The following is a 72,089-nucleotide window of genomic DNA, read 5'->3' on the forward strand; positions in this document are numbered from 1 at the left end:
TATCAGTATTCCTGAAATGCATGAGAATAATATCTCATATGGAAAGTCCTGCAACTAAGGCTGAGGATCAGGCTGGGGAAGCTCCAACCAACACCAGTGCCAGAGCAGTTCTCTGCCACTATCAGTCATATTCTTTGCAGATGGTTTCTGAAGACGAACATCCAAATATACTCACAATGAATTGCTGGTATTCAGTTTTACAAACCATCTGTCACAAAAGAATGTATTACTGATTTTATGTGATAGTTCAGGAACCAAAGCTGTCAATGTTTCTTTATTCTATATGTTACCACTGTTTTACCTTTCTTATGTTCAGTCGTTTCAGAGGCATTTTTGTCATATTAAGAGGATGAATGGTTGTTCATTAGCAGTAAACAAAATCATCACAGCTTTTTTGTGAAATAATCAAGTCTTGCCTTTCATATTCTCTCCATCCTTCTGTGTGTCTTTGTTTTATTTCAATCTGTCGTATCTTTCCTTCTATCTGTTTGCCCTGAGCAGGGTAGAGGGAGTTTGGGAGTTTAGGGAACAGTGTGCTGCTGCAAACCTCACTATAAAAGGAAGATAGCAATGAGAAGGCTTGTGCAGACTATGGCAACGCAGTAAAGGAGGGGGTGAGGGGTGGCGGGTGAGGGGGTTGCAGGGCTGTTTAAAGGAATATTTCAAAATTATGAAAAATACCCTTATATCCATGTGATGTGTGTACAGTGAATATCAAGTTACAGCCAGCAGCTGGTTATTTTAGTTAAGCATTAAGACTGCACACAGGGGGAAACTCTGTCCAAAATTAACTAACTAACACAAACTGCTATATCTAGTTGGTTTCATTTGTACAGAAACCTAAAAAAAACTGTAAAAACAACAAACAGAGGTTTTAGGAGAGGTTATATAACTGCATACAGCCAATAAATGCTCTGGCACATAACCTCTGTGAAACCACAACTGGTTGTTTTCACACTGGGATTTAACAAATGAGATGTAATTTGTTATTTAGTGAGCTTTAGAGGTCATGTTTGGAGGATTTATTTACCTTTGCACAGAGGCATACCCTGTGACTAGTCTTTATTCAATTAAGCAAACTAGCTGCTCGATGTGGCTTCATATTTAGTTAAAAATAAGAGTGATATCAATCTTCTCATCAAGAAGTTAAATGAGTGCATGTCCCAGAATGTGAAACTATTCCTCTAACAAGATGATGTCTTTCAAAAAAGGATGAGTTACAAACAAAAATTAACACAGAATAACCAATGCTTTAATAAAGTGTGTAATGGATTACACAGATTTTGGGGAAAGAAGATATGTGGTACAAGTTCGCCGTGTTAACACTGTGTAACACTCAACATTTACTTTCCATCAGGGTGCACAGAGTTACTTGACACCTCACAATTGTTGATGGCTCCTCAGGTAATAGTGTCGACCTTCCAGGACAAAAACGACTGTGACTCCCCCCTGACTCTGGCTTTGTGCTCCACCTCCCCTTATCCCCATCCACATCAGTGGACAATTTTAGCCCTCAGTTCCGAGTCTGTCCATAGCAGAGCCTCTGGCAGGCTGCCACAGCAAGCTGCCAAAGCTGAAGAGAGCGGGGAGAAGCAGGGGTGGGGTTGTGGGGACTGGGAGGGCGACCAAGCAGTGAAAAGAGAAGGAGAGAGAGAGAGAGAGAGAGAGAGAGAGAGAGAGAGAGAGAGAGAGAGAGAGAGAGAGAGAGAGAGAGAGAGAGAGAGAGAGAGAGAGAGAGAGAGGGAGGGAGATGGAGAGAGAGAGTATAACTTTGGGAATCCTCAGAGGCAGCATAGGGAACAAACTTTTCTCTACTGGCTGCTTACTTTTGGACTTTCTCACATTTCATCAAAGACCTCAGTGTTCACAGAGTGAAGACAACGGATGATCATTTGTTTGCTTTCCTAGTTAAAGGGTTACTTATCTGTTTTTGTGATCAACAGAGATTACTTTGTTTTGTTTTTCTTTGCATTTTTTATCTAATTATTGCTTTACTGTTGGAGCTTTGAAGAAAGGTGTGACCGCACATCAGAAATCCTTCCAATCTTAGGTCTCTACAGCTCATGGGAGTGTGAAACTGGACTGAAACACACACACACCCATATATACACACACCTGTTGTTGCTGAGGATTCCCCTGGAGCGCAGTCATGGGCATCTGCGTCACGGTTGCTTGAGGGAATCTGTGCGTCTGTGAAGCTGTTTTCTGGTGGTGGCCTCGGTGAATGTTACAGTAGACGCTGACCTGCTTGTCCAGGGTAGAGGAGGGAGATGTCAACCTACTACCCACGCACCAAGGATCTGACTCGTACGAGGAAGTCACTGACAGATTCACCACCGTCCTCTCCATCCCCAACAGAGAAAAGCTACAGAGTAAGACCAGAACCTATTCTTGCACTGAAACACACTGTATTGACGTTAACTTTAATGATTCAGCCAGTTCAAGATGATAGATTACACATAGAGGAGTGTATTTACTTGATTATTTTAAAAAGTATTTTTTTGGGGAGGAATGAGTACTCATAACTGAGTTTTTTACTCTCTATCAAGTTTTTCCCTCTTTTAGTAAATTAATCCAATCTAACACTTGAGTAAACCCAAAGAAAGCCTCTAATATCCTATAGGTGTTAGTGATTGATTTATAAACCAGATTAATTTGTGTGTGGATTTGTAAAATGCATTTAGACTTAATCTTCTATGTGGTAACATGTGAAAGCCTCAGGCTCTCTGTAGAGTAATTCTATCTTTGAATATATGCTGTGTTGAGCTGTAAAAGCTTTTTTTTTATTAGCAGGCCATAATGTAAAGTGGAATGACTTTCTATTTTCTGACATTGTGATTATTATATCGTGATTATGTGCATTTACATGAATAATCAGACACTCCAGAGTCACTAAACTAGTTTATTAAAATGAACAAATAACTTGGGAACCACTCATCATCTCAGCTTATTTGTTGACTCGTGAAAGAGCAGCGAGTGTTTGCTCCGCAGCGCTAAGAGTCTGATCCTACTTTCTGGAAAAGATTTCTGGATTGAAACATTCCTACTGTAATTTCCTGTTATTTTTTTCTGTCTAAGTGGCTTATTCTCATGGGCGTTGTTTGACTGTTTTGTTTATGTCAGAGCATCAGACTCAGCTGTGTGACAGCCACATTTAAAGGGACAGAAAGAAATCAAAAAATGTGAAACAGCAATCTGTTTAGAGATGTGTAGATATTTGCTCATGCAATGTTGTGCAACACTACAGATGCTCTCATTAGAGCACAGTTGCCAGTGGTGAATGCTACCAGTGGATGCTGTCATTCTTTTTGCTCTCTTTTGAAGCAGTGTCAGTCTCGCTGCACTGTATCCATGGTGAAACTTCGGCATTAATTTTCCATGATGTCAGCCCAATCTCAATTGGCAGAGTTTTCATGGGAGAGGAAATGCAATAGAGAGGGCGTGGAATCAGGTTGATGCAGTACTTTTAGCACTTGCCACAGTATTTAGATGAGCACCTGGTCCTCTTTAATGAAATACAATATGTGCTACAGCTGTGAGCAAAAGGAAGAAGTATAAACAACTTGAGTGATTTGCATTATTGGATGGACACTTGGACACTCATCGTGAAGCAGATGTGAGGCATTTGAGTAAAAACAGGAGAAGAGGAAGATGATCTCAGTTTCCAGAAGGGCTGAGATGTTTTGTAAAGAGTTAATAGGAGGTGGCTGAAGTGAGGAAAGGTGAGTGAATGTGGAAGAAACGTCTTTTATGGTTGTGTGTGCAGTGTCCGTTCCAGTGGTGGGGGTGAAGAGAAAGAGACAGAGAGAGAGGGAGAGAGGGAGAGAGAGAGAGAGATTGAGAGAGAGAGAGTGAGAGAGAGAGAGAGAGAGTGTAGCAGCAGGTTGCTCAGATTTTCCTACTGCAAAATCCAGTCAGCTCTGAAGAAGTGATGCCATGACACAAACAGGGGGAAGAAATAAAAGAGGTGAGAGGGTGGATGGAGAGTCTCTTAATGATTATTTCATTGGCTCTTGCAAACTGCAGTTACAACATCATGTATACAGGCAGCCAGCATGTGTATCCCAAACCCTTCCTGCCACATATGATGATGGTCCTGGCAAGCCATAAAATTGGAGGCAGTTGTGTTTACAGAGCACCCATGGTTCGAGCATGCACCCGTTCAGAGGCTGTTTCCAACAGTCTAATACCCTGTTGTTTTTCTCCCCTGGCTGATCATCTCTTCCTGCATCTGCTCTGCCTCACATAGTTCACTGAGCTACATGTGCCACTTCTTACTCCCTCTTTTTTGTCCTAACAAGGGAATCAGATTGGTGCAGCTGCCATCTGAAGGAGAATTTCAGCTGCAGTATGATTCATTTTCTGGCTTTGGCTCAGTGTAGACCAAAAGTTGCATGATGCAGACTTTCATGTAAAAGCATGCATGTGTTACTGTAAAAATCTCCCCCTCCTTCCTTTTTTGAAGGATAATATCCAGTCGCTTAAGCCCCACCGGGCCCTATTAAGATTTTGCTGGAATTAAAATCTAATTTCACTAATTTGCTAATCCTTTGGTGTGAAATAGGTTTGCATCCAGAAACGAATAATCTTGAAAGAGTTTGAAGGGCTGTGTAGCAGTTCATATCCCCACTTGCAGACTCTCTGATGATATATTCATAAAAGTGGGCCAATCATCCCAGCTGATTAATGAATGTAAACCAAATCTGATCGAGGGATCCCCTCGGTTTTGCACTGAGAGATTGGAGAGAGTGAGAACTCTCCCTCGCTCTGTCCTTGGCCCTTTTTCATCTGAGGTCATGGAGGTCTGTTTTCTGGATAGCTCTGCTAAAGCACATGACCACATAAGGACAGGCAGCACTGGCTCAGTTGTGTAAACACGTGCTGAGGAATAGCTCCTTTGACGCTGCATGAAATATCCCCCAACAAGCCAAATGGTAGCGCAGGAATAACTGAGCACTCCGTTCCTTTTGACATAAATTCCCCTCCTATAAAGCTCATGCTTTTTACAGAATCTACATCTGCTTCTTGTCTCAAACAGCTCCGACCGCCACACAAGACGTTCAGTGCAAAAGCATTTCCAAACAGAAGTGTTTAAAGCTGTCTTTTTCTGGCATGAGAGCAACTCCAAATCTTTGAATATGGAGGAGTAAAGTTTATGGGACTGTAGAAGATATTGTAAAGAGATCATGGATCAATCTGGCCTCATGTCATGGCAGCCTCTCTCCCTGGCTTTCTCAGCTGGTGGCTGTTTTGTTCAGTTTCATTCAGTGCAGAAATTGGTTTGGCTGAAGACCCAGTGTATGCATGACGTACAATAACACAGGGAGGCAGTAGACAGACATAAACTACACCTACAGGTTTCATGTAGGCACACGTTTGAAGGAATATAATTTCTGAAAACACAGACCAGAAATACGGTCAGAGTTCTTGAAAAAAACATACAATTCCTCTGAATGTAGCACAATACCCGGACTCCTTGGTGACATGGAAACACATCCAGTATGTGATCACAACAGGCAACTTGGCAGCTGTGTAGACTGGACTACTCATAGCAAAAACCTTCCAGGACAGTCTGCTATCAGTATGTTCTCTGAGGTCAGCAGTCGAGCCGTCATATTTAGCTTCTGATGTCATGATGTCATCTTTATGCTGAAGGCATTTGCGTGGCAGCCGCCTATTCTAAAAGATTAACCGGGCTCACAGGGGAGCTTTGACCTGTGTGAACTCTGTCGGTGTAGTGTTGGGGTGAATTATATCTCACTTCTGCGTGCACCTCGTCCCTCTGGAACCTCAGGCCTCTGAACACGCTGTGATAATTCACTTGGAAGTTTTGTTTTTGTTCTCTGTTGTCCCAGAATGGAAAATATTTCACTGCCAAGCGCTTGTTTGGTCTTATCAAACAAATAAATCTGGATGTAACCATGACTGAACGTTTTTACACAGTGTTGTTCCCATTTGCCTGGTGCTGAGTGATCTGACTAACATGGCTTATTCTTTGTTTTTCAGCATGACAGACTGTCAAGGTAAGAATTTAGCATTGTTTGTTTTTCTCCTATGTTACAGAACTGTATTTCCTGAAAAAAGTTGAAACAAACGCCCAACATAAAGTGGCATTGTGTACTGAATGTAAGATATGTTGCCTGTAGATATGACTCCAGTGGAGAGAGTGCGACAGACAAACCACTGGGCAGGACCAGCTCTTACACACGGAGAGAGACGAGGCTGGCTGCACTGAATAAACAGGAGCAAGACTCCACTACCAAAGATTACAAGAAGGTAGTAACTCTTACTTCAGTTTAAAGAGGCACATTCCTCCCCTGAATGATTCATGTTGGCAGAGAGCTGGAGTCCCATGTGACTGTCAGATCTCCATACAGATTTATCCATGTATGTACAGTAAACTCAGTGACTATTTTTGTAATGCTCCAATAAGGGCATGCGCATGAAGATTTGCTTTCAAGTTGCGATATTGTGCTGAAATAATTGCTGTACTGAACTCAACTTGATTTAGCCATGTAGCACTTGATTTAAGATTTTTTGCCCACTTCTCCTCAAAAAAAGGGAAAAAAACATAAATTACATGTTTATGTTGAAATCTTCATATGTGATTACTTTTTTTAAATGCAAAGTTTACCATAAATTGTTGTGAATATGTCAATAAAAACTAATTGAATTCTATTCTATTTGTTGAAATTATTTCATTAGTATATTTTTCACAGTTTTTAGATATCTGCATCTCTGGTGATAATAAGATAAATCCAGCTGGACTGGAAATGCTTGTATTTTGAATATAAGATGGCATTTTTCTGCAGACAACGACAAGAAGAGCATACATCACCCAAAAAGTTATTGAGCTGCTGCACAGATAAGCAAGTCTGATCTAGCTCCACAAATATTGCATTGCCTATTATATGACTTTCTAGTGTTATTATTATTATTGTTATTGTTATTTTTACATTTGATTTATTAATCTTCAAAAAAAAATTAAGTGTTTATATGTTATCTGTAAAATGTTTTGTTTATTAGGTTTTAGACATGGCTATTGTCTTAAAGCTTGAAATAAAAAAAAAAGGCCTATTATTTCACTGTTGACAGATCTATGCAGACTGTTGAAATTACCCTTTTATTGTACATAGAAGGTAAAAGGTGCATCTCTAAAATAGAAATCAGACACTCACATTTTAAAAACCGTCATTGTTGTTAATACCCAAAGAAATAATAATATTACCACAATATAGTTGAGTAATTTGTTTTTTACTAAACTGATTGTTGACAGTGCATTTTGATATATTAACAATATAGAACAGTATACTGATTTACTGATTTTCTGCTGTTGATATATAATAAATAGCTGTCCATACAGTTAACTTTGGGTTAAGAAGGAAGAATAACAGCAGGCTCTAGATAATGTTCAAGATTTTGATATTTGCATTGATTACTTCAATATAACTTTTTATTTCTCGATTGGTCATATTATGTTATTTTATTCCTACTTTGTTTAGCTTTTTTTAATCAATGAAGATCAAGCGATTCTTTAATATCACTTTGTTCATTTTCAGATGTACACAGAGGCTCTGCACGAGAATGAGCGTCTCAAATCCAGGTTGCAGGACAGCAAACAAGAACTGTCCAAGATTCGTTCCCAGCTGGAGAAAGTCACTCAGGTATAGAGTGCAGAAACAGTCACTGCATCATCCTTTAATCATCTTAAAATTAATACAAATGAAGGTCATGGCAGAGATGATTACTGACTTTGGATACAGATCTTGTAATATTTTATCTCAATAATAACAGAAATGTTCTGACTTCCAGAGGCACGAAAGGATATCAGAGAGATCTACTGTACTTGAATCGGAGAAAAGGGTAAGTTCCTTGGCAACTCTCTGGCATTTTGGTATTTAGATAAATGAGTGTCCATATCTTCTATCTGTCTCTTTCCTTCTTATTTTCCTGTCTGCTTGAATTCTAGTCTAATGGCTTTTTGGGTTTTTTCCAAAGGAACACAGCAATATATTTATTTTTCTTGTTTCTTCTTTATCTACAGGAAAAACAGGCTCTGGAGAAAAAAGTGTCAGGAATGGAGGAAGAAATAAAGGTTAGTCTATGCTACAAGAAATTCTGCATAGTCACCCTGCCTTGGGTTTAAATGACACATTTTGTTACAAGTAATGCCTAATTTGTCTCAGAAATGTTTTGTTCCTAACGCTGTAATCACCCTAACAGTCCTTGAAGGTACACACCCCTCCAGCCAAGCCCCTCTCACCCATGCTAAATCAAGCATGCCTAAAGAGTTTTTACAAAGCAAAACACACATATCGTACACTCCAGGGTTGTGGTTAGCCAGGTGGGTTTGGAGACAAGGAGAGGGAAGGTTAAAGCTTCAGGCTCATTACCCACAGTGTTCTGCTGGGCCACTTCCTGCCAGGCTAAGGAGGAGTCTGTGCTGCCGCTCCTCTGCTCCACTTATCCCACTGTTGGGGTGAACATTGTGACCTAGTTCCAGCTGAATACCAAACCCCGTCCAAGAGCAAAATACCTGCTTTTGTGAGACATTCCTGCACTGTACTGTGTGTATTCTGCTTCACAAAGAAACACAGGACAGAGTTGCAAAGAGATGTCAGGCCTGAGTAGATGTGTGTAGTTCACAATTCACACAATAAGATTATAATTTAATGATTAAAGGTTAGGTTCACAATGTTTCAAGTCTCTCCTAAAACAACAGTCAGGTGCCAAAATGAACATTGAAACATGTTTTTCTTACGGTAATCATCCCTCCTGTTCATAATGGCCAATAAGAGATCCCTTCATGATGCACTTTAAATGTAAGTGATGGGGGACAAAATCCACAGTACTCCTGTGCAAAAATGTATTTAACAGTTTATTTAAAGTTAATATGAGGTTTCAGCTACATACATTTGTCAAATCAAGTCAATATCTTTCAAAGTTACTGTCATTTTAGGGCCAAATGCCCTCTTTTTGTCACAATCCTTCACAGCAACAGGAAAACACTAGATAAAAGAGGGACATTTTTTTCTAAAAAGACTTAGTTATCCACTTAATTCAACCTTTGTTTCTCACTCTAAAAAAGTTTCACTGATGTTAAGTGACAAAACTTGCTGAATCAAGTACTGGTATAAAACTATACATATTAATAGTATTTCCACTTTGACTAAGTTAAATATTTTAACCAAAATTGAAAAAAATCACTCTTGTACTTTAGAGCACAAAAATATCCGTTCCCAAACCCACTATAAAATACTGTATATTAATATTCTACTCAAGCTGAGTTGATTTTTTTTTTACCCACATCAGTCTCGGTCATAACTACCAAATATGGATTAATTTTCAGAATTTTAGCCCTTTAAATGTCAGTTTTTGACAAGTAAAAAGTACAATATTGAAGGCAGGGATCTAGATTCAAAGCCTGACATAAAAAGCATGATTGTATGCTGTAATGGCACTGGAAACTAAAATTACGGTCTATTGAGGGAATTTCTGCCCATAAGGATCTGAGTGCACGCAAACACACACACACACACACACACACACACACACACACACACACACACACACACACACACACACACACACACTCACAGCATAGCATAGCATAGCATAGCATAGCATAGCATAGCATAGCATAGCATACATTTGCTACATGTGCGCCATAATAGCAGCAATGCCCCTAGTGGAAACCAGGAAAATAGATATTATTATTTGTGCCATTGGGCAAACACGAGAAAATTGCTCAGTCTTGGAAAAATAGGAAAAACTACAATTTTGAAGCCAGTGCCCTAGTTTGAAAGCATGATATAATAGAATGCTGGATTTTATGATGTGATGGCTGTGGTTGGTTTTGTCCTTAAGTAGCTGAGTGTCATGATTTTTATTACACAGTTTATGATATACTTTTTATAGGAAATTAGATTGAGCTTCAAAACTGAAAAAAGCTGGGGAAAAAACTACACCCTTATCAAATTTTAATATGTATTAATACAGCCAGAATATTGCAAAATTACAAATTAAAAAGCCAAAAATGTCCCTAGTGAGGCATAAGGAATATACAGAGAGTGACTGCAAATACTTACAAGGACATTAGAAATAGGACACAAACAGCAGTGTGGTGTGCCAGCAGCAGATGTTTGACCCTCATGTTGTCGTGGTTCCCTCAGCAGGATGCCCCACTGCGGTTCCGCTGTGGGTACCAGCCCTGAGGGCAGGCTGTCTCAGGGTAGGGGGGATGGTGAGTGGTCGCTATATGATGCAGAAGAGTGATTGACACTTGCCTGTCACTTCACACGATTCTCTTCTGTCAGAAACTGGGGCATGTTTACACGTGTGGACACACATGTACATCACATAGGCCGCTCAAAACTACTGTACTCTCTACTGTAAAAGCCACAGGGGCACAGTCACAGTCTTTATTTTCTTTACATGTACACCACCTCAGGGAGCTGGTATGTCACTCACCCACAAACTCACTTATTCACGTTTAGCAAGCTGTAGATTCTCCACTAGGAGGAGCTGTTCAAAATAGTAACAACCTGCACCACCTACTGGGAAGGAAAAACAGCAGCACTAGACTTGTCAATGGTGTCTTCTACAGGCGAACAAAATAACAGCTGCTGTAATTTGAACACTTGAATAATCACATAATCATTGTGTGAGTGTTACAATCACTGCTGCTGCTATTTTGTATGTGTGTAGCTATGAAACTGTGAAATATAAGTTGTCATAAAGATGACACATATCAGCCTGTCTTTGTCTCCAGGTTGCTGTTGTTAATTGTCTTGCCAATAGGGGACACAGGTTGTATTTGAACTGCTGATCTAGCATCTCTGGGCTGAAACTATTGGCTCTGTTGTTGACTCAGCCAGGTTTCAGGTGTTTCACATCAATGTCACTTTGTGTCCTTGTTTTCCCTTTTGAAACATTATACGCATGTTAGTGTCCAAAGTGTCGGATTTCTTACGTGTTAGGAGTCTCACAGTTTAATAGGAAAGCTGAATTATTCCTGACAATCTCTGAAACCGTGTAGAATTATCTGCAGGACTTGAGTCTGATCTAATGCCTATGAGCACAACATTAAGAGTGTGTAATGGGGGATAGTGCTCATTATGCATTCTTGCCACACTCTGCCCTTTTCTTCACTCTGCCCTTGGCAAGAGTGAAGAAAAGGAACCTGTACTGTTTTATTCTGATACCAAGAGAACATTATATTCATGGACTGTTAAATCCCAAACACAGGCTTGCTTTAAACTGCTTTTATAAATGTGTTTTGGTATTATAAAAAGCAGCTGGAAGTCCTCCTTACACCTCATATTCAAGTCTAGAAACTTGTGCTTTTATAGTCTGAAACACTATAAGTGCCCAGTGTGAGTGTGTGTGTGTGTGTGATCTGTGTGGTTTACCCTCAGGAACGGCGTCAAACCACAGACGTTTCTGTCAAACCACACTGAGGTTTACCTCAAACAGTCAGGCCAAGAGAAGGAGGGAAATGAATCATTTCCATTCCTATTGCCTTATAACCGACTGGCCTCTTGCACAAAGTCTGAAATAAGAGAATATTATGTGAATTTCTATGAATGTTAATTCCCTCTCCTTTTCTCTTCTTCTGAGCATTACTCCAAATCTTTATATATAATAACACATGACACCTTGGCTCCTCACCATTCTCATACAGCTCCCACAGAGGACAATGACAGCTGGCTTCATCATTTGCTTTGTTCGTTGCAGCTTTTGCTATTTCTTCTCAAAACCCCTGTTATGTAATGTATATACTGTTTATATAAGTTTTGCTCATAAGTCCCTCGGGTCTTTTCTTTTCCCCTGTCTGAGTAGGTGCGTGGGTGCATGCCTGTATATGCGGATATGTATACAGTGTCTATATGAGTCTTTCTCTCTGCCCACGGCCTGCTTCCCTGCATGCTTTCTCTGTCTGCCCCTCTCTGTATCTCTCTACTCCTCTGTGCAGGCTTTCCCTGCTATGGCTCAGGTCCAGACCTTGCGGAGGGTGAACGAGTGTCTCCTAGCTGAGAATAGAGCCATGCTGCGCGTCCTCGCCCGCCTCTCTGAGACGGCCTCCATGCCGGAGACAGAGGACCTCTGATCCTCTGACATCATCTGTCCTCCTTTCCTCTCCTCCTCCCCCCTTCCTCAGCCACATAACTTCTACGCTCCTCTCTCCTTCTGGTGCCTCTACATCCCCCTCGTCCTCTGCTGTGTTCTTCTCAGGCAGGTCCTGCAACCCCTCGATGCCCCCCCCCCTCCTCCAACAGTGCATTGCATCTTCCTCTGCACTCTTGTAACCCATTCTCCTTTACGGCCATTAGAGGGCAAGCTCACTGCCCCTCCCCCCAAAACATTTCTGATAAGCCTCCTTTGAGTGTATTTTTAGCTACAGTGATGTTGCATGGAGCTTCACATGACATGAACACAGTATTAGCATTGTATTCATTTATGTTTTTAGCTTTGGTTATCATCTAAATTAAACATCTAGCAGTGTGCACTATGAAGAATAAAATCATGTATAGCAGTTATTGATCTTGCAACAGTCAGATATGTGTGGGTCCTGTGTAATGTGCTGTATAATCAATGCAAAATTGTTTGCTGAGGAAATAACTGCTCTAGTCAATCTTCCAAAGGAAATGAAGTGTGTTATCATCATTAGCCCTCAAAATGAGCAACTCCTGTGCAAGTGGATGAGACACAGATATGTGGTAGATTTTGTTTCTGTATGTGTTTTTGTTCATGAGAGAGAAAAGAGATGAAGATATTACTTTAAAGTAAAGAAATATGCTTCTTGTCCTGAGTTAGATGAGAACATTGATACCACCATCATTTGTACACTAAATAGGAAGCTACATGGATGCAGGGACAAAACAGCTAGCTTGCCTCTGTCTAAAGGTAAAAAAAAATGGAATAGTAGCACCTCTAAAGCTCATTTAGAACATATTATAGTTTGCTTGTTTAACCAACACAAATATTACAATGTCACTGCACCTGGCAAGAAATAGTGTAGTCCCAGCATGTGCCTAAACTCATAGCTTTGGCATTTCTGTTTTTGTATTGGATTAAACAAATAAGATAATTAGTGAGCTTTAGAGGTGCTGGTAGTCAGATTTGGTTACCTTTGGACAGAGCCAAGCTAACTGTTTCCAGTCTTTGTGGTAAGCTAAGCTGAGCAATTCCTGGCAATAACTTTATATTTAACAGATGTACAGTCTGCAAGACTGGTGTCTATCTTCTCATCCAACCCTCCACAAAAGCATATAAGCATATTTTCCATCTATTCCTTTAATTGCATTTTGCCATTATTATGAAGTTTCTGTGCTGAAATTTTTGTTTATTAGCAACAGAGAAAACGTGATAGAAAAGTGGTTGTAAACATGTAATCTCCTTTAAATCATGAACATGTTGATGCCAGGTGTTTTTGCTCATTTGACCAGTTTTGGTAATATGTCACAGCTAGAGCCGAGGGTTATTGTTTGCCTCTAGTAGAGGGGAAACACTTTGACAAAGAGGGTGGTTATTTTTAGTCATTGCTCCTCATGAGAGACATGACCTAGATTTGAAAGATTGACCCTCTCTCAGTTTCTCTCTCTCTTTGACTTTATTCTCTTTCACTTTTCACATAACGCCAAAGTCACTCCTCACTGCATGATCGAGTACCATAAAGCATGTCATCATTGCTCGGTGTCTAACTTTACAGAAAAAGAACTTTAAGTCCTCTTGTTAGTGCTGATTGAAGATATTTTATTATTACACTGGATGGTTGTGGTGAATTGTGTCATTATACCACCTGAAGCTTTAAATTACAAACTTTGCACAAAATGTTACTCCTTATTATAACATTGATGTATTATTATAATATACTAATATAATTTATTTCCCTCTGCTGTCCCAGATCTTAACAGAGCTCAAGTCAGACAACCAGAGGCTAAAGGATGAGAATGGGGCTCTCATTCGAGTCATCAGCAAACTGTCCAAATGAAAAGATGTCTGAGTCACAACCTGAAGCTCCTGTCCTGTGTCTGTGGACACTTCAACCTTAATACGGCAGTTTAATTATTAATGATATCCCAGATCCTGACACCTCTGATGGGCCACTTTGGCTGAAGATCCTGACACAGTAATTTCTGTTGGGACTTGTGAAGATCCGAAGAGAAGTGTCAAATTTTACCAAGTGTGTGAAAGAGTTACAATAATCGTTTCTACTTGATTAGTTATTATTTTCTTTACATATATAGGGACCACATGTACTGTTTGAATGACATTTCAAGGCCCAATTCAAACAAATCCAGGGGTTTGCATGATGATACTGTAACTAATATTATACCCACACATCACATCACATCACGTCCACACATCACTTTTTTTTTTGCTACATTGTGCACTGCAGAAAAGTATTTTACTGTTGTCCTAACTATGGAAAAGAGAGAAGCCGATTTTGTCATTAAGAATGTTTTTTTCATACTACTGAAATTATCTTCCCATACCTGGATTACTTAGAGGAAAAAGTGCGTTTGGAGCTCCCAAGAAGTCACAGTCTGGCATGAATAAATAAAGACTGAGACATCTTTATAATTTAATTTGGAATATACAGCTATGCTTGTAAAATGAAGCCCAGGCCAGAAATAAACAGGGACTCCAGTGCCGGAGACATAAACTGTTTATTGATATGATTCTCCAGAGTCATCTGAGTAGCAACTACCATGTCTGAACATTAATGCCACGGCAGAAGATTTAGCTCTTTTAATGGTAACTGGAGGTTTCCTCAAAACTCAGACCGTGTTGAAGCAAAGAAGAACATTTCCAGCTTCTCTCAAACATTTTAACATACGATTACAACAGCCGATTTCACGGATGGGATGTTGAACATATTTGCTCCATTAGAAAGATATGAAGGCAATAACTTATAAAGGTAATGAGATGCAGGTTTTGCTCAGCTGTGCTGTCCTCACACCCCTCGGCACCTCTCAAATTTGGATTTTACAGTTCCAAGTTGTAAACTGTAAACCCAAAACCTCCCTTTAGGATCACCGGTGACATCATAAAAACAACATCCATGTAGATCCATGTATCTACAGTTTTCTTACACATGCTTATGCACCAGTGTATGAGGGCTCCGGGATAAACTTTCCATATATTTAATTAACAAAAGCCTCCTGCAGACCTGCAAACCAGTTCCAAAAGGTTAGATCACTTTTTGGGACATTTCACTACAATCTGTAGCATTTTAAGAATGAAATTATACTAGTTTTTGAGAAATGTTTGTTTACCTAACATAAGATAGTGTCCTAACTGTATTTGGTATATAAAGAGGACTGGGTACATGCACTTTGTACAGACTGAATAGTGCTGAGTTTTAATCACTTGTGCGTCACCGTCAGCACTGTATTACCTTCACAATGGTTCCATGAGTACTTAACTTAATGTTTGCCAGACTTTGTTCTCAGCTCTCTGTGTGCTTTCATTGACTATGTTTCATTTTTGTTTATATCCTTTAGAGAGGATTTAATGAGCAAAAAAACGTCATCAAAACAGCAGAGTGGCTAAACAGAGGAGACAGCCGTGTGTAAAAGAAAATGTCCTATATTATGTTTTGTAGTAGAGATATATTTATTTATTTATGCATTTTTTTTAGTTTTCATCTTTATACTTTGTTTATTCAATTTTCTTTCAAAGGAATACACCAATTATTCTGGCTGACCTGACAGCAATATTTCTGTTGTGATGAAAACACCAACACCAAAATCATCCATTTAGTCTCTAGGAGATGACTTTTTTTTTTTTTTTTTTTTTAGCATACCTAATATTGTGTGTGATTTAAACATCAAGCACAAGTCAAAGTAACCAGTTATTAGGAATAAGTGCAGTTTTCATTATAGGTGCTGTGCATACATTTTAACAGAACTGAGTTGTGCATATGATACTGTCACGACAAGTTAAATACACTGCGCTGCCAGTTTACTAGGAACACCTGGTTAAATCTAAAACAATCCAATGTAACAACCCTGCAATATATCCCAGTTTATGAAGCCAATCAGTTTTTGTTCTGGTAATTTTGGAGGTCATATTCACTGGTGCTATTTCAATATTTTGGTTAAATATTTTAAAATTGAAAAATGTTTCTTATGCTAGAAAATTAGTTTTTCTAACATGAGAAATAAAAATAAAACCATGGAAGAAGCCAGTGTCTTGCAGTTGCACAGCACCTCATGCTACATACCCATTGTGCTATCACTTTGACTTTATGCTAAAAGTTTAAAAGGAAGGCAAATAAAGTCATCTTGAGTTTTATTTGTGTTCCATACTAAATTTAATATATAAAACTGCCAATCTCAGCTTAATATTTTAAATTCCTTCAGCTTTAGAGTTGCTTCAAGTGCCGGAGACGTGAATAATTTTGGTGTCTGTGTCTTCTCTTAACTTAATGGGTGACTTGATGCATTCCTTTAACAATGTGATGATTTTGGAGTCCAACCAGAGCAGCATGTTGTAACACCAGTGTTATCTTTGGTCACATCCAGTAAACTGATTTACTCAAAACTAAATATAAGATGCAGTATGTGTAAGCTATTTCTACATGTGCTGTAAATATATTGATCTATGCAGTATATTCTATTTAAACGTTTGAAATGTGTTGAATGATAGCTTAATATGCACATATTGGTTTATTCACTTTGTTTAATAAACTGTAAAGGGATGAAAATGATTCCCTGTGTGACTTGAATATATTATGCATCAGAGGCAAAGGGGTTATTATGAGCTAGCTGAGCCGAAAACGCAAATTAAACACAAGCAAGTCATGGTAATTAAAAGGCCTTTATTTCCTATTTGTTTATTACAGAACTGGTAACACATATGATAAATTCGTAATAAGTTATTTGGTTCCCTTGATAATTTTTATAAGGATCCCCAACGTTTGTCCACATAAGGGTCAAGAGGAGTTTGTGAGCAACGTTTGTGTCCAGTCAAGGGCTAAAGCATGCGATCCACAGTAGGCACAAGTACTGACATGAACACGCGCACCACGACACTAGACACGAAGAAACACAGCTAGAGGACACAACCTGACTGTCCTCCGATGCTTTAAAAGATGATGAGGAAGAGAAAGAGTTGAGAAAGGAACAGAAAAAGAGTCTTGAGAATACAGTTGCATCAGGGAGGAGAGGTGGAGAACTAAGCGCTCAAGAGGGGGTAGGAGTTTGGTACGGTCCTGCATGTCTGGCAGTATACAGTATGTCCATGTTGTAAACATGAAGGCCGGCATTCTTTACGCTCAGCAAAAGCAGATTCAGTGAAGAACTCAATGAGCCTGCTTCCTATTCAGCATAATGATACTGATGGTACATAGCTGGTTACACATAAACAGGACAAAGACACAAACATAAAGCAAGGTGAAATATGTCTGGCATCGATTCAAACACAGTCCTACATTCTACATCAGAAGTACACATCACGGAAAGCAAAAATAGGAGAGAAGAGAGTGATTACACATATGCACAAGAATACAAAGAAGAAATACAGCGAGTAATAGAGGAGACAAGACAACATGTTTCAAAGTGGTGTCTTTACCCGCTGAGAGGCTTTTCAATGCATGTTGACAAGATGGCAAATTATCTACTGAACTTTGGATGGTTTCCCTTTTTAAATCCCAGCGTTTGTAAAAAAAGAAAAAAAAAGAAAAGAAAAACATAAAAAAGAACCCAAACAATATACACAACTAGCTGTGTGAACAGTGCTCTAAAACTGTCTCAGTTTCAGACGCAGTTGTGCATAATGTATTGTACATCTACACAGCTATCAACAGAACATATTAACCCCCATATTTCAAATATTTTTTAAGATTGAGTATTACAGTCACACACACAGAGATGTACATTTAAGAATGAGTATGTAATGTGTCCCATGCATGCAGACCTGTAGTGTATATTGTAGTTATATATTCTAGTGCAGTTTTTTGCACCATGTCTGCTAAAGGGCCTACACTTCATCTATTTAACCCACATACACAAGCACACACACTCTGTCCCCCATAGAACTTCGTTGGTCATGTAACCGTAGTGACCCGAGCGGTTAAAGGAAATTTAAAAAAAATCTCTTAAATGTGCTATAAATTGACCTGCAATCACATTTGCCTCATCATCTGATGTGTTCTGTTTGCCTCTGCGTGAATTATTTTGGCATTGTAGATTCAAACAGTGGTGACGAATGTAGGCAACTGTAATCAGGTACTGGCAGTATTTTCGAAACACACTGAAATCATCTATTTAAATCATTCTCAGTGCATTATTTGGTCACATTCAATAGCATTAATGGGACAGTGAATCAAGGAGATTGACTCGTAATATTGCATCAGACAATGTGCGGCATCACGCAGCACACTGAAGATTGTTACCAGGATAGATGTGGCAGTTTAACTTAAAATCCTGCGACTGAGGTAAACTTAAAGGAAGAGTTCTTCCTGCCAAGCGTCAGATGAGAAGATTGATACCAGATATCTGTCCAGTAAGTATGAAGCTATAGCCAGGAGATGGCTAAGCTAACCATCTTCAGGCTTCAGCTTCATATTTAACAGACAGACATGAGAGTGGTAGTGATCTCCTCATCTAATTTCCCAAAATGTCAAACTTTTCACTTAATTTCACATCATGTGCACGACATGATACGTATTTCCACATTTTCATGTACTTTTTAGCAATACGTTTGTGAAAATCATAACTCTATGCATAGTTCTATGGGAGGGATTCAGGCCTAAAACATGGGTGCCACTGTTTTAAGTTTCTCTCTTTTTGCTTTAATATTATTGGAGCTCTGATTTCATTGTTTGTTGCTTGATAACTAATACATTTTGATGTACAGTAGAAGTGGTAGAAGAGAAACTTGAAGAGTGACCCAGTTTGGTTCATAAATTGCACTCAGCCCATGAATAGAACACACTTTCATATATATTTATATATATATATATCATTTTAGTAGTATTATTGATAACCTATTGTGATATTATATCTATAATCCATACTATCAAAACAAGGCATATACATTACTAATCACAATACTGTAAAATCAGCTACCTCTATGAAACAAGGACATCAACAGCTCTGAAAGTAGAAAAAGACACACTCACTCTACTAAACTCACAACTGTTCTCATTGCTCACATATATAGTCAAATGGATTTTGCCCTCTTGATGAACAAAGACCTCTGAACGGAATGTAAAAGAGAAACACTGGCCAAGGAAAAAGACATGTCTGACTTTTTTTTTTTCATAAATCAACTCTAGCTACTCAGCTGAGCTCTACTAAAGAGTTAGTGCTTGAGTTTTATGGCTTTAGTTTTATCTTATTCATTTATCTTGTATACATGTACACATATTGTATAATAAACACAGTAAAAGACACACAGCCGTGAAAGTTTTCAGGTCATCTAAATAGAAGTGGAAAATAAAAAGTCCCAGGTAAACAAAGAGGGAAGAAGGGATTCCAAGTCATTTGTGATCACTGGAATGGGATTATTCATCTTTTGGCCCCTGGAAATGCATTTTATATAAAGATATGATCCAACAGACTTCATTCTTGGTTAGCACTGGCAGAAATAATGACTGCAATCCGCCTACAGATCCAAGAATTATTCAATCTTCTTGTAATGAGATATTAACACTGTGCCTAATCTGCTGTTTGAAAATTGTCAGCTTATAGACTTGGAGACCCCCCATTCCATACATCAAAAATTGAAAACCTACCTTTAAAAAAAAAAAAATCAATATCAATAAAATTCTGAAACAAGTCAAACACTGGCCTTCAGATAAGTGCTGAAACAAAATGTATGGCAGATAAATGGCTTCAAATCAAAATCTTGGATCACAAGGAGTTAGATAGCAAGCATGCGGCTACATTTTCATCCTACATGAACTCACACACAGTACTGGACGACACACTTGCTTAAGAATTTCAGGCGTGGAAAGGTTCTTATTAGTAATAGTACTCTAATATTTGTATGACATTCTCTCCAATGACCCTCATGGAAAATAAATACAGATTTGTTTCATTTAGAAAATATACAGTGCATCTTTTTCCCTTCGTTGTGTTACTGTATTAAAATGACAAATGACACCCATTTACGTACACGAGATATTTTTGCTTCGTCTCTAAAACATGCTCTTATGTACAGTATTTTTGTATAAACATGCAGTATCAACATGTATGAACTATGTATATAGGCAAAACTACACACAAATGGGATGCTTGATTGCTTCCATGTTGCCTTTTCTTTAGTGTTGCTTCATCAACAGAAGAAAAAAAAAGATAATGTGAGATACAAAACTGAAATATGAACATGGTGTATGGTGGTTATAAAAGAAATAAAGAGATACAATTTCCAACAGAGAGAAAGATACAAGAGCCAACATTCGTTAAATTCCAAATTGCATTTGCTTTACATTGACTTTGAGTTTTTGTTGCACACAGTCAACTGGTGATTTTTGCTGTTGGTTCTCACAGACTAGTATTAATTAAGAACTAAACCTGCAAGCAGGTATACTGGGGTCCAAGCACCTGATGCAACTCAGGATTTTAATGAAAAATGTAGCTTTCATCAATTTATTCAGGGCTGGTGAGTTTTGGTCAAACAACATTTTGGATTTTGTCCACGTTCATCCACAAAATTTCCCTTCCAACAGAATATCTACAACACTGAACCAATTACATTCTGTGAAGGAGCCAGGGAGCAGCATTAGATGGAAATGTGTCTTGTTTTCTTATTAGAAGAGTCCATTTATATTAAGAGACCTGTCTGGCATGCCACGTGTGCCATAAAAAGATTCAATCTCACAACATTTGGTCACAAAAAAAAAAAATCACAGATCAAAAACAATGTCATATCAGAACAGAATAATACCCAGTAGTGCAATTAAATTCAACTGTTTGGTAAGTTGTGTATGAAATACACATGGATCAGTGCCTTCTTCCAGACCATACCCTTGCAATCAAGTGAGAAAAGTAATATCCAAACAATCAAAACACATACACGAAAAGCTGAGACAAAACAAAGCAAAAAAAAAAAAAAAAAAAAAAAACCTGCTCACATAATGTACTCCCTTTGCTCTTTTTTATCCTAAAAAACCAGCAATTATTACATAAATAATTATTTCTAACATAAATAATTAAAGCTCTGGTTTCTTAAATGCAACATTTGGATATAAAGTGCTCGAGGAATAAAAGTGTTGTTTAAAGTTAAATAAAAGAAAAAAGAAAAAAGAGAAGAAAGAAAGGAAGAAATGAAGAGAACAACACCGCTAACTGGAAGGCGTCCCTGGTAGTTGAAAATTGCTTATTTTGTTACTTGGAAGGCTTGTCTCCTTTATGACTGTAAGACGGTTATAGGGATTCCTTTGAAGTAAAACCCTTGTGTCAAGTCCATGACTAATGGCAGTAGCACTGAACAAGTGAGATACAGAATCAGAGGCGTTGGGAGGGGAGGTGGTAGACTGCAGGCAGTAATCGACACCCTGTAAATAAATACCCTCTTTACTGAAAATCCATCACTCCCTCCAATTCCCCCAGCGTACCATTTCATGGATAAACTAACGCTAGTCGTGAGCCTTACATCACTGAAAAAAACACAAGCGGTCAAGCTTTTGTATCCAACGTTTCTTTCTCATCGAGTGGAGTGTTTGAATAAGAACAACCCGTTTAGAAAAAAAGGCATGGAGTTTCAGTTTCCTCTCAGTTTTCCTGAGACGATGGGTGGAAGGTCAACTAATCAAAAAGGCAGTGTGTTTGTGGGTAACTGGATATGTGCCTATCCCTACTCGCTACCCAATTCTAGGAATGTACGTTAAACAAACAGAATCATCTAGTATGATAACTGGCAGGTGTGGAAAATGGTGCACAATACACCTAAGGAATGGACCTGCTTGTGTTAATTCTCTATCAATATGGCAGTATAAAGCATTTTATTATTAAGCACTATTCTAAGCAAACTGTGTCACTAAAGGGAAAGGGTGAGAAGTACAATATGAGTGATGTATGTTTTATCCCCTCTATCACCAGATACCCATATAAGCACTCTAACTGTTCTTCATAGTCTACTCTGTATTCTTAATAATGGAACCACAACCCCAATACAAAAATAGATCTAAAGGAAATCAACGGAGTATCTGTCCATCCTGGAACTTGTCTTCTTTTCTCAATGACATGATTTAATATAACATGATGCTTTTTTAAACTATATTTCCCATCATGTCAAATGGTTTTCTATGGATCTTTTGAAAGGTGGCAGTGGAAGAGGAAAAAGGGGGTTGGGAGGGGTGGGGAGGTTGGAGAGGTGTTCTCTGGAATATACACTGATATGTGGGACCTGGGAAAATGATGGGAAATGTATGGGTATGTGGAAGTGGAGGACAATGTGTTCTGGTGGGAGTTTACTTCTTGGCATTCAGGGCTGCGAGGGCGGCATCCACCTCCTCCTCTGGCTGCAGTGGATGCCACTGGGCGATGGGGCGACGGGGGTTGGCTAGCATGTCGGACCAGTGTTTCAGCCCGGCCCCTGCGCACTTGTTTCCCACCCAGACCTTCCCGATGGCATCGTTCTTGCCAATCTTGTCATAATCCAGCACTGTGATCACAGCTTGGATTTTCTGGGAAAATGGAGGGGGGTAGAATTGCAATGAAGTTCAAAATGCCATGAACATTTCCTGGATACCAGAAGTGGAAAGTAACTGAAATCAAATACTGTTCTGTTTTTAGGCCAGTGCACAGTTGCCCAGTGTTTGGATGTGCAGTGGTCCCATTGTGGTGGGTACTGGGACTATCTAAATGAAATCCATGCAATGTTTGTGTGTTGCTTACTTATATTTTCATACACACTGTAGATTTGATTTGTTATGTGTACTGTGTTGTTCTTGGATTACTGAAATGTATGTTTTCTGCATGTTTAATGCCAGTTTATTTGTCAGATTAACAATGTAGGAAATCAATTAGTGCAGCAATATTAGTGTTTATTGTTTGTATGTACTATATATACTTACTGATGTGCTATAAAGTGAGCCTATGTCATGTCAACACTGTGGCCAAATGTGACAATTATGTTAAAATGGTAAAATATACAATATTACAAGTAAAGCAGAGTCATGAAGTCAGCAAACAGCCTCTAAAGTTTGCTAAATTAATTTACAATGTTTATAAACTGACGGAAAAAAGGTACATTTTATTGCTTATGCATTTACAACTATGTCTAAAATGGAAATTTGTTATTTCTTGTTTTCAAAAGTTTCATCTTTTTGTTTTACTCTAATTCTAATGAGGAATTGTGTGGGCATCTTTTCACATCCACACTTTACCCGAAAAACATAACCTATATGTTGCCAACCATGTCCATGTACAATACAAGAAACAATGGCAACAAGACAGCAATGTATGTATATTTCACATGCATAGAATTGCTACCCAGTACCTGCTTGAAGCCTTCAGATGATAAGATTATAATGATGAGAAGGTTGCTTGGTAGGTACATGGATTAATTACACATTTACATTTTTCTTTTTACCCATATATAGTATTTTTTGACCCCAGTTAATATCTTTAGAACAGTACATTTATTACTGTAGGATAATGTTATACTCCTTACACCCCTGATAAATGTTAGAGATATTTAACAAATTAGCTCATGTTCTTACCTGCATTTGCTCAAGAGGAATCTCAAAGCTGAAGGACTCATTGTAGTAAGGATTCAAAGTGTTCTTCTTCACTGTTGTCTTCTTCTTTTTCAGCCTCTTTCCATTCTGCAGCAGGTTGATCTTCACATAGGGATCTGAAAATGGAACGAATGCAACATCATAACAAGCTGATAAAAATGCACTGTACATGCATGTCTGCGTTGCAGTGCTGTAATGCACCAACAGATGGGGCCAGTGCTGAAGCCGGGGGGGGGCAGGGAGCTGCTGCATGGTGAGTACTGCAGCGTCAGCACGTGAGCAGAGCATGAGCGACTTAATGGCTGAGCTCAAAGGCACGATCCTTTCATACACTGCGCTCCCCGTGTAAGCATTCACATTTCACATCAGATAAACCCAAGTGGCTATTTTTATCAAGACCTGAACACTGAAATAGTGTCAAGTGTGATAAGGGCATGCAATGTCTGATGTTCAGTTCTGTGCATGTACCTGACAGTCCACCCACGTCCATTTTCTTCAGGTTCTTGGCCTCCAGTATACAAATGGTGAGTTTGCCAGCAGTGGGGACATAGCGCAGCGAGATGCAAATGTCACCCAGCTTCTCCGGCTGTGATAAGGAGGGAAGGGGGGGGGGGGGAAAGTCAACCGAGGTCTGAACCAGAATTTATGTATTTTCTCTGATCTTACCATACACGTGCCTTTTAATCTTAAACATGCACCCTCAATATCAATAATTCCAATAATCTAGCTGCTTTTTTTCTAATGTTAATAAAATATCTGAGACTGCAAGCAAAATTAACTGTAGAGTGAGTATTCATTCTTAAGATGACTCTGGGGAGGCCTGGAGACGAGGTTGTCTCATTGATTAAAACCTGTTTTTCATATTCTGGTGCAGCACAACGGTTGAAGTACCACATAACAGGCTGCATGGCCACAGAGGAAACAGTGCAGTTGGTTAGAAAAGTGTGTCTTTCTGTTCTTTGAATCTCATCAGCAAGCAAAGTTGCCTCCCTATGCTCATGTGATCTGGTTATTTTTGTACTACTGTATGTCATCTACTGCGCAAGTTGTTCAAGGCGCTCTATATGAAATAGGTGAATAACAACAAATGTGTATCACTGTTTAAAACCTTTTTCACAGGTTGCATTGTGATTGCTGTTTGTATGAGAGTTAGACGACTAGCAAAGGCATTGTACTATCAGCTGACATTAGCTAATCAGCTGTATTGGTATCGACATGTCAGTCAATAAGTAACAAAAATTACAAAGAAAGAAGATATGCTTAAGCTAATTAGAAACAGACTGTCACCATCACATAGTTTATTCACCAGAGAGCACTGATAGGTTTAGTTTTCAATTATAAATACCTGCACTTAGTACATATCTTGGTTTCAGAACATCAATAATCAAATTTGAGGGATCTTTATTTTAAAAAATCATTGTTTATGTTAAAAAACAAAACAAATACAGTATGATATATTGTTACCAGCAGTTATATAAATATAATCTCAAATTCTCAAATATCATCGTAAGGGTCGGCCTCAAAAATTAAGCAAAACATACATCAGCAGGTTTTTAAATAATAATTCTGCAGCATGACTTATACCTCTTCTTGATCTGCACTGTCCAGGTCTTTCCACTCCTCAATTGCCTTTGCCAGGTCAAGGGTGTTCATGGGTATTTTAATCTCACCGATGACATCATGTTTAGAGAAGCGATCAAAGTCATAGACTGACATTACCAGAGTCTTCCCTCCCATCTCTTGGAATGGAATCTGAAGACAGAAAACAATTGAGTTTTATTGATTTAGATACAAAAAAGAATTACAAACGCGAAAAAAAAAAAAAAAAGGGTTAGGGTTAGGGCATCTGGATTTACAGATCAGAACTATACAGCCATATTGATTGTGACTTTGGCCCGGGGCTCAAAATCACCTGACTTAATATCATGCTGCTTGAGCAGAACTGGCCTGACTTTGTCAAGCTAAAGCTGTTTGATTTGTTTTTAAAGAGCTGTGTCAGCAGGCAAGGTGCACCAGAGGTGGCCCTTTCCTTTAATCTGATTCTCTAGCACATTCTCCCTGTCGGACACCTTCAAAATGTCTGCTGCTTTTTGCCCCTTCTGACCAGAAATGTTAGTGAAAGAGAAAAAAGAAAGAGAGAAAGACAAGAGGAGCGGTTCACTATTAACAGGACCCGTCAACACATCAAACAGCTTGACGTGCATGTTGTTTTAATAAGTAATAAGAAAAGGGTGACCACAGGGTGTTTCAACTTACCTTGAAGGTAAAGCTCTCGTTGAAGACAGGATTGAGCGTTTTCTTGTGAACCTTTGTGTCATACTTCTTCTTCTTGTCAGGGAGGACGAAGACCTTGACGTAAGGGTCAGAAGTGCCACCGCTGTCCATGGAGAGGAGATCAGCTGCTTGCAGGATTCCCACAGCCAGCTGTGGAGGTAGAAGAGAAACATCAGTGTAGACCTTTCTCCTTCAATTCAATTCAAGAATTCAGTAACTTTACTCTCACTTGTGAGCAAATGATACTTATGTATTTAAGACTACACATATTTACTTCACACATTTTTACATGTAATAAACGAGAAAGAAATATAAAAAATATAACCTATAAAGTGCAGAATTTAAGCAATTAACTACAAAATATAAGCAATATGAAGTGTAAAAAGCAATTAATGACAAAATACAACAACAAAATACAACTAGCAAGGTGCAAAGTATCAGCAGCAAAAATACAGTAAAGGTGATGTGCGTAGATATAAAACAATAGTGTATTGGAGTGTTGAATGACATGGCGGGCTGGTGTAAAAACACTGTACATGATCAGTGGCTTAAAGTGAATAGTAAATAAATATAGCACGTGCCTAATGATGGTAGCTTATCAGTCTTAAAATATTGTACAGTAGATAAATATTGCACATGCTTAAATTATACATGAAGCATTATCAGTCTTAATCTCAGACTGAGGAGAAATCTCAGTTAGATAGTGCCAAAGCTTTCAGGGAAGAAGCTTTTTTTCCGTCTATTTGCGTATGTACGGATTGATCTGTAGCGCCTGCCTGATGGAAGGAGCTTAAACAGCTAGCGTCAAGGGTGTATAATGTCTTTTATGATGTAGATTCAGTGTGTTCCTGATCCAGTTTTTCCTTCAGGATTATCAACAAAGAAATACCAGGCCAGAGAAATGCCACATAAAGACTGAGGAAAAGAGTAGCACATGATGCTTACATAAGAACTGGAAGGCTCTGCTTCAACTTCGACCAGTTCATTTTGAAAAGAAAGTGTAAAATAAACTACTGAAGTCTTACTTTGTTTTCCTGGAAGTCATAATCAATGGAGTACTGCAGCTTCCCGAGCTTTTCTTTCTCCTTCACTTCTTCCTCTTTCTCATCTCCAGTCAGTCCAGGCTCAACGTCATCTTCTTCATCATCATCATCCTGTTGTTTCTGCAAAAAACAGAAAGGGAGCAAGCGGCAGAAGAAAGAGTGAATAGATGGTTTTGAGTCTGCTGCTGTGCTGATTACCAAACCATGGACATCAGCAATCAGTTTAGTCACAACACCTACCTGCCACTTACCACCGCTCACCCCGGTGTTACAAGTGCAATCTGTTCATCGATGACCACGGTTGCAACCTGACTTGATTTCACTATTTCTTGGGTGACACCATTTGCTGTTTTTTTTTCTTCATGAGCAAGTAAGCTAAAATCAGAGGCAGTGAATTTCTCCTGGACTACAAAATGTTGTACAAATGCCATTTCAATAGAGCTCTGTGCTATCATGCAATGAGTAGAGAGAGAGACAGAGAGAGAAAGAGAGAAACAACAGAATATAAAAAGTCAAAATACAAAGGGTGGACAGAAAAACAGGAACACCTTACATTGAAATGCAATCTAATAAAACAATCGTGCAATAACCTCTGGAAGTTCTTTTTCTTTTAACTTATCTTAAAAAAGATGATTGTCAAACCTTAATTACTGCTAATTGATTTTTCAATTTAATGTGACTCAGTGGAATTGTGATACTACAAGGGGTGGACAAAATAACAGAAATGCAACACAAAACAGGACTTTAACTTTAAAGGAACTTCGATGTGGGTGCACAGGCAGCTACACAAATCCCAAGTATGACTCATCCCAAATGAGTCATATTAAGCTGTTAAAAAAGTTTCAAAGATTGTGATGATTTATCCCACACAGAGAAAAGTTGTATCTGCAAAGATGAGCCAAAGTCATATGAAACATTTTTATTCCCTAAAACATAACAAACTTCAGCCTTTTTGACACATAGCTGAAGTTTTCAACTGAACCCTTATATACTGTTAAGTTTTGAAGTTTTCCTAAACTAACCCAGGATGTACAAAAATTGGAATATTTAGCTAATACATTTTTTTGTTTGTTGGGGAAATTTGATCTGTTATTTATTCAAATATTGAAAAAATTCAGATTCAAATCAAAGATTCAATTAAATCATTGAGTTATTTTCTCCTGTTTTATGTAACAGTGCACAACAATATAGTGAGACTGTGAATGTTTGTCCATAAACAAAAAGCGTAAAACCCAAACACTCTCTAAAAGCTTGATTAAGGATTAATCACCCATGTATTATTGACTGATGAGGCATGAAAAGGCATGGGGAATGAAAACTAGATTTATGGTCCACAAGAATGGTATATGGACTAATTATGAGGGCTTACTGTGAATGGTATATATGTATAATATGAACGGTATGTAAGGGTTAAAAAATCTTCTATTTATTGCAGATTTATAGCATTGCATTGCACTATGCGTAAGGTTGGTGTTATTTTGTCCACCCCGTGTACAGTGTTTCCTATATAAGCTGTCACAAGAAGCAGAACGTCCTCACTGAGGAGCTGAAGGACAGAGCTACAAGGAAAAGATGTGATCTGATCAAACCACTGATGCAGTGATTCCTGACACCTTCCTTGAAACGCTCTAAAACTTGATGAAACTGCAGGCAAATATCCTCCGATAACCCGCTGTGCCATCTGATAGTGTAAGCTGTTTGGCAAACAGGTTTACTTCAGGCCAGACAATATCACTGTTTGCTGTTTCTCTTCTCCTGACATCCCAAAGTCTCATTAATCTGTTTACACTCGTAATGTTGATGGGATTTTGTTTGAAACTGAATTACTGAAATATTTCACAATTTATCTGTTTAAGACTCATTTTGTTATTCCAAAAATATTCGAAATTTTCGAATTAATACTCTAATGTGAATAACTGTAACTCTTTATCATATGCTGAAACAAAATCCAGCAGTTAACCAACAGTTAACTGGTTCTGTGGTAATCAGTCCTGTGTTATCGTCCATCTTGCCGCTACATCCCACCCAGTGATTCTTTCATCTTTTTAGAGGCAGTCAAGACTAATCAAATGATCCTCATGTGAATATTAAAGTAAACTGTATGAAGCTGGATAATATCTCAGTATGGCCTACTTTCCTATGGCTGTCTTCTTGAAAAAACACTGATGTCTTCACAAGACTGGAGGGTCCAGCTACTCACTGCTGAGCTGGAAGAGGAACAGGGCACACACACACAGAGAATACACACACTGTCGCACACTACATATCATACTCTACACCCACATACACACACGCACGCACACAGACACACAATTGCTTACATGCAGGCTCTCATGCATGCTTAAAAACTCACGCTCTCTCCTCTCCCGCTCCCTCTCCCTCTCTCTCTCGCTCTCTCAAAAACACACATATTCTCACACAATAATCCTTATTTGTGACATTCTCTATTTTTGTTATTATAAATGCTTTTCATTCAAGCATGCCAGGCCACACAATGCAGGATCCAAGGAAAGGTTACTCTCTGATGTCAAATGTATTATAAACTTAGAGGACACAACTAAAGAGGACAGATAAAAGTTATGTTTTCAAAACCTCTGAGACAAATTTTTGTCTTTTTGGCCCAAAAATTTCTGTACATGTGTTCTAAGTGAAATGCACACATCCATGGAGGGATCATGCTATATTGAGAATTATCAGTTTTTCTCAAACTTCCAGTGGGGGTTCAAAGAAAAAGACATGGTATGTCTGAATGTATGCCCTTTGGTCAACTCCATGGGGCGAATTACAAGATCAGTACTGAGGTAATATTATATGAAATGTGTGATAAAACCAGCCAGTTCATTGTAGAATTATCTTTGGATTGACTGAAATCGGGCCTCTGCAGTTGACGGCTAATGTGGGCAAACATTCTGGCCCACCATTTCTCCTCAGTGAGACCCAAGTGCTTCAGGGGAGAGAGGGCATCAATGACTGTCACCTAGTATGTCAGCAGCATGGGTCATCCAGGAAAGTTACTCTCAAGTCAAGTTGTGGCCATTCAATGGTACCTACTGCAAGGGCATATGCTGGTCTTTGTCAAGAGATACAAACAGCTTTATCTGTCATGGAACTCGGAGCATGTTTGCACAAGTGGGGCACAGCGTGTAAAATTTCAGATTCAAGTCAATTTATCTCTGTAGAGAGATTGTAACGTGTGTGAGGTGTCAGTTTTTGGTTGTGTTGCACAATTAAGGCCTGTCAAGGTGGAAACATGCTCTAAGCTCTCAGTTAGGTAAAGTTTCATTTTATTGTTTGACAAATATCCAGCTTACCCCTTGCACATGCATGTTAGTGATCTCTAGTGAGTTGCTGAGTGCACTCGTCATTCAAAGGCTCAACCAAAGGATGAGTTTCATGTTCATTTCAAACCATAAACATCTGCAATTAAACAAGTCTTTGTTTTTGTTGTTTTTTGCTAAAGAATTGCAATCTCTATATATTCAAGACATAGCAGTTGGTGCGGCATATCAGTTCAGTGGTTTTTTGCGAAGCAGCTTAATCGCTCCCATAGATTCCTCAAGCACCCGCAGCACCTAAGCTTGCAAAAAACTAAGGAAGCCATAGCACTCATTGTCATCATCACTGCAATCCATCCCTCCAAGCCCAGCCCACCCCCACCGCTTCCCCCCTGCCCTGGTCTGCGCTTACTTAGAGCGGCCAGAGAGGGGTGCCGCGTGCTATCAGACCTACCGTAGGCAGAGAAGTCCACCACAGTCAAGATACACGGAGCACACATAAGACACAAAGCAGGAAGGAGGAGAGCAGAGACAAAGGAAGAGATTGAACTCACAGCAGACACCAAAGAAGGGTAATCACAGCAAATGCAGTCAGCTACACTGTAGGGAGCGAGGAAAATGACAGATAGAAAAGCCTCCTCATTAGCACAATCATATCTTGTGCAGCAGGGCCATTGTGCTTTTAAATAACTGCACTTTTAGATGCATTATTGCCTTATTGCCCTGAAAATAGTATGTCAAATCATCAATCATGTCCGTATAATAATAATAATAATAATAATAATAATAATAATAATAATAATAATAATAATAATAATAATAATAATAATAATAATAATAATAATAATAATAATAATAATGATTATAAGCCTAAAACATCAGGATTATGCTAACTACAAATTTTCATAATTACTCTTTAATGGCTGTGAAAACAATGTTTGGGCTAAATAGATTAAGAGTCATGTCATTTTCCACTCAAATCCCAAAGCACAAGTAAGAGAAATAGCAACAATACATCAATGACAAAATACAATAAATAACAAAAAAAGAAAAAAGAAAGAAAAAAACAAAAGATAATCATGGTGGGTTTAAAGAATGTCATTATCACCTGCGGAGAATGTACTAACTGGGTTAGAAAGACATCAAAAAGTTATGCTATGCTAATGATCTTTAATCAAATACTTTTACATACAGTTAACTTTATTCTTTCATAGTTGCTGGACTAAAATGTATAGCATGAGAAGTACTGCTCCAATGTACTGCTTATTGTAAGTTGTATGCTTATAGCTACATGTATATTTTCTAATATACTTTAAGTCCCAAAGCTGTAACATAATAGATTCGTAAACAGGTAAAAATTGTCTGTGGTTTGCTTTTCTTCTGACACAGTGAAGGTGTAAAATCCTGCGGCTGCAACACGAACCCCCGCAGTGGAACATACCTCTCCCCCTTTCATGTTCTTCATTCCCATGTCCCCCTTCCCCTTCTTGCCCTTCTTGTTCTTCTTCTTCTTGCAACAGCATTTCTTGATGATGCAGAAGCAGCATGTTAGAATGAGTAAAGCAGCGACCACGGCAATGGCAATGATGGCCCAGGACGGCACTGAGGAGAATATACAGACCAATGTATAGATGGCACAGTCACATCCACAGAAGAAAGAAGCAAATACTTTGACATTTGACCAACCAATCATTTAGCCTCTCCATATCATGTCCTGGGCCAAATATATTTAGTAAGAGGTGCTAGGTTAACAATTAGATTGGGTGAAAATTTGATTTCTCTACCATTAGGAAAGGCAGCCAGTGATCAATACTGAATAAAGACATTATGAGGCTGCTGATGCCTGCAGCAAAAGAGAAAATCTAATTCCAAAATCATTGCTGAGAGTCACATCAATACAGGTTGGTTGATGGGAACAGGTTTGAAGTTTGGTTGGCTACTCACGTGGGATCTTGTCGATCTCATTCAGAAACTTGTTTTTGATCTCATCGAAGGCATCGTTCTTGTCGACTGGTTCGGTGGTGTTGTCAGCAGAGACTAATGCGACAGGGGCTGGGGTCACAGTCAAGGCACTGGCCCCCGTTGGCTGAGCAGCTACCATGGGCGTTGTTTGATGCTTGAACAAGTTCCACTTCGTCATTTAGGCTGCACCCACAGTCCCTGAAAAACAGCATGAAAACACTGTCATTTAGAGAGGTCAGCGCTCCAATAAACATCCAACCGAGAATCCAACCGCCAATGACTTAACCTCCCCCACAGCACATTAGCAGCTGATTAAAAGATTGAATCATTCAGCCAGTTTTAATTTTTGTGGAGAAATTCAAACCAATTCAGGTTTATTGTAATATGACTAAAACAATAATGATTATAACAACGATAATCATGCCAAAATTTACAAGGAAACAATCAAAAGAGGGAATGATTCACAGTCTTTCTCCAAAAATAGCTTATTACCTAAATGGATGAATAAGGTTTGGTGCACAGAGCTGCTTCAAGACCAGTATCTATATTAAAGACCAAGCTGAGACAGTGAACTGTAAGTCTTCTGAAAGTTCTATAAATAACGAAAAGGATCAAAAGGTGGCTGTAGAAAGGTGGTAGAAAGGGTCAGCTGTTATCACATTAGTGGTTTGATCCCTGCCTCCTCCTGTCTTGCGATGTGTTATTATGTAATATTTTTTTAAAAGGAAGTAGCCTTAGATAAAGTCGTCTCGTAACTTTGGAGCACTGGGGTAACATGCAGGTCATACTAGATGAAAAACAAGGTATTTATCCTGCACCTGCTGATGGTGTTGATAGAGTACATTTTCAAAAGGTTCACATCTGCTAGCCTGTTCTACTACATCTGGAAGCCTCATTGAGTTCAAGATCTCTATTACATGAGACAAATACTATTTAAAAAATAAGCAAATAGTCCATAATCCTTCCAGAAATGGTCTTTACTGCAGTTAGTTCTGCAGTTTGTTGGGTGCACAGTGCAAAAGAAAATTACATGATGGAAAATGACATGGCAAGGTTCGCTGTCATACCCGAAAACTTCATTCAAATCACTAACACTTCAGTGTTAAAACATTTTGTTGACAGAGAGGCGCGGGCACACACACACACACAGTAGGTTGTGTAATACACCCCCATAGAAATCATCATCAGTCAAATCTATTTTTTTCTTTTTTTTGCTAAGGGCAAAATGTCCATGCATGTCACAAACAGAAAACATAAAAAGACAGCTGTAAGCACCTTGCTTGTGAAAAATGAAACTATTTTCAAAGCTTCAGATGGGCAAAAATCCAACTGAATCCCACATACTGTATCTAATGTAACATTCAGAAAGGAAATTGTAATACCTAATTCTAGGCTGCATCTCTAAGCACATATAAATCAAGTCAATTTATGTTCCAGGAGAACAGTTAATGTTCAACGCATCTTATTTTCCTCATCAAAGTTGCTTCAATATGACACAGTGGCGTAACTGTAAAATTATGATTCATAAAGCAGAATCTTATAAAAACTCACTACAGGTGACTAATAATGTTTAACTGAAAATTGAATGTAAATTGATAAATCAGGCATACTGTCCAAAATATGATTGTTCAGCATGCTTATCTAAGGCTACGTTTAAACCACAAGCCGAAGTGGCCCAAATCAGATCAGATTATTTGTTAACAAACCAAATCAGATTTTTTCACATCATATCTGGGCCACTCAATCTCTGACTGTCAGAACGATCGGACTGGAATTTGTGTGTGTTTTTTTTTTGGTCTCACTTCTCTGTGCATGTGCCTGTCATCATCAGTTAGTCTCATTTGCTGAACATTTATGGAGAAGCTTCTATTCAAGCCAAACTGGTAGGAACTTACCACAACTGGATGCTAGCACAGCCAAGTCATCCATATTATTCATCCAATATCCATTAACTTGTAATGTGAACGTAGCCTAACTCTTAAATATGGCAGACAAGACAAGAAGTGCAAAACAGCTGCACACAGTTTTGGAAATGTATGATATCTGATCTTTTTTTTTATGATTCAGCCAAGGCCTCGGCCTTTGTAACATTCAATCAATTTCCACACAGGAATTTATTCTATAAAATGATTGATTATGGCAGTCTGCACCACAGTCTGCCATTTTGCAGTGATTCCAATATAAATCACAGGGTTGTGAGGTCAGTGGACAATGATTTGAGATCAATTACCGACAATATTTATAAGAAATAACCATCAATGCTCAATTTATTAAACCTTTGTTTTGTCTAGACAGTGCCTGACCAGGAAAGCTGTTTAAATTACAGAAAGGAACAAAATGAACAACTACAAGCCATCCTCCAGTGGTGTTTCCACAGGCCAAACAAATGTTCAATCAGAGCTCTTATCGGTTCCAGAAATCGCAGTGTGTCAAGTGCAGCTGGAAAGCAGCGTGTCGACAGAGTGATGAGTGATTGGGCGAGACCGCGATTCGGAAAGCGGCGAAAGATGACAAGCATAACAAGAGCAGACTTCTGTTGTTGATTTTATTAAAGTGATGGTGATACGGGCAAAAAAGAAGAAGAAGAAGTAAAAAAAAAAAAAAAGAAGGAATTTCCTGTTTCTCAAGTGCCAATTTTTCAAGTTAGTGCCAGAGATGCTGCCTCTATTTATTGCTACGTATGAATTATTCAAATTCAGGCTGGTAACTGGAAGGATACTCTTATATTATTCAGGGCCTGAACCAGTGTAGTCATTTTAAAATATATGTGTCTAAAATAACGCGCTGCTGTTATGCAGGCTGATGTTACAAACGACCAGCATCTAAAGATAATGTCCTGGGAAGGGGCTTGAAGTACATGCATTCAAATGAGTTATTGTGAATATTTAGAAAATGACTCAGAATCACTTTCACCCATCACACATTTGATTATTGCTTCATAAAACAGCAATAAAAGGCCTCACTGTCTCCACTCTTTATTATAGAGTACTTTATATATTTAATGTTAAAAGTGTTCACCTACATCTAAGTTTTATGTACATTTTATCATGTTTGTCCCTCACATCGGGCCAAGCCAGACCGATTCAATTAACATTCATGGATATGTGCTCAAGCATTTTATCTCCTCCACTCTGAGGGCGACAGTGAGGACGGACAGAAAGGACACGGACTTGCGCTATTGTTTTATGACAGCCATTAGTCCTGTTTCACAGCGAGCTCTTAGCGTTCACTACAGAAAAATCAACTTCACAAACAGCTTTTTCTTTCTTTCTTTGAAGAACGCAGTCTCACACTTTCAGAGCCTTTTAACAAGACTAACAGCCTACAGCCAGGCTAATGGCTCTGTGAGACTTTTTGTAGGTTTCTATTAGCCAAATGCAAGCGCTGGCATGCTAACATACTAAAAATGACTGACATGCTGATGGTTAGCAGGTATAATCATCATCTTAATAAGAAAGTGGTGTAATTATATGCACATTATGTAGGTGCAGGGCTATTAGAAGATGGAATGTACAACAATGGAAAAAGACTAACGCCTGCACACCAAAGCTACAATGCAAATTTTAATTCAAATAGACAATGTTTCTGTCCAAAAGGGATCCTTGTCAGGTCAATTTTGAATCAAAACTAGTCTATTTGAATTAAAATTTGAATTGTAGCTCCGGAGTAAGTGTGTGGGCATTACTCCCTTTCCATAATAATCATCTTCACCATCTTAGTTAAACCTGTTGACATGGTAACATTTGCTAATTAGCCCTAAACACAAAGTACTGCTGAGGCAAATTTAATGTTTTAGTTTTGCTGGTAACAAAAAGTTAAAATGCTTTACCTGAGGATGGCGCAAGATAGAAAGTCAAAGGATCACCAACGTTATTACAATTCATCCTGAGTGGAACATGAATGTGTGCACCACTAATGGTACACCGTCCAATAATTGCTGAGACATTTAGCTGAAAACCACAAATGTCAACCTAATGGTAGTGCTAGAGGAAAAGTCAGACCAAAGTAATGACCAAAGTCAATGAATCCTCTGGGCTCCATGAATGTCTATTTCATGGCAATCCATTGATTAGCTGTTAAGATATTTCAGTCTGGACCAAAGTGGTGGAACAACGGACAGATTGACACTGCCATCCCTGAAGTGACGCAGCTAGTGCAGCTAAAAAACAGCGACTGAAATCATTCATATTCAGAAACAACTAGATACAATAGAGAGATGCAAAGGTTTCACACTTAGAGCTTGTATAAAGTTATCTTTGCCCTAAAGCGGAAAAAAAAATCTGTGACTCTGACTGGAAGCGTGTTCAATCTCACTACCAACAGATTCAATCTCAGAAAGGAATTAATAGAGCGCTGCTTGCCCTTCGCTTGCTGCCACCGCTGAGATGCCCTTGAGCAAGGCTCTTAACCCCTGTTTGCTTCAGTGGAGGTGCTCAGTGGGCAACAGATCAGGCTGTGATTGTATTGGGCAGCTTCCAGGTGAAAATGTGTGTAACTGTGAGAGTGTGGAGCAGGGTGTTGTGGAAACAAGAGCATTTACACTCGGTAAACGTACCCCTAAATGAATAAAATAATTAATACAGCCCTTATCCAATACGTATTTCATGTAATACTTGATTACTGAGCTCTGTGGGAGTTTTGAGCTCCACCTCCCAAAGTGCATCTCATTCCGCTAGCGTTTGAGTTATCAGAATAAGTTAAAACAAAATGGCTCTGCTCCACGGCCCAGAGCAGCGCAGCTATGGGCATGATCTGGCCCTTATCACTAAACACACTGCTCTGAGTTGGATGGGGATCAAGCACTTTTATCTTTGGTGTACAAACAAACTGGATACAGCAACCCCACATACTAACACTGCAGTTTTACTGAAAATGTACTGTGATACATAAAGGTTAAACGTGCCTCTTAAACTCTACCAGCTGAGACGCATGAGGGTGAAGACAGATGACTTCAATATGTGTAAAAGTCACAACTGTGAATTGCAGAAATTAGGGAAATGCTGTGTTTTCTGAGGGAATGTTGTGAGCATGTTTCATTCAAAAATAATTCCATCTGACATTTTTACATACGTATGCATTTATTAATGTGCCTAACAACAATTAATTGGTTTTGTGATGGAAAAACACATTTGCTTAAATTTCTTCAATTGCTTGAGCACTGCTTGAGTAAATTCCAAAATCTTTCTCTTAGCTTCTTCTTCTTATCTGCATCTTCTCCTTTATTATTTGTGGTATAGTACCACTTTGATTCTTGCATTCTCCTTATCTGACGTCATGCATGTGATGACCCAGAGACCACATAGTGTGACATCCTCCCCAGTGACGGGAAAACCCCAGCCTGCAGACAGAACAGCTCTGTGTGCGGCGGACTGTGTTTATCGAGGGCTTATTAGCACCCAGGTCAGAGCCAAGAGAAAACAACCCAAGGAGAGTGAGCTAAAGTCATGCAGCTGTTTCATTACACAACAACAAGTACCCCTGAACAGCAATTAACAATCTACAGCCAGACGGCGAAGTCCTTTGTTTTCCCCTCGGTCCTGACAACTTGCCTCTGTACTACTTCACACAGCTGTCTGCCATTGGCCAATCTATACGTGTATACGTGTGTGCGGCTGTCTGTTTTAAACGTGTATTTCCATCCCTACTTGCAATTAAATGGAGCACATGGCTCAAATCCCAGAAACATCTTAATACTCGCTTTCAAAATGGCTTCTGTGACTAAGTAGAAAACTGGTCATGGAGGTCATGTGACTGCTGCTCGGGGGCAACAGTCATGAGCAGTGGGGCGGCAAATTAAGTATTGAATATTATGCACTGTGAAAAGGTTGTTGTATTCAAAGAGAAGTGAAAGCAATGGCTGCTTGCTTGTTACAGGGCACCAGAGGACCAGGGTCCTCAAAGATACGAAAAGCAATCTGAATAATGTGACCTCGATGAAATCATTTCAGCCCCCACTGAGGCCCCTGCCATCTGTGACATTACGGGTTATGTGTGGGTGGGTGGAGTGCCTGGCCTCCAGCTGAACTAGCTGTGCATCCTGTGCAGCTTCATTTTCTCTAAGTCTCACTGATGTGATTGCTACTTCAGTAAACTGGGCTGTATTATTTAAAAATGTACAAGAAGTTAGTGACTTCCAAGACTTTAAATACTAGAGAGACTCTTAATTTGATCCCTTTTAGATTCAGGCCAATGCTACCTTTAAGCAAAGAGGTATTTCTTTCACAGGAAGGCAGATTATCTCTTTCTGTTCCGTGTGTGTGTGCGTGTGTGTGTATGTGTGTGCTTTAATTTTGTATTAGCACATTTCGTGCCGAGTGACTCTTTCATCTAAATCCCATTGAGCTATTTTAAGTATCCACATTGCATAAGATATAGAGGCTATCATTTAAAGGGTAATTGTAATAAGACACCACACGCATCTCAAATTTATGATAAACACAGTTGAAGAAAGGGGAAGGGAATATTGGCACGACTGCCACTGAGTCACAGCTGACCTCTGATCTCTCTGGACTGGATTTCAGCAGAAGAAATGTGCACTGGAACATTTAGAGAACACAGAGCATCATATTGTAATAGATCCATCAGACAGAGCATTGCTGTAGACAGAAAGCTGAGATGAGATGGTGGACTTGTTTCAATTAGAGATAATGTACAGCTTTGTTCCTGAACTCTTGCTACTCTATGATAATTCAGTCCTGCTGAAATGGACTTGGGGCTCCCACAGTCATAATGGTCTCATTTTGGCCAAGTTTTAATAGGATTACAGGGGGGATACTGATGGCTGCATGGCTTGTTATTTACCAGTGAAGGATGAAATACTGTGTAGAACTTGGCCTTGGCTGAACTTAAGAATATATTCAGTTGTATAAGCAGAAAAAAATCATTATAATGTAATTGTCATTTCTACAACCTTTCATTAAATTAACTCATTACTGATAAAGCCTTTGAAAAATGCTCTGTATTATTTAACTAGGTATTTAATCAAAATATTGAGCTGAGAGGTGCCACTGACTATAAAGCATGCTTCTTTTCACATTTTAGTTTGTCTTTGGTTATTCATTTGCCCAGTATTGTTGTTTTGAACCATTTTGCATAAAGATATTCTGTATTCAGTCTTCATTACTTGTCCACGAGTCAGTGTACCGTAATGCAGCTGAACAGATTTCCGCTGGCATACACAGTCAGATAAATGCTAAGTGTGTGGCAGAGACAGATTTCTGCAAGGTAGGCTACAAGTGTAGTTACAAAACACCTCCTCTTTGTCATTTCATGGTAGAGAGCCAAGAGACTGACAAAAGCTCTGGCAAGTCCTAACACATAGCACACAGTACAAAACGTGTGCTGGAGAAAGATTATGAAACTCTTGACCAAAAGCCTACAAGTATACTGCCACAATAGATTAGTGAAAGAGGGCAAAGCATCTCTCAGGAGACTGTAATTTGACTTAACTATACTTAAGGTATTAAAATCAACTAACAAGGAACTGACAAAATCCTGTCAATTAGATTTCAAGAGCATCAGCTGGCCTTTACCAAGTCTGTCCGCTCCCTTAACACCAGCCCCGTTCCAGCAGCAGAGAGTGTGATGACTTGATCGAACCCATGGCTGACTATGGCGAGGAGGTTGAGTATTGTGTCTTTAAAAAGGAAGACTCTGCATTCCTCTTCAAAGAAGACCCGCTGCCATCCCACCGCTATCACCACTGGATGATCTGCCCGAGTTTTGAATCAGCCGTGGACAAGATGGTGACCCACCTACCACCTCAGCCACTTTCCAAGACTCCCACTAAGGATTTCACTGCAGGCCTACTCGCCCAGCCTTGTAGGAGGTCTCGCCCCTTGTGTCTTCTGTCCCAAGATGGCACCAATCTTGAACTATGCACAGTGTTTGTGGTGTCTCTGCTGACCGCTAAGACCCCAGTGGCTTACAGACCATATTCCACTGTTGAGGGCTGGGAATAGGACAAGGGAATGCCTCTCATCGAGGATACAGTTAGGGTCTGCCTTTTCCCCTCCATGTCCCTCTAGCCCATTGCCGATCAGCCAAATGCTCATCTCTAAAAGGGTCAGTGTCCTTGATTGCTGTTATACCGGCCCCGAAAAGTTTCTCAGGTGCCAAAGTGGAGCCTTGTGGGGATTAAATTAATGGTGAAGCCCCTTAGCTACGCACATACTCATTGAACTGGAGTTACCTCCAGTTAACTACTGCATGAGTCAATGATTTTTTTCCTGCATGGTGATCTCTACAACAACATACAAGATAAAATATACACATTCACTGATCTCCAACACAGTAAGCAGAACTGCTTATGCAACCATCCAGGACATTTACTGAGGCAACAGGCATCAAACCCTTTGTTTTTGCCTCAGGACTGCACAAATACTCGGGATGCTCAAATACAGAATACCATGAGAAGAGACTGACCATCAGTCAGAGATGTCAACATGGCTATTATACCTTTTATGTCAACAAAATGCAATTAGTTCAGGAAATCCTGCTAGTGCCACTACTAAGCTGGGGGGCAGTGACTGAGATAAGGATGTCAAAAAGGAGCCATGCACATTATCTCATAAAGAGAATTAGAGAAAAGCCTCTCCCTCATATATCTCATTGTATGCTGGCCCAAAGGACGGTCCAGAGAGGGTCATTCACAAACCTGCATGTGTAGATAAAACAATGCTTATTCTCACCTACAGCTGAATGTGACTCAGCTATTATCAGGAGGGTTCCTTGAAAAGAAGGTGGGAGGTGCCGGAGTTTGAATGCTGAGCAAGGAGCTGCAGGGATCATTTACAGCCAGTTGCCATACATACTCCCTCTCCCCCTCAGCACAACCCCCTTCCCTCTTCCCCTGATAGGTCGATTAATAATTCTGTCACAGAGATAGTGACCCAATATGCATGTAATGCTGTGTGGAGGAAATAGGGAAGAGGAGAGGGTTTCTGCAGAATTGCAGATACACCACATCTTCTGACATTCTTACTTTAAAGAGGAAAATACGTAGAGAATCTTTTTCAAGTTGGGAAATCAACATCGATGCCATAAAGTAACAGTTTGACATTTTAGGAAATATACTTAGATGAGAAGATACCACTCTCGTGTCAGTCTGCTGAATATGACCCACAGTCAGTTAGCTTAGCTTAGCACATTGACTGGAAATATGGGGAACAAATAGCCTGGCTCTGTCCAGCTTTTACAAAATTCGCCTACCAGCAACTCTAAAGCTCACGACTTAACAAGTTATATCTCGTTTGTTTAAATCTGTGCAAAAAAAGTGTAAAAATGACAACTGATTTATGGCGGTTTATGTGCTGCACATCTTTTGGGTCTGAGCAGTTGCCAGGCAACCAGTAGAGGCTCAAAGAAGTTGCTGGCACATAAACCCTGAGAAATATCGAATTATAATTTTAACAGTACACGTCTATTTGTACGGATTTAAATAAACAACAAGATATAGCATATCAGCTAGAAGCAGTGATGATACACCAAAGTGTTTTGTTGTTACAATTGGACAGTATGCTAAGTATTCTAAGCTAAGCCATTATGCTAGGCTAAGCTAATTAGCTTGTGGTAGCTTCATGTTTATGGCTTGATTCCACTGGGCACATCTGCATTGCGCCCCGGCTCCGACGCGGTCGCAGGAGCTGATTGCGGCCACTTGAATGAATGTTTGTGATCCTACCAGATGCGCCACAATGCATTTCAGAAGTATCCCAGAAGCAGCTCTATGCTCCACTAAAAATACGCACCTAGCCTATTTTTGGCGGTCAGACACAGGAACATGTTACTCAGTTTAAAAGAGACACAAGCAAACAGATGATATTTGTCACCACGGACAATGAGAAGTTCACCTTGGAAGTAAAAAAATCACAAGATTTTATGACACCACTGCTGCCATGACTGCCCCGATCCCTGGCTTCCTCTCCAAATAGAGGGGTGGCTCTGTTCTATCTGGTGCTGGCGGAGCAAACACTCCGCTTCTGAAATGCTCCCAGTGGGGTAAGACATGCAGAGGACAGAACAAAACTGCGTCACAGCCGTTTTATGATGCAGCAAGGCGTTACTGTACAAGCATGAGGTATCAAACTTTTCATATAACTCTCCACCAGTGAGTGAATTAGTGCATTTCCCAAAATATCACACTGTTGCTTTAAACTAACTACTAAATATAAGTGTAAATCTCAATGTAAATTCTGAACTTTTGAAGCATTACACAACACATCTCTAGCATGATGAAACACACTGAAAATTATTTCACTCATTCTCTACAGAAAAGTGTCACCCTGATGCGCCTTATGCTGTCTCTAAACCATCCCAAATCCTCTCCTCCAGGATGAGGCTGAGAAGGAGGGACAGAAAATCTGCAGCTAAAGTCTGACAACAAAAATTGTCATTTTCTTCACCCTCTGAAGATTAAAGAGTGGCGAGAATGCCCCGTCAGCACCGCAGGGAACTGTGACTGGTGACAGCGCCTGAACATTTAACACTGAAGCTCTTTGCTATCGTCTGCCAGAAACACACCATCACATGGGCAGGGGCCAGGACTGGGAAAGCTCCGCTCTCACCTGGAGTGAGAAGCTCACAACAGCTGAGCAATCAAAATGATAGCTGTGCTAATGTGTCAGAGGGAAAAGTATTGACTCATTCTCAGAGTCCAATATGGTTGGCTTTGTCATTTCAATGACACTTCTAGTTGTGAAACACTTTAAAATGCAATCAGATAAGTAATATTTCTACCTACAGTAATGAAACAGCAGGAAGTAGGAAGACATGGGTGATGTGGGTGCAAGAGTGCACACCCACTCAAGCAATATACTCTAAGACAGGATACATGCTGCACAGATAGAATAAGCCTCTTTTCTTTCTCTTCCTCTCTGAGCTCTTCCAGCATCCGGGCACCAGCTGCCTTCTTGGAAGGAGCCCACAGAAAAAAGAAATAAGATAGGTGAACTTCAAAGCATCCCCTCATTTTTCTGGTTATGTATGAGGGACTCTGAGAGTATTTCTCAGTGTGAGTGCTACTGGGAGCGGCAGCCTGAGGTATGGACTTAATGAGCCTGCCTGAATGTTTTAGAGCCTGACAAAAAGCCACCTTCAGAGCACGCTCAGTATCAAATAGTCCTCTGCACTCTGATATTGGATGAGTAAACATGCATACCTATGTATCATATACTGACCATATAATATCCCTCACATTCTCCACACTGTTTTTGTTTACTACACTTCTGAAACCTGAGAGATCATGCGATTGCTCCAAATACATGCCATTGACTGTCTGATAATTGCAACACCAGAGACTCTGGGGAAAGATTAAACCTAGTTTGGATCTCAAGATGTTACTTCAGGACACAGAACCCTGGTATGACAAAAGAATAAATTCTCTTTGTGCAATCTGTGAAAATTGTAACATATTTGTTTCAAAACTGCAGCTTCAAACCGTGAGAAAAACCTCAGGCTCTCAATAATACTTCAGAAATTCTACTGTAGCTATTTATAGCTTGCAATTTACCTGCACATTGTACTGAATCTAAATTACATTTGATTTAATGAAGTCCCTGTCATGCTAATGGCATAATGCAGAACTGCAAGAGTAAGCATTTAGCTGTAAGAGGTACAAGCATCCCAAGATAGGTTTTGTCCTTGGTACTGTCATCTCGGTGCTGCCAGAGCTATATGTCCCATGAGAGACAGCGGGGAAAAAAAGAGCATCCTGCAGCACTTTTTAAAATCCCCACCCTCTCCATACTCCTCAGCACAACTGTCAGCCTCTTTTTGTGTCTGCCTAATCAGTCTCAAAAGATAAAGAGCACCGTGGCTTGTGTCTGTTTTGCTACATTGCGACTATAATACAGTAGACCTGAGGTGTTTTGGTGTATCGTGTCATATTTTGGCTCCACTTGGTTGTTTGTCAGTTCTCAGGAAGGTTGCAAGAGATACCGGTATACCTAGAGGGGCAAGCAGGGCATCTGTCAGCAGGGCAGCCTCTTGGACACTCTCCAGGAAAGAGGTACTACACCCACCAGGCAGGCTAAATGAGGCATGATCAATGAGAATAATCTAGATCCAGAGCTACAACACCCCCTTCTAAAAAAATCACCAAACAGTCCCTGATGTGGAATTATAACAGATTGCATGGAGGCAAGGGTCCATAGCTGTATCCTGGGGCAGATCACGACCCATCGGATGCTCAGCATTCCCTTTACAAGGCTTGAATGAATTAGCTTTGAGTAAAGTTTGGACCACACGCACCAGGAAGTAACATACACACAGCACCTGCGTTGTGGTAAAACCAACAAAAAGGAAACGGATGAAGGAAAGTCAGATGCAGCCTTGAAAAATCCCAAACTACAGCAGCAACCATCATCCTTACATGCCCACAATTCTATTACAGATTCCTTAAAGGAACTGTTTACGCAAAGCTGAGAAGAGAGTTAAAATACACCCTTACCAGCACAACTGCAAATCCGTAATCCTGTTCTCCACAACAGGCTACCCATTCACTAAAGAGGCACTTAGGGTTAATGTTACAATGCCTTAATAACGTCCCTCGACCGCTCTCCCATCAGCACCAGAAACTGCAGTCCTCCTCGCACTGTTTCCACTGCAGCACTACTTGTTCTCCCATACACACACACGTACACACACACTCTCACTCATTCTCTCTGTGACTACCCCCACCTCTGTTTCTCTCAATCCCCTCCTCCTCTCCCTCTCTCCACTCTTTCTATCTCTTTCACTGAAAGGATCCCCCCTCCTCCTCCCCTTTCCCCTCTCCCTTGCCCTCGCTTTCTCTAAATCTTCCATCTCTCCCTCCACTCCAGCGTTCACTACTCAACCGGCTGATTTGTGATGCTGCTCATAAGGTGCTGTATGCAGCAATCTGCACCCCTGTCCAATACATAAGGGCAATCCAAAATCATCCATATGCTCTACTGTCCGACCGACACCCCCACCCTTGCCTTGTTCAAACAGCACCACTGCTCTGGGACTCCGCAGGGCTCAGGCATGTGCCTTGAGCTTACAAGGCTGCAACTGCATGAAGAAATGAATGGCTGTAAATAAGTAAAAAGAAAACGCCATACTGTAGATCAGACCTCTAGATAATCGGTTGAAGACAAGAAGAAGCCAGTCATTTGCTGTGTGCTTACCGCAGCAGTCGTATGCTACTGAGTCTCTTTCTTTCTTGCCATCTCTATCCATTTATCTGAATAATGTCTTTGGACTGGCACCACTCCCACTGTCATCAAGAAAGATTTTAAACCTACAATAGCAGCACAAATATTGGCAAGGTACATTATTATGTATATAGGTGTAAAAATGAATGAAAGTTGTTTGTGTTATTATTTAAAAACCTTCCTGACATAGAGGAAGTTTTCTTTTTTCACATTGCTTTATGTAAGCTTCTGAAGCTTAGTTAAGAGTGTTTTAAATATGGTGCTGTGATTTAAAAAAAATACAGTTCAAAGTACAAATTCTTCAACTGCAAAATTGTGAGCAGTGACACCCAGACCCCTTAGCTCAAACTGCTCTTTTCTCCTTACAGTCGGCATATTACCGTGTAAATCTGCTTGTTTAATGACAAGATGTGACGCACTCTTCGCTTAAAACCAACGCTGAACCAGACAGTTTGGAGCCCTTTGGGTATTACTGCGTGTCACTGAGAATTATCATCGTCCCCTAAGTGAATCACCCTCCTTATTGGCCAGCAATGAGCCCTTGAACCAGAAATCAATAAAGTCTCAATCAGTAAAAATGGAAGGGAGAGGGGGAGACACAGAGAAAGTGAGATGGCTTTTTGTAATTTCAAAACATACAAGAGGAGAGATAGGAATGTAATTTGTTCGCTGTCCATGGCAATACATTTCCTCAGTGCTGGTTTCAGGCAGTAATTTATGGTTGCTGGTTTTGTATTAGAAGTGATCTGGTAATTATAGGGGAGAAGCGGTCTCAATAATGCTCAAGAAAAATGGCACAAGCAAAGGACATCTCTTTATATCTTCACCTGGCATTTGGTAGGTTACATAAGTGTAAAAACTTTAGGGAAACAGGCTGGTTTTATTCTACATTTTTCTTACTGTCAACAAATGCTGTGAAAATTACAAATGTCTTAGTCTGTCTCTCAGACTGTTCTACCCTGTCTGTGGCACTCAAACCATTCGTTCTACTTAAAATGTAAATCTTCAAAAGAAAGCTCAAAAATACTGTATGTAGTTTGACTGTATGTAGCATAGTCATTGCCCAAAAGAGCTGGAGACTTTTGCAAATGTTTCTCAAAGTACATGCTGTATTTGTTGGGGACCTTTTTCAGCTGCAGATTGATACACATTTGTTTCGTAGGCAGTAAGAAATATAATATAATATTCATAAGTATGTTTTAATTGACATACTGTATATCTTCTTAATCCTGTGTATGAGCCCTTTATATCTACACAGGGGGTGGGTCCTCTTCCACGGAGGCTGCCATGTTGCGACGCCATGTATCCAAGAACAGACAAACCAATCACTGCTTCTAGAGAAGGCCTTTCACGTTTTTGGCAAGTTTCTGCAGTCACTGTACGTTCTTGGAAGAGGAGTGTTAGGGAAAGGGGTATTCAGTTGGTTTCAATCTGTAACTTCATCATCAATTATACACACTGGACTTTTAACTGAAACAAGATGGTATATGTCGGATTGACTCAAAATGACAGTGCCCACTTTTTCAAAAAGAAGGAACATGTCACAGTGCAACGATGTGGCTTACTCAAGTGTCTTTATAATTTTTGGACAACGATGCAGCTGTGTGACACAGGAATAAGCTAAATTAGTTGTTAGTATGATCATTGCATAAGTGGTTTTGGTATTTTCATAGGATCTGTTAGGAACAAAAAATATAAAATCTTGTTATCATTTTAGAGACAAATACACAAATAAACCTGGAAGGTGGCTGATTCAGCTCTCCCTGGCAGCTCTCCGCCTCCATATTGTTTTGTGTAGGGGGAAAATAAAATGGCAGCCATCCACAGTTTCTATTCTCTGCCCATCAAAAAATATGCCATGACATTTAAGCTTTGCCATCGAATATATGAAAGCTAGTCAACCCTGTATCCATTTGTGCCCTATTTTCCACATTGTAAGAGATATCTTACAGCCCAGTGCCTTGAAACCCATGCAGGCAGGTCTGATTCAGTGTCTGAGTGAGATCGGGATATTGATCCAACTAAGATTCATGGCATGCTGGTTAATCCCATGGTGAGCAACACTGGCAACTGACCCGAGAGACGTGAAACGCAGAAGGATAGTGATTTGTGGTGACTCAACAATGGAAGCCCTCATCATAGTTTTATTTGCAGACTATTGCCGCTACAGCAAATACACTAATGATCTAGTCACCATGAGAATGATTTCATTGACTAAGAAATGAGAAAAAACTACATCAGACCTTACTTTGAACTAAACAGGCCAAGTCCCCAGAGAGATTCAGTGCAACTTAGAATACATATTTAATGAGGCATGCGTGTTGTGGAGACTAACTGCATGGAGCTCACATAAAGCCGTTCAGTCAATGAGTGTGGGAGACCACGGAAATACATTGTGGTCCCAAGCCTTTTCTACAAAATCACATGGAGCGCCATGTGTTTTTCTGTGCCATGATTTAAGTCACATGGCTGTGTTTTAATAAGGTGATTGTACTTTCAGAGACATCAGAGATATTCAACAGAACCTGAGCAGGAAAAGAGGAAAGTAGGAAGGATGACAAAGAAGAAAGACTCTGGCGCTTTTTTATCTATGCAGTTGACAGAAGAACAAAACATAAATTTGCATAAAAAAAGATACAGTATGAATGGCACACATGCACAAATATATGACAGCATCTAGCATTTCTTTTTTATCAACTGAAGTCTCAAAATGTATGCCTGTTGTGGCTCTTAACATGAAGCAGTGAAGCATTGTTACCGCTCCCCTGATCTCTACATCTATTTAGTGAATGCTGCCTTTCTGTATGTGTGGTAAATATACAATTCTGAGGCTGGCAGTCAGGGATTAGATCTGTGCTTGGATGTGGGGCTGCAGATGTGAGCAGGCGCAAAAATGCAATACTTTGTGATTCATAGTGTTGGCCCATTTTAGATCTGGCAGAGTGAGAGGGAAACCTCTCTGCTCGAGCCATATTGTTTCTCCACACTGCTGCTCAGAAGGTGTTACAATAGGTGTTACTGCAACTGAATTTACTGTGTATTAAAGGGAACCTGCAGATGAAAGTATCAATTTAGGAAAAAAACTGGTACATTTTATTCTACATCAACATATCACTAGATGCGGACATCAGGTAGTTTCAAGGGAGACCATTTTCTCAAGTGCAATATTATTTTTCAATATCATGTGCAATATTACTTTTTATTGCTTTTTTAATATCAATGCCAATATTACCTTTCAATATGCAAAATGTGCAATATCAGTTCTCTATTTACTTTTCTATTTTAGTTTACTTATTTGACTAAATGCATCTTACTTTTATTGTCATTTGATTAAACCTATTATTTTTTAATTATTATTCTAGGGTGGTTTTGGCTCAGGAGGTAGAGCGGGTCGTCCACTAATCAGAAGATTGGTGGTTCGATCCCTGGCTTCTTCAGTCTGCTTCTCGTAGTGTCTTTTGGGAAAGACACAAAATTACACCTGAAAGCTGCACCATCAGTGTGAGTGTGTGTGTGTGTGTGAATAGGTAAATTTTGATGTGTAGTGTAAAGTGCTTTGAGTGGTCATAAGACTAGAGATGCATTATATAAATGCAATACATTTACCATTCTATTATATATGTAATTCTTTTATCGTTATTCTATTAGGCACTGGTGTTAACATTTACACTTTATACACTTACATTTATTACCTCCCAGTTCAAACCAACAAAGCTAAAAGGAGAGTGAATAGTATGCCAGAATTACAGATCAAAATGAATGCTAATGTTTCTTTATATCTGCTGGATGTGTAAACAGGCAGCTGTTTAAGATTTTTATGTCATCTTAAATGATGATAATATGTTAATGTTGTGTTAATAGCTTCTTTCCATTTTCCCCCCGTGGCCAAAAAAACAGTTAATGCGTGTTGAAAAAGTCCTATTCATCATGTTAAGTATGATAGGAGAGAAGGACACTTTATCTTATTCACTTGCGGTTCGTAGCCAAAATCCAGAGAAAATATATTCCTATATAAAAAAATGAATGAAGTATCTCTGTACAATAGTAAAAGCTCGAACAACTAATTGTGCACCAGCAGTCCCCGAGGGTATGAATTCTCATTCGGTAGATGTTGAACTGATCAATGTTAATAACAATGAGACAGTGTGGGCTGAATAATGGCAGATGGCTGTAGTAACAGAGCCGGTACAAAAGCAGCGGCCAGTAACTGTCCTTCCAGGCGTGGCCGTTGTCCGCTGGGGTTTATTAGCTTGCTGTAGCCCCTGAGGCACTAGAGCTTCCATCACTCATGGAAATGACTCTGATTAATCAGCTGAGTGCTGGAGTGTGCAGAGTATGCTGAAGACTGGCGCACAAAGAGCCAGTCCTACAGTAAATCATGCTTGTTCACAGTGGGCTGCACCTTCATCCTCACCACGCCTCTTTTGCTCGCTACACACTGCAGTGGGCTCCCTCCTCCCTGGCACATGCAAAGCTTTCCTAAGCACAGATGGGAGACTGGGGAAAACCCAACACACAACGTTTCATGCTGACATCTAGTGGAGTCCAAAACATGTGATTACACAAGACTCATCTATTGAAATATATGGTAATAATGTGAAGATTTCATTTTTGTATTCCATGCATAGCACAAAAATATTCTGTTGATATAATTTTCCATTTTTCACAAAAAATTATATCTACCACACAATCAACGATGATCAACAAAATCCATTTAGGACAGTTAATGCATCACACCATAGCTCATCAGAGTGTTATATTAGTGGACAGTTTCAGAGCATGCAGCCGCAGTCTGCCATCTGGGCCATGCCTTCAGTTGACAGTAAATGCACAGAGGCAAGCTGGATTTCTGCAATGACTAAGAATGGATGGTATTTCTAAGAGGGGAGCTGCAGAGGATGGAGGCATGTAACAATGTGCAGTGATCTGTCTCCTTTTATAGAGGACGGTCACACCAATGACACCGGACCTTCTGATAAAGTGGAGAATCTCCTCCTCCCCCTTCTCTCACAACATTTAGGTTCACATACTGTACAGTACTGGCTCGTGCACACAGTATCTTTAAGGTCGGATACTTACAGCCGATTCTCAGATCTTGAAAGTGGCTGGAGGTAATCACAGTGAGAATGTTGTCAGTCAGAATTCCTGAAAGAGACAGAAAGACATAGTTCACGCTTTGAGTCACGGAGGCATTTTTATTGTATTTATTTTGAGCTATTATGACCAGCTAATAAATGCCACTACAAGTATCTTCATTGCTTGATTGAAATTTGGCAAATTTGAATTTATTTTAACATTTTCTGACTCTCAATCCTTTCTCATTCTCTCAAATCAAATGCTGATTTAAAAGCTGATTTAAAGGCAGGTTAGCTGGTATGTATATCATTTCAAGGTCATCCTTAACATTTACTAGCACTACATAAAGAAAACTGTGTGATTTGCATTCCTGAATTAAAATGATCAAAAAAGGATTAAACAAACTTTCTGCACACTGTAGAACCTTGTTACAGCAAAATTCAATTTGTACCAGGGGAAGAATATTGATAGCTGTCTCCTCCACACATAAACAAGCTGATATATGCCTGACACCACCTATTTTGATCCACAAAGCCACGGGACAAATGAATTATTCCTGACAGCTATCCGTTGCAGCTCAGCAGTTATTAAATTAATTCAGTGTCGTTACCCTGGTACCACCCTAATGACTGTCTTTTTTGAAAAATGTGTTTGAACACAGAAACCGCCACACAGAGTCAACAGAGTTTTCATTTCACAATACTCATTTGGAACATTTTAATCACCACCATTTATAAATATTTTGTGACACTGAGGCATAACAGGCAGGTACTGACAAATGAACACTGCCATACTAATGTCTGAGTTAGACGTATACTACAATCTTCTTTTTCAAAGCATTTGTTTATTGGGATTTTGATGGAAAATTAAGCAAAGGATACAAGTTAACATACAGTGTATCCATTCTTCTTCCCCCAAACATCTCATCCAGAAAGAAAAGAAAAGAAAAGAAATGCAGGAGTGACAGCTATGGTAATGAGAAATATATATATAGTGCATTTCCATTTAGACATATAAGTACAGTGAGTGTCCAGACAGTAGAGCAGTATCAAAAAGGGGACTGTGACACACAAATGTAGAGCATAGCATAAAAATAGTTGTTTTCAATACCAGTGTACATATTATAGTATCAGATGTCTATAAAGGACAAGCTAGAAGAGGTATATATACATATATACATATACTACAATCTCATCTAGGAAACACATCTACCATGGGTTAAAAAATTTAGCAGAACAAAATCATTTTTAGTAAATAAAGATTTGTTGAAGTCGTCTCATAGCAACATATTTGATTCAATATTCAAGAGACTTTTCTTAACGTTTGTCAGGAAACATGGCATATAATATTTACTTACAAAATTCACGAATATTTATAAGATAGTCAAGTCAAACAAGCCTAAAAAACAACAACAAAACAATCCTTAAATATTAAAGAAAATGTTTAACATTTTGGGAAATACACTTATTCGCTTTCTTGCCAACAGCCGGATAAAAAGATTGATACCACTCCGGGAAATGTCCATTAAATATGAAGCTACAGTCAGGAGAGAGTTAGCCTAGCTTAGCATATCCCCTTGAAACAGAGCAAAACAGATAGGTCTGCTTTCTCCAAAGGTAAAAAAGAATCCACCTCTGTACTGTAAAGACACCAAGTTGTGGTTTTACATGAGGTTATGCACTGTACTATTTCTTAACAGGGTGAGGTGACTTCTTCGAATGTCATGAATGTGAGGTGACTGAGCATATTTCCTAAATGTCAAACTATTCCTTAGAGATCCTACACTCAGCTCTAAGTCACTTTCTTAGCAGCATAAAATTGCCAGGGCTACCTTCTGTGTCCTTTAATATGCTTGCTAATCACAAATTGCTGATGAGAGAAGAGAAGAACTGTTACTATCAGTCAAATTCCAACCATGTTCTTACGCAGACCTTTGAGGATATTCTATTTGTGGCCCAATTTCTTTTTCCTATTTGGGCAAAACAATCAATTTCATGACTCACTGGACTTAATTGCTTTATTGTAATTGTATCATGAAAGACATCCACAGGGAGAGATAACTAACTTCAATTTGTGCACTTCAGTGATGGAAAACAGTTCGCACAATTTAAATCAAACAGCTTTTTCTTCTGTGAATTATGTGTCTTATATATTGATTTAGCTTTTCTAAAGATACTCATAAAGGCAAGACAAGGCAAGGGAATTGTATTTATATAGCACATTTCAATACATGTAAAGTCAATATGACATCCAATGAAATTATGATAAATAAAACACAAGAACAAAAACCCAGTGTCCGAAACACAACACACAACCATCCTAAAGACACACACACACACACACACACACACACACACACACACACACACACACACACACACACACACACACACACACACACACACACACACACTAATTATAAGCGTGAGAGGACAGCAACATTTTCAGTTTACTTTTAATGTGGACACAGACAGAGCTCGGGTCATTAGACAGTTTGTTCCTGAGAGATATTAGCCAGAAATGCCATCACCAGATCTAGATCTTGTTTTAGTTAGGTCAAAAAAACATCACCTTTGTCTTAAACACTGTAAGTAAGTATAAGTTGATTATTTAGTAAGTCAAGTAAAAATGAGTAATATGTTTGTTTTTGTGTGTACGTGTGATGACTTTGGCTGCTGCGTCCTGGATGAGCTGGAGCCTTCTTACTTTTATTTGGGTAATCCAGCTAAGAGTGTGTTACAGTAATCTAACGTGGCTGAGATGAACCAGTTTCTCAAACAGAGGTTAAGATATACATCCTTCTGATATGTTTCTCATAAGATAAAATGTTTGGTTAAGTTACTGATTTCAAAGTGTGTCTTTGTAGTTAAAATATGCATTTTGTGTATTGTTACTGTACTTGGATGTTTGAGTTTAACAGTACAGAAACGTGTGTGTGCAGAAACACAGTGAGAGTAGAAAGCTGTCTCATCACATTTATCGGCTGAGGGGGAAAATCTCTCTGTGCTCACCTAAAATCTGAGTTTAAGAGGTCTAACTATGAGCATGATTTGTTACATCACAACTAGTTTAGAGCCAGTTGTGGTCCAGTATGCAAGTGTGATGTGTAAATATGAGGCCTGCAGTGCACATACACTGAGAAAACTCTTGTCAGTTAAGTAAGAGATATCTTGTGTCCAGCAATTAAACTTTTAAATCAACACTTACATTTTCATAGATTTTGGAATTTTCAGTGCTTAGTGAGTAATTTTTAGCCAGTTGTCCAAACGTTTTATGGAAAAACCATATCAGACACGAATTATTAATCCAAGTCAAGTATTTTTATAAGTCTTAAAATATCCCAGGTGGGGATCTTTACAACCAGAATAAATAACTCAGATGTTCCTAAGGCAGTGATTCGAGATGACTAAAAACATCACAAGACAGAGAGAGGTAAAGCTCAGTGTCATCCACATATAGCATGTATTAGCATATACTACTGTTAACATAGCGTATACTACTGTTTCTTTATAATGTTGCTGAGGTGTTGCATGTACAAATTTTAGAATTGACCCTTGTGGAACCCCTAAGAACTTTTTTTTGTTTCAGCTTATGTACATTTAAGATTTAAAGCTAAGAGGGAAACAAATAATGCCCAATTGAGTTAGTTAAGAACAACATTTATTTAAGTTGGTTTCGGGTTTATCAGAACTGGTTTGTACGACATGTTGTCCGAAAACTTCTGTTCCAAACGACTATAATTGAAGGCAGTGTGACAAGCTAGAAAGGGCGAGACATGATATTATTTAAATGCGAGGATAAAGCATATTTTTTAGACAGTCTCCCCTGGAAGGCATTTATAGTGTTGCACTCAGTTGTTGACATTAAAAGTGACTGAAATGGTTATGTCAGGAAAGTGAGAGGACAGCTAGACAGGCGAGTTAAAACCCAGATGAATTTCATGCCTCTGCGCAGCTGGCTTATCATGGCGTGAAGTGGGTGTGAATGTTGGATTCGGATTGTATGTTTTGGAGAGTTACAGACATGGCCCTTCACAGCCCCACCTAATCCAAATTTTGAAAGGTGTGTATGGGGGGGGGGGGGGGGGGGGGGGGGGGGGGGGAGTAAAGTGGCTAAAATTAAAATTCTTTTTGAATCATTGCAAATATTAGGGTCATTGATATGGGTAGTTTCATTGTCGTTGTTAGATATTAAATCCAACAGGAACACATTATTAACACTGTGGGTGTTATGAGGGACAGGGAGGTTTGAGATTAGTATGTAGTCACTAATTACAAAAGGTTTTAGATTATTGTTGAGTAAATTCAGTATATCATGTGAGAAACACAGAGAGAAAGACTTTAACAGTGACAGTGTAGTGAGGATGTAGTCAAGTGAGCAGGCGGAATAATTCAGCTGCCTGATAACTTCATTGAGATCAGCTAATGGGAGAAAAATTATACAATGATCTATTTTTAGTACATGGTTTGAAGAAGAAGACCAGCCGGAGGCATTGTTGTTCAATACTGCAATACTATCTCTAATAGTAGACTCTTATGAAATAAATTAGCAAGTTATAGCTCATTTCCCCATTGAAATAGCTATTTTAGTAAGTAACACCCTTGAGATAAATCCATCAGATGAGCCTGCTGATGTCATTATATCTATGCTGACAGCCCTTTTTCTATGGTGGCATTTTTATTCTGTCACACCCAACTGTAAGTATTTCTAAATAAGAGGGCCGATAACATATATCAGCAGCACAGTGAAGAATAATTTCATGGTAAAGTGAGGAGTATAGTCTCGGGACTCTTTATGTTCCTGCACAGTGAAGGACCTGCAGTGCTCCTGAGAACACTATGAAACTGTCAAAGTGAGTTGTTTGCAGGCAGCTGAGGGGCAGCCGTGACAGGGAAGAGAGGAGCAGTGCTTCAGAACTGCTTCACATTGCAGCACTCCGGGAACACGAGTGGCATTTTCTTTGTTTCATAAAGAAAGGTCAAGTGACAAGGACTGAATTCACAATCAAAAAACAGAAACGCTCTGTTAAATATGATGTGATGGTCAAACCTGAATGTAAAGACTTTTTGTTATTGGCCATATACTTATATAAAATGATCAAAAATAATATCATAATTATAATAACTGTTATTTAAAAATCACCTTTCAAGCACAAAATGCAGATCAAATTGTTCTATAAAACAAAGAAGACGTAGTCGTGATAATCTCACAACAGACATAAATATGAATCCATGAGGACAAATATAAGGTCAAAAAAAGAGATTCTTGAAAGATCATAAATTGGCTAGCTGACAGGCACGACAGGCTCTGATGTGCAGATTCTCAGATACAATCACGTTAAAGGGAGTTGCCTCTTGGTGAACATAATTGGATCTTTCCCCTACCTATTTATGTCCCAGAGGGACCAAACTATGTGGGGGAAAAACGAAAGGGAATTTAATGAAGACTCTGTTTCTTTGATTTCCATTATTAGTTCATGTCAGTGAGTCATATCAAAATGAACATCGATAAGCCAGATCACTGAAGGTCAGGATGACGGTGTCAACTCCAGCTCTGAAACATTTTTTTATGCCATACCTTGTGAACTATAAGTATTAATAAGTACAGTTGTACTAATAATATACTACAACATAACTCTTGAAATGCTGCACTAATTCATCAGGATTATCAGTTTGAATCTTGTACAGATTATGAACAGGCCTTTCTTGGGAGATACAGTGAAATAATATCATGTTGTGATATGAGACGATGGAGATTTTTGGCATATTGTGTACAAAATCTTTTTGGCTCTCAACTTATCATTATACATGTGACATATCGTAGTTTATATGTTGTCTTTAGGTTGTCTTAAATGCAGCATTACAGTTAGTTTTGACCAAAATATAATAACAAATCAAAGTATGAACATTGCTGTCAAAAATTCATCTTCATCATCATCTGCTCAAAGCAGTTACTTTTTTTGGAGTGTGAAAATGTGAAAATGATTCCTGAAGCACAGCACTAGCTATCGGAGATGTTTTATTGACTCTTTCCACGGCTGTGAGCTTGTCTCATTCAAAATAAAGCTTTCTGTTAATATTCCAAACTGCTAAAATCACGCCGCTGTCCAAGAGGAAGGACATTCTCTGATTTACGCTGTCTCTTATTCCCCATTTGGTCTCTGTTTGATGAAGAGGACCATGAAGCCCAAACAACTGGAAAAGTCACTCAGCACCAAACTGCAGAGCCCTTCCATTCTTTAACAAGATTACTGTGCAGCTTCTCAGACAGCACTTGAATTGCTGAGCCCCTGAGGAACCCATGTTTTCTTTTTCTCTCTCCCAGTCTCTCGTTCTCTCTGTCTGTGTCTGTCTCCAAGACACGTGGCTCTCCATGACTGTTGCTCCGACTCAGTCATGGGAGGGGCGATTCATGTGAGCCAAAGGGAGCCTACAGGAGACTTTTGGGGGCTCTCAGCTGCCCTGCGCTCTCTGGAGCGTAGCGTATGAACACTGGAAGAAGTGCATGTGTGAGTGAGGAGCTTTCCACGCAGGAGGGATCTGGCCCAAATTTAATCTCTCTATTGTGAAGATGGAGGGTTAGAGAAAAAAAGGGCCGCGCCTGCTGAAATCCCACTGGCAGTGCTGCAATGCAGGGGTTTAACATGGAGCCAGAAGGCAGGCGAACACATTAAAGAAATGGCCCTCTGACATACAATACACACATTTTCTCACAAACACAAGTACACTCAGAATGCATGCACACATACGCACCCACGAAAGCCCATTTGATCTGAGATAGCTGTGTAAAGAGTGTTCGACACGCAGGAGAGACTGATTTCAGCATCACAAAATGCTGTGAAGCCTACACTGAATTTTATAAAGCAGATCTTCTTTAAGCAGGGTCATGTGTAACATCTTAGTGCTCAGGTAGGTCAGCGTTGTGCAACACTGTGATCAACGCAACTCACATACTAAAAGAATAAAAAGGACAAGAAGGACTGAAATATTAACATAAATGCAAAGTATGTAATTTTCTGCCACTAGGGGTTTGATGACGTTGTGAAGTAGCGTGGGATCATGGGAGTTGTTGTATTGGTCACTGCAGTCAGTCTCTTCCAGTTAGGATTCATTCAGTGTTCATCATTCGTTTTTTATCAGGAGTGCAATTATCTGCAGAGGTCTCCTCCTCTCCAAAACAAATGGACTTCATGATTAAAACTGGTAAAAAATACTGAATCAAACAGTTTCACATTTAAATAAGTGTTTTTCTGATGCTATCTGATGAACACAGGATGTCTGGGGTAGTCTAGCTACCGCTAATATTTGCTCAGCTTGTTTCTCTAATAACTTAAGATACAGATGCCCGATGGCGAAAACCCATCATCCAGTTAAATATTAGCTAAAAACAACAAACAACCAATATCTAAAAAGTAAATGGTAAAAATTAAGCTTAAAATTGGATATAGTCAATTTATGGCAGCTTCTTGCAGCAACCTCAATGATGACATTCACAGATGACCAAATGAAACTGACTATTACCTTGATTTAAATTATGGATTTCTCTGGGTTTTAAAATTATTGGAAACATTTGGGGCACAATTCAACAAAATATATAACAATGGTCTGGTCGTTTGTTCTTTCATGTGGATTTTTTTTGTTTGTTGATGAAGGTTTTAATTTGAGCACACTGCACCATTTGTCTGAACACTAATACTCTAAATACTAATATTAATACTGGTTCTACTACTAATACTAACACTAACACTAACACCACTACTAATAATAATGATAATCATCGAGGCGGAGGCTGCTGTGGGCTTTACTGTTTGTTCCTACAGTGTGAGAGGTGAAGAACATGATGGGTGGTTGCCAACATGACAGACTGCTGACTGTGGGAGTCTTTCACAGTCAGCAGAAACAAGCAATCGATGGCACTTTGGCTTCTCTATGCTCTGATACAGTTGGTACAGACACAAGAGAGAAACAGTGTTGTCCATCAAACTTTAAAAGAGCACTCGACCCATTCAGCATTTCTCTTCTATGACATTGTCGGACTCACGGTGGACAGGCCTTTTTACTTTTTTTTTTACAAGAATCAAAATTGATGCAGTCATTGAGGTTAGCCTCAAGCTCCTAACCTTAAGCAGAGATGAGTAGCGAGCTACAGAGTTTTGGTCAATGTCAAACTTGTAGACTTCAGCCCCAACCGACGTCGACTCGAGTGACATCATCACATATGCCCCAATATTCCCCTGCTACACCTGCAAACAGACTCTAATATGTGATGTGTATTTTATTTGAATTTGAATCAAAATGAAAGCCACCATTAGTGTAGGTGGACAAAGCACGTTAAGCACATTAAATAATAGTCTATGAATAAGTAAGAAACTACCATTCCTGTTAATGTACAGGATTTGAGAATTTCTCAGAGCTGACATTGTTGATTCTCATTTATGACGGTTCATAAAAACAGCTCTCTTGAAAAGAATCACTTAGCCTTGGGCAAAGCCTCTGCTCTCCACGCTACGCCCGCTGCTGGTTTATCTGTAAGCTCACCAAGATCAAGCTGTCATTATGCTGACCTGCGAAGAATTTTAGTGATTGAAAATGGCTTCAATGACAAAGAAATGTGGTAAAACAACATTTAACAGAGATCCAGAACTAATGGTTTGGGACTATCCTGCATTAAGCCTAGCAGCGATCTTATTCAATTTAGAAGCTCAGGTTAGAAAACAACTGTTTTGGGGCCAGAGATCCATCTCAGCTACATTTAAAATGGCTGAATCAAATCAATCTCATTGTCCACCCTGGCAGCAGTTAAATGTAATTGCTCCATCAGCCGCATGACACAGCATAAACGACAACAAGAAAGATTTTGTTTTTGCGTCATTTTTTTTTTGTTATTCTGCTGTCTTCACATCTTTTAAGAAAACGATGATCTCACTTCACTTATTTGAACCAAGTGCTATTTTTCACAAAGCTGCCGTCCATAAATCCTGGTGGAGAGCGCCTACTTTCCTCCGGCTACTTGCTTCACTGGGAGACAAGACCTGTGTTTATGTGCAGAAATAAGGCAATTCATCATCCAGTCCCAGAGAAATGGTCAACAACGGGGACCAAACAGCACACAATTCCAAAATAATTGTTTCCCTCCTTGCCTGCCCAGTGAATGAAACATAACACTACCAACCACACTAGACAGAAAGAGAGATTAAACACATGAGGAAATAATGAAATGCATCAATTCACTTTCTACTTCTGAGTATTAATGTTGCGTCGATGTAAGAGATACGTTGACAAATCTAATTGTTTGAGTTAGCAGTTTATTATCTTGATAGACGTAATTCGTCGCCTATCAAGGAAGAGAACAATCTGAGCAAATGGAAAAGGAGGAAACACTCAAAAGCCTCCAGACCTCAATGTCTCTGAATTACATGCTTTCTGAGAGCAGTGTGATGCTAGAAAAAACAACAAACTCCTCAGGGGACCAACAAACTCTTATAAATGTCAAATAGGGTTTTGTAATGCACTCTGCAAGCAGCTATTTCTTTTAGACAGAGCCAACCTCTCAACATAATAAACCATATTACCTACCACCTATCTATAGCTGGAAGAGGACATAGATTTAAGAAGGCCCAGATCAATTTTCATCATTGTGTCCACATACAGTTAAATGTGTGTTACATTTCTGGTCTAAACCAGCAGTAGGAGGCATATCCTTGTTATATATCATTTGTGTTATTGTTACAGTGATTCGGAGGCCTGCGCTTAGGATGAAAATTGCACATTTGTTATGAGACTATAGATGTGACAAACTTGTCAGAGGAGAGTGGATGTTCTCTTTCGCTCCTTGTAATGCGGTCAAAGGTATTGTAGGACAAACGATAGACAAGCCGCCAGTGGCAAACAGAGAGGCTGCTCAAGGGGATCATTCACCTTCACGACGCCAGTGAACTCCATCACAAGGCAGGCCCAAATCTTGGGAACCACAGCATCATTAGTCAAACACAGATTGAGTGTGACAGCCAAGCTCTCATGATGATCTACTACAGCACATAAAAACGAACTCTCGTTGCTGCATAATTATGTTGTTGTACTGAAATCATTCTTGCTGCAGAGTTACAGTCCGTGGCACAAAGCAGAGAGAAATATATTGTTATAGAGAGACCATTTTAACCATCTAATGAAATGAGTCAACTAAAAAATAACTGTAAAATGAAATAAAACTGTGACAATGAAAAACAAATATCTTCCCTCTGTAATTGATATATACAGTTATTAAAGAATAGCTCTCTAGCTAAAACATGCTGAATTTAATTACAAATACTTTGGCTTAATTAGCTTACTGTCAGTTGTTGCTTCCCACTGTTATGATCTCATTTAAAGTCTTTAATATACATGTCTTTAGTCTACAGGTCCTTTGTGGGTGAAGAATTGCTGCAGTTTTAACATCCTTGCCCTCTTCTGACGATTTATTCAACTGTGTATAAAAAGAGTTGTGTTACTTACTTTTTTTCAATTAATAGCATTGCATTTCATCACACCTCTCATGTGTTCAGAAACTCACTGTCTCGAGTTGAACGATGGAAAGATCTGACCTTAAAACATTGCGATATTTAACTGAGATCATCTGTAAAGTAGACGGAGAGTCTTTTTCAATTAAGCACTCATTAAAACCTAAATTAGGTAACGACCTTTGAAACATACTAGCACAGGGAAGAGGAGAGAAAGGTAGACGTGCACATCCGTCCCTGATTAAAACGAGAAGTCTTGATGTTATGTTTCAAGGGTCTCTTCTATTACAAACGACAAGCAAGTTTTAATTACATCCATGTTATCTTGTCATTAGTATCAGCACTTCCTTAGATCAACTGTGTACTGAAAAATATCTACTCAGTATTTGCATTTGAAATGTGCATGCTGTCGCTGAGATTGCATGAATGTCTAAAGGTTAACTAGAAAATAATCAAGAGTAGTGCTCTCGGCTGAGAGATGTCCTTCTGAATGTATCATAAGTAATCAACTGCACAGAATCAAGTTTTTATGATTGGCTACCCAGAAAGTAGTCTACTTCTGAATTAATGTATTCATTTATTTATTAATTAATATTCTAAACAAATGTATGAAAAACGACTTTGATAAACACAGACACAATCAGAAATACTAGAAAATGTACATTAGGAATGCTCCTGCAGCCAGACAGTAATGTATTATCACCTGCCCTCACATAGCCTTGTAATCTGAGAGTGGCATCAACAATCAATGGAAGGGGGGAAAGAGAAGACAAGACCAATCAATGCCCGTTAGAAACACCATGGTAATTGTTCACTTATCAGTTTGAAGCCACTAAATGCTGTGAACTGAATTGGATGACCATTCCTAGTTAACTTTTAGAATAGCCAAAGATTTCATAAAATGTTGATGCAATCACACAATTTTATCTCTTTTGTTCATTGGTTAAAAAAACCAAAGAGCTCTAATGAAATGTATTCTCAGCCTGAAAGTGAAATTTGATTATTGTAATCAACAGCTGCTTCACAAAAACTCTCACAGAGATAATTATCATTTTCTTTTCCTCATTGTGAACAAGCTGTAGCATTTGGTGTAACTTGAGCAGTTAACAGAATAAGACAATTAAAAGATCGTTATTGCAAGGGTCAACTGGATCAATACCAAGAAAATATATAAATAGACAGATGACCTCTTACCTAGTCTTACACTGTAACTATATATATGTAAGCCTGCTGAGCGAGGATATCAAGCATCAAGCTTATTAACAGGTCAAAATGTAAATTAATTACACCACTTCAGAGTTTATTAGATGCATTGAAAATATGAACATCCAAACTGGCACTCATAAAAGGAGAACATTTTGTTCTCAAGACAACAATGTCAAGACACTCAATAGTTTACTCTATGGTGAGTACTAAAATTGAGATTTCACAGTTTGCAAATGCAATTTGTCAATTTAATGCCTAAAAGGGGGCCACAAATCCTTTGTAAATATTCATATAGACATCTACAGCCATGGTAGCATCTGTGTGAGGCAATATTTAGACAAAGCCTTTTTTCTGAGCTAAAATGCTCACAATAACAATTCTAACATGCTGATGTAAAAGCAGGTATAATGTTCACTATAGCAGCCAACTTAGCCTTCTAACATTTGCTAAGGAACACTAAACACAAAGTACAGCTGAGGCTGATAGGGAGGAAATTAGTGTTGCAAATATTTGGACATAAACAAAAGAGTTTGACAATAAGTTCAATTTCATACCAATCCATCCATTACTTGCCAAGGCATTTCACTTACAGCCAAAAATGTCAATCTCATTTGGCACGAAAAGAAATGTCACCACAGCTTCAGCTTCATCCTCCGGGGAACATGAATGTTTTTGACATATCATCTAATAGTTATTGTGATGTTTCAGTCTGGACCGTCTGGACCTAAGCAGTGGACCAACTGACTGACCGACAACCAACATTGCCATTCATAGAGCTGGGCCACCAGCATGGCTAGAAATCAATTCCAATCTCAGTATGTAATGATCTATAACAACATTTGTACACAGTGGTAAAAGTAACTGAAATAGCTGGACTTTGTACTTTGTTTAAAAAACAAAAGTATATAAATACTTTGCTACACTGGAGCCATCAGACGTTGTTGGCAATCAGCGTCAACGGGCAAAAAAAAAAAAACACAAACAATTTCCAGGCTTGGATGGGAAATGTTACCATAACTAGTCTTACTTTCTGGCCAAAATGCAAGTTGAATTCTCCTACAAAGCCACTCTCTCTCTATCATGGCTCCATTTACAGACCCATCAAATTATCCCAGCAGGATGTTGCAATGCTAACATGGGGAGAAAAACAATTTGGCAACAAGGTTATTAAATGTCATCTCTGGAGCCGCAAACAACAACTGCAGCGCCCAATGATGTAGTTACAAACTTGAGAAAACAACAACTGCAATACATTTATTTGCCTTACTGACAAGAGGAAACTAAGATTCAATCATGTTACTGTTTATGTGATGCAAAACACCAAATCCATCTTTTAACTCATAATGTCACCCAGTTCTTTTTAAACAAAGTAAATCATTTCCTTTGTAATACTGCTAAACAGTCCCAGGTTTATAGGAAGCCATAAAATGACCATGTTTCATTATATCAGGTTTCACCGTGAAAGTAACCATCATTTCTGCCTCTTACTGCATCCTAACAGATGTAAGCTAATGCCCCAACAATTAAAAACCAGAAAGCCTTGAAGAAACACAGAACACAAGCCAAATCTTTCCACTCAATTGACAACATTTGAAATCCTACACAGTCCACTGACAGTATTCTATCAATTATTCAGGGTGAGAAAGGCTCACAAAAAGTACTGCACCCCTGGCTATGCAGCAGTAAATCACTGTATAGCACACCATCTGCTGCTTGTCAAAGCTAACGGTTGCTGTGTGCACAGGAGTGCAGAACAACATTGATCCTTAAGCCTGGGTTGATTTCCATTGTGAATCATGGGGTAGAAAGTGCAGGTAAAATACTTTGTGACAAAAACGTGCATTATCTTAAGATATTTATACTGTCTGTGCTACATTTTTAAAGCCATATATTGAAAGTAATTTCAATGTGCACGATGTGAGCAGGGTGATATTTCTATGTCCATTTTCTGTGTTTCACCTGCGCTTAAGTGCAGCACAGGAGAGGAAATATTTCTTTGGCTGTACAGTACAGAAAAAGGAGTAGCCTATTAAAAAATCTCTCATTAAATATTGAGCATCCACATGATGGGATGTAGGGATGATTTTCCCTTTCGTCTCTTGGTCTGTCACCCTCATTGGTGTTCAAAGCTTTACTTCCTCCAGAGACAAAATGTCCCGTATTCAGACATTAAACTTAGTGGTATGATTCAGTTTGCAGTCTTACTGTGCGCCGACTATTTTCTGGGCAAATAAACAACACGTGTTCCTCACAATATTCCACTTATTTGTGTGTGTAGCATCAGTTAAAACATCTGGCAAACCATTTTAAAACTGTGCAAGTGAATAATATTTAGTAGGAACTAAATATTTCAAATTGAACTTGGTGTCTCCGGGTCTCTGCTTTTGTGACAGTTCTGATAAATCTTCATAGTACTTTTAGTATAATTAGCATCACTTCCATTTGGTATCTGTCATAGGACTAATGGCTTTTTCCGATTTTAACTCAGTCATTCCAAGAACTCACTGCCGGATTTAAAAAGTGTCTTACAAAATGACACAATACACACACAACACAGCAGGGCTGAGGGAACTGCATTGTGTCCCAAACGGCTGATATGTCACAAGAACCAAGTCACTGTGGGCTTTCATTATGCTGTTGATTATCAGTTATTCTGCACGTCAAACTCAATATTGTGTCTTGTCATTCACGCAGTCAAAGAACGACCAATCTAATTATTTTCTGTGTTTACATTCCCTGATGTCACTGTGTGAGATTTTGAGTTAGACGACAACTCGGCTGCATTTTGTATTCAGCCTCTTTCTCCAGTCTCCCTGCTGTGAAAGTTTAACTGAAGTGAAAACATCCTGATATGCATTTTGTAAATAAAAACTGAATACAATTAAAAATGATTCAAAGGTGACAGGTGTAAATAACTTTATTTTTTCAAGGTTTCACCCTGATTCAGTTGCACTGCCCTTCTTTAGTCCAATTAACTGATGGTTCTTTACTCTCCAATTCTTTAAACCAGGAAAAATATCTGTGTTATTCAGTATGAGCAATTTTAAAAGCAGTGTCCCTTTAAAAGAACACTCTAGCATCAAATTTAACACATTGCATCATTACATTCAGTAACCTCTGCACTGGCAGGGTTTAATACAATCCAGTATTATCATTAAAAACCCACATATCACATATCTGTGAATGATTTTAGCTTCAGAGTTGGAGCAGAAATGATTCCAGCTGGTATACACACTCTGTCCTTCTTGTCTGCTTGATTTGTGGCTGTCCAAAAGTAACAATGGCAGCCATTTTCAATCACAAGTGATTTTTGCTACTTTGGGGATAAAAAAACAAAAAACAAAAAAAAAAAAAGTTCTATTGACCTGCTTTTCACTCTGAATTTGTTATTTTGTTGAAATTATGCATACTCTACACAATGCAAATGCTCCATCAGTCGGGGGTTCAGTTTTGCATCTACTAAATGCTCCAACATTATGCCTGAAAAACCCCTGAAGGAGAGGCAGCTTAGCTGGCAGCACGAGCTATTTAAAATGTGCACAAATACAAAATGCACAGTCAGTTTAACCTCTATTGCAGCTTAACTTTCCAATTTAGGTTCATTCCTTCATTTTGTAATATGAAAATAGTGAGGCTGCAAAAATGAAAAGAACGTTTGTAAAAAGATTCTTAAACTTTTCAGCAGCATGCCAGGAACTAGATAAGGAGAAAATGTCAGTTTCACTGTGTATATGAATTACTCTGTAATGGCACTATGCAGTTTCACCGTGCGTTCCGATAGAGAGCAGCACAATCAGCTAGTCCCCGTAAGTCCATTCAATTCTCACAGAACTGTGGCACCGGGAAAAAACGGCCAAAGTGGGGTCGGACTACAAGTCTGCCAGCTGTGATAGAGCCGAGCTGAGACGTTGCCCCGTTTCCACAGTTCCTTGTTTTTCAACCTATTTGATTTCATTTTATAAATAACAGCTCTGCCTGAAAAGAAAAAAACAGCCTATACATTATTTACAGCTATTCAAAGAGACTTATCACAGAACTTTAAAGACTGCAGGAATAAATGATTGTTGCATCACAGTAAGTCTCTTTTTATCTTTAATTCATTCAAGCTCATTTGTATTAGTTTGATGATCATGACAACAAATGTATCCCCCCTCTTTGTTATACATTTGGTTTTCCTTTTCTTCTTCTCTCTTACCACTATTCCAACCTTGCATTGGTGTGTTTTAAATTTGGGTTATTGGTGTGGAAAATCTGAAATGCAATACATAATTGTTAACAAAGACATTTGAATGAAAAAAATAATAATGTGCCTGTACAGACCAGTACAGGCATACATTTCAAGCCTCTTCCAATGCACATTTGGTTAGAGATTAAAATTAGTACAGAATGAAACTCTTTCTAAAAATAACTTCTTAATCAAAGTCTGGAAAACTGCTGATGCCAAATATCAGCAGCATTTAGCATTTACATTACTAAATTAGAAAATATTCTAGTTTATACATTTAATGTTATTTTATTATGATATGTTATGATGGTATGCTTCTTAAAAATGTCAATTTAATTACTCATGCTAAATTTGATAGAAAATGTAAAAATGGCAGAATCCAGTCCTGTTACATCCAAAAGCAGAGTTCACTAATCATGGCACTCCGTTGCATCATCAAAATCAACTCATCTCAGGGGTAAGAACGTTTTCATAGTGCAGATTGATTGTGGAAACTAATGCATGCAGTTATCAAAGAGCATACCCAATCAAAGACAAAATTAAGGTGGATGTAAGAAGGCTATCGATATGGAATATTTTTGTGCATAACTTTTCACGATGCCTTCAAGCGAATTTGATGGTATTTCTATCAATACATACTGCTATCTTAAACAGCAATGTATCGACTATCAGCCTCAATTACATGACTAGACCTGCAACGATTGGTCGATTACTCCATTAGTCGATCAACAGTAAATTAATTTCCAACTATTTCGATGATTGAATAATTATTTTAGACATTTTTAAGAAATAATTTGCTAAAAATGTGCAGTCCAGTTAGAGCATGACCATTTCTCTGTCTATATTTTAGTAGATAAAAACATTTTTATTGTTTATTTTTATGATTTATGTATTTATATTGTTCTTTCTTTAATTGCGCTCTTTTTTCTTCTAGTTATGAATGGCCAATTCCAGTACACTGTGGTCTTTGTCACATCTAATTTCACTGTTGTGCCGGGGATTGTGTAGATACATTGTACACAAGACATACACAAAGGTGGTTGGTTTCCCCCCTCCACACAGGCACCCAAAGAAAGGGATTTGCTGGTGCAGCACCAAGGACATGATCCCTCACCGGCGTCCCACCGATAAACATAATCTATTGCTATGTTAAGCAAGTTGAACTGAACACGCTGAAGTCGGTAGGTGAGTGTTCTGCCCTTACACCACCTGTGTATACCTAAAGGCAGACCAGCTAATTGATTTATTGTCATCAGTGTCAAAGACATTTTCATAAGAAAGTCAAAGAGAGAGAGAGAGAGAGAGAGGGAGAAAACTCGCTTCCATATCCCCTTTGACGCATTTCAATGAGGGGGCACAAACCAGCCATGTCCTAGATAAACGGTACCCTACACTGCATCGAAAGACTCTCTACAGCAGTCAGGTTTACATAACAGCAGACAATGCATGGGGATGCACATCACTTCCAGAGCCCCAAATGAAAAAAACAAAGGCTAAAATGCTGCCTGTCCATCATTTTAAAAAACACACAGGATTTTCTCAGCAGAAACATGGGTTTCAAGATGACTCACAGCAACACATTAGCAATCCTTTTTGTAGAATAGGCGTTGTGGTTTGGTGTAGTTTACTTTGGTAGATTTAAATTATCTGCTGAGGGAAAATATGTCGCAATTAATTTCTAATTTGCACTGACTCTCAGTTCTGCCTCCAAGAGAGGATTGGGTTAGGGATTTGCTACTTCTAAAACAGGGTAGAAAAATGTCTTTTTGAAATGTCTTTGGTGGTTGTGCTGGTTTTCTTGTCATGAAGAGTGCCATGTTCAGACTATTCGCTAAAGCTCTTTAATCCCCTGTGTATGTATGTGTCCGGTGTTAGCTGGCTACAGAGTCAAGTATGACAGACCACTGCTGTAACTGGCAGACACAAAAGGAACATTTGAGAGAGAGAGAGAGAGAAAGGGAGAGAAAGTCAAGCTTAAAACAAGAAAAAGAAAAGAAAATCCCGGAGAGCGGAGACAGCAAAAAATGAGGGTGAGTCCTGGTTTGGCCTTTTAGAGATTGAGATGGATATGGGATTCTTGAGAGACGAAGACATTGCTCGTTTTCTGTTGGGCAGATTGTGACCAAATTTCATTATTCATTATGTCAGTGAGGTCTCTCAACCGACAGCGAGGAGGAAAGTGGTAGGCAAGGAAATGCATAGACCAAAATGCAAAGGGTTGTTGACTCATTGCAGCAATGCGCAGTGAAAAATTAAACTCTGTAACATGTCGTGATTCACTAATGCTTTAATTTAGCGCTGATACACACCAGCACAGAGCAAGATATAAGGGTGCTACAGCAGCATCTTGATGTTTTCTCCCCCTTTTGTTTACCTACTTTTCCTCCTGAGCTGCCTGATATCATCCACTCTCATGCAACCTCTTGGCAATTAACACACCCATGCTACAATTCACAAAGCAGTCTTACATTACCAAAGGACGTACAGTTGGTAAAATGATGTGCAATATGGTTGTCTGTATATTGAGGCTTTGGGTAATGATTCAGGAAACCTCTCAAGATGAGAAGTACAGATTACAAAAAATGTATTTACGAACAGCTCTCCAGATAACAATGCTGTGAGTGGGTTTTTCGAAATGTACAATAGAACGGGAGCAATTATTTTGATCAATATACTATAATGAATATCGTGTCCCGCTTGCAAGGCCCAACTATTACCGGGCTTATCATGGGAGGAAATAGATTTCGCAACTCTCCATCATGCTCTTGGAGAAGCCAACCAATTTGCTGTCAAGTCAATAATCTCTTTGGGAGAGATCGAATCTGCAAGATTTCTCCAACTTGGCCGAGACACACGGCCAAAACACAAAGCTAGTAAGTATTCAGACATGATACTTGACTCTTTTTTAAAATCCACAAGAAGTTAGATTAGTAGTTTCTGTTTGTCACTCACTCTTCTTCGCACTGAAGTCAAAACATGTTTGTTTAGTGCAAATAAATATCAGGAATCTTTTATTCTGAGAATGGCCGCAGCACAATGACCTGAGTAGAGAAAGAGTAAAGAGAGGATGGCTCAACAGTCAGTGGAGCACATTCATCTTTACAAAGTGCCAAAATTGACCTCCCACTCACACTACTTGGATAATTCATTAATTCAGGAGGTCAAATCTTTGAGAAGAATAAAACAGACATGATGTGTCAGCACTGAGACAATATTTTCCATGTAGCATTCACAATAACACAATCTTTTTTAAGATTTATTTTTGGGCTTTTCTTGCCTTTAATATTTAGTCAGTAGCTGGCAGAGACCAACAGGAAACAGGGAGAGAGAGAGGGGAATGACCTGCAGCATAGGCCCCTGGCTGGATTCGAACCAGGTATGCTGCAATAATGTGGCATGTGCTATAACCACTCGACCACCAGGGTGCTCTGCAATAACACAATCTTGATTAAAAAAGCCAGCCATTTTATATCTTTTTGCAGAGCTGCAATTAACAATTATTTTCATTATGGATTAGTCTGCCTATTATGTTCTCAATTCATTATTTGCTCTTTAAAATGTTGTAAAATAGCCAGATATGCCCATCACAGTTTCCAAAAACCCTAAAAGAAGTCTCCAAATGTCTTGTCTGCACAGAATATTACATTTACAATCTATATAATGCAGAAAAAAGCAAAAAATAATGACTTAATAATTGAGCATTGTGAATCTGAAAAAAAAAGATTTTCTGTCTGTCATCAGATTGTTGTTTCAGCTCTAACCCTTTGTTAAATAGAGATCAACCTTAAAAATGTTAAAAAACAAAGCACTGCGGCATGCTCTAAAAGTAAAATATATCTTTAAATGTGTCGATGCCTCTCAGCACAACATAATTCATCATTTCATGAGGAGGAAAACGTTTTACTTTTGATTCTTCTGTTCTTTGTTATCTCTCAGTCCTACCACAGAGGATGTAGCTGTACAAATAGATTTATCTGGTATATCTCACAGGGATTTTTTTTTATTCTGTGTGCTGTCCTTCGCCTGCACACTGGCCTCAAAAACCTCAAAGAGAAGCGAATCAACCTTCATGCTGAGCACCTACACACACAGCTAAAGTATTCTCATTCCTCCTCTCTGTCTCCCATCGCTTTATTTCTCTCTCTGGCAGATTTTATATGTTATGAAAAACATTAATCCTTGTATACCTCTGATTTATAAACAAACAAACAAAAAAAAGGGCACAGGTCACAAAAGCTTGCAGGTTGCATTGAACAACACAATTATAAAATTCCTCACTTTGGCAGCGCCAGTGCACACTGTAGTTTAAACTAATTTCAGAACGTTTCATAGTATGACACACTATTTCAAAGCCTGAGTTTATTTTAAAGGGAAAAAACATGTTTTTTTTCCCCAAGATTTTCTGTTGATGTTTGCACCGCTCCAAGCGTTCTGAATGTCAGATGGGCAGATTCTCACTTGGCAACACTATGAAATGGCAATTCGGCTCTCCCACTGCAAAACCCCATGGGAACAGAGAGAAAGAAAACAGAGAATGTCTCTTCATTTCTAGATTTCAGTGGACAGAAAAATATAGTTAATGAGGCTCTGTGTTGTTTCTCTGAGCAAGAAAAAAGCTTCAGAATGTGCTGCCAGATGCCTTTTTGAGTAGGCAAAGAAAAAGAAAAATTGAGAGAAAAATACATACAAAACCTTGAAACTACATTTTAAACATACTGAAAACCTGAAGGCGCATTTTTAAGACTGCTTTTGGCAGACTATCAAAAGTCTACCATCATTATTTAGGTAGATTATATCAGTGCATATAAAGAAGCTTGATATTACAGCTGCAGGATGCACTGTGCACCTATGGGCTTCTACCTTCAATGCTCAATCGTATCAGCCTCCACTTGTGCTTGATAATGTCAAGGTTGCAATTTAGGTGTGATTTTGTGGCTTTTGGGGGCCTGGAATGAAAGTGTTGTCATTACCCGCCTCCTAGCTGTGTACTGAGAGTGGAGCCAACACAGGGTGCATTTGCCTCTGTGCGATCCCTCAGCCAGTTTGACAAGGACAGACCCCCCTCAGTTGCATTTGGCATACACCTCTCAACAAAGAGTGGCGCCGCTTTGAGTATAAACTAAAAAGGAAATAGAACACATTTAGCACAGCATATGGAGGGCACTGAAAAACACTTTGTAGCTTTATTTCACAAGCGTGCAAAGCTATACTGTAGATCTTAAAGCAATGAAGACATGAAGGCTGAGTATGTTACGCCAGAATGGACGTCGAGTACTAGAACGGTTACAGTGACGATGAGGTTAGGTGACAGGGGTGCAAGCAGAGCAGTGAGACGTGGTCACCGGCCAGACAATATCACCCTGGAGACAGAGGAGCTAAACAGGTTCCTGAGCTCTGACAGTGTTTAAGATTAACACGCTCATACATATACAATCCTGAATGCATTCTGTACATCCCCCTCATAAGCATTTATTCACATCCAAGAGTGATCAGCACAAATCCCCACTGCATCTTTGTCAAACACATGTCTATGCATGTGCACACCTAAACATACAGTGCTTTCATGCGTGAGCTGAATAAATAGCTGAACAGGCAGACGTTTCTAACGCAGGGAGACTGTGTTTAAAAATAAAACTGAGGAGAGAAGACCAAAGATTGTC

General features: G+C 39.1%; 2 protein-coding genes across 2 annotated transcripts; one reads left to right on the forward strand and one right to left on the reverse strand.

The window, feature by feature from the left end:
- Nucleotides 1-1,909: 1,909 nt before the first annotated feature.
- LOC133987927 (protein phosphatase 1 regulatory subunit 12B-like) lies at nt 1,910-14,242 on the forward strand. The gene is made up of 7 exons (XM_062427416.1): nt 1,910-2,372; nt 6,007-6,023; nt 6,147-6,276; nt 7,560-7,664; nt 7,795-7,863; nt 8,045-8,095; nt 13,907-14,242. Exons 1-7 carry the CDS (start codon nt 2,271-2,273, stop codon nt 13,991-13,993), a joined length of 561 nt encoding a protein of 186 aa, XP_062283400.1. The 5' UTR covers nt 1,910-2,270; the 3' UTR covers nt 13,994-14,242.
- Nucleotides 14,243-22,316: 8,074 nt separating this feature from the next.
- Nucleotides 22,317-44,846, reverse strand: LOC133987396 (synaptotagmin-2-like). The gene is made up of 9 exons (XM_062426749.1): nt 44,701-44,846; nt 32,235-32,450; nt 31,732-31,892; nt 26,998-27,126; nt 25,955-26,122; nt 25,283-25,450; nt 24,167-24,284; nt 23,681-23,814; nt 22,317-22,642 (listed from the first exon to the last, which is right to left on the reverse strand). Exons 2-9 carry the CDS (start codon nt 32,428-32,430, stop codon nt 22,427-22,429), a joined length of 1,290 nt encoding a protein of 429 aa, XP_062282733.1. The 5' UTR covers nt 32,431-32,450; nt 44,701-44,846; the 3' UTR covers nt 22,317-22,426.
- Nucleotides 44,847-72,089: the final 27,243 nt, after the last annotated feature.

The sequence above is a fragment of the Scomber scombrus genome, chromosome 10 (genome assembly GCF_963691925.1).
Source record: "Scomber scombrus chromosome 10, fScoSco1.1, whole genome shotgun sequence".
Lineage (NCBI taxonomy): Eukaryota > Metazoa > Chordata > Actinopteri > Scombriformes > Scombridae > Scomber > Scomber scombrus.

Excerpts from the sequence above, each read along its gene's own strand:
- LOC133987927 (XM_062427416.1), top strand. The coding sequence starts at position 2,271 with ATGTCAACCTACTACCCACGCACCAAGGATCTGACTCGTACGAGGAAG. Across the intron at positions 7,665-7,794 it reads AGCTGGAGAAAGTCACTCAG|AAATGTTCTGACTTCCAGAG; the intron begins GTATAGAGTGCA and ends CAATAATAACAG. Across the intron at positions 8,096-13,906 it reads GAATGGAGGAAGAAATAAAG|ATCTTAACAGAGCTCAAGTC; the intron begins GTTAGTCTATGC and ends CTGCTGTCCCAG.
- LOC133987396 (XM_062426749.1), bottom strand. The coding sequence starts at position 32,430 with ATGACGAAGTGGAACTTGTTCAAGCATCAAACAACGCCCATGGTAGCT. Across the intron at positions 31,893-32,234 it reads TGAGATCGACAAGATCCCAC|TGCCGTCCTGGGCCATCATT; the intron begins GTGAGTAGCCAA and ends TATTCTCCTCAG. Across the intron at positions 25,451-25,954 it reads ACGAGAGCTTTACCTTCAAG|ATTCCATTCCAAGAGATGGG; the intron begins GTAAGTTGAAAC and ends TTCTGTCTTCAG.